This window comes from Gastrolobium bilobum, unplaced genomic scaffold (genome assembly GCF_033153095.1).
Source record: "Gastrolobium bilobum isolate Gb01-03AN ecotype WA unplaced genomic scaffold, APGP_CSIRO_Gbil_v1 utg19336, whole genome shotgun sequence".
Lineage (NCBI taxonomy): Eukaryota > Viridiplantae > Streptophyta > Magnoliopsida > Fabales > Fabaceae > Gastrolobium > Gastrolobium bilobum.
In genome coordinates, this window is record NW_026896246.1 from 20,778 (window position 1) to 92,866 (window position 72,089).

The 72,089-nt window shown below is 34.6% G+C and overlaps 2 protein-coding genes and 1 long non-coding RNA gene across 6 annotated transcripts in view; all 3 read right to left on the reverse strand.

The window, feature by feature from the left end:
* Positions 1–8,079, reverse strand: part of LOC133298444 (delta-1-pyrroline-5-carboxylate synthase-like) — a 10,879-nt gene extending 2,800 nt beyond the window's left edge. The window contains exons 1-12 of one of the 3 annotated variants that reach the window (XM_061497734.1): positions 7,859–8,079; positions 4,167–4,238; positions 3,724–3,827; positions 3,252–3,354; positions 2,957–3,118; positions 2,411–2,688; positions 1,641–1,791; positions 1,314–1,478; positions 1,081–1,158; positions 606–695; positions 259–345; positions 29–115 (exon numbers count right to left, since the gene is read on the reverse strand). In XM_061497734.1, coding sequence (XP_061353718.1) covers positions 29–115; positions 259–345; positions 606–695; positions 1,081–1,158; positions 1,314–1,478; positions 1,641–1,791; positions 2,411–2,688; positions 2,957–3,118; positions 3,252–3,354; positions 3,724–3,827; positions 4,167–4,238; positions 7,859–8,026 — 1,545 coding nt within the window. In that variant the 5' untranslated portion in view covers positions 8,027–8,079. Of the gene's footprint in view, positions 1–28; positions 116–258; positions 346–605; positions 696–1,080; positions 1,159–1,313; positions 1,479–1,640; positions 1,792–2,410; positions 2,689–2,956; positions 3,119–3,251; positions 3,355–3,723; positions 3,833–4,166; positions 4,239–4,755; positions 4,822–7,858 lie in introns of those variants that run through there. The other 2 variants (XM_061497736.1, XM_061497735.1) reach the window with 2 other exon arrangements.
* A 28,465-nt stretch (positions 8,080–36,544) lies between these two features.
* On the reverse strand, positions 36,545–48,510 carry LOC133298443 (uracil phosphoribosyltransferase). Its single transcript, XM_061497732.1, has 12 exons — positions 48,314–48,510; positions 48,079–48,171; positions 47,394–47,472; positions 41,975–42,033; positions 39,451–39,528; positions 39,062–39,143; positions 38,780–38,828; positions 38,514–38,575; positions 38,065–38,132; positions 37,053–37,108; positions 36,933–36,980; positions 36,545–36,826 (listed from the first exon to the last, which is right to left on the reverse strand). The coding sequence occupies exons 1-12, from the start codon at positions 48,458–48,460 to the stop codon at positions 36,775–36,777; spliced, it is 873 nt and encodes a 290-aa protein (XP_061353716.1). The 5' UTR covers positions 48,461–48,510; the 3' UTR covers positions 36,545–36,774.
* A 6,878-nt stretch (positions 48,511–55,388) lies between these two features.
* Positions 55,389–59,411, reverse strand: LOC133298442 (uncharacterized). Of its 2 annotated transcripts, XR_009749802.1 has the most exons (6): positions 58,574–59,411; positions 56,729–58,470; positions 56,606–56,648; positions 56,470–56,527; positions 55,843–55,946; positions 55,389–55,711 (listed from the first exon to the last, which is right to left on the reverse strand). It is a non-coding gene; the product is annotated as an uncharacterized LOC133298442 (long non-coding RNA). The 2 variants fall into 2 exon arrangements; XR_009749801.1 differs by having other exon boundaries at positions 56,729–59,411.
* Positions 59,412–72,089: the final 12,678 nt, after the last annotated feature.

Below are 72,089 nucleotides of genomic sequence, written 5' to 3' on the forward strand. Positions count from 1 at the left end.
GAAGAGGATTTTAACTTGTAATATCCACCTTGAGTAGATCTGGAATTTCTTCTCTTGAAGTCACAAGCCCAATTAGTTTGTCACCGACAGTTTTTGGCATGACTGAAGTAATGACCTAAAATAAAGAAGAAAAATGAAAGATGGAAACATATTTGTAAAATTATAACTAAAGATGACAAAGAAACGAGAGTCCATTCTGAATTCTGATATAGATTAATCATATAAAACAGAAGCCTCAACTAAAATAAATAGACAAACCTTGTGTAAGACAGCATTTGATCGTCGCGCTTCCTTTCCACCTTTAAGCAGTAAACCATTCCCACTTCGAATTGCCAATGCAGCTATCTATTAATCCATTTAAACAAACAACTTAAAGATCAATATCCAAAACAACTAAACAAATCCAAACAAAGTACTTCATCTGTAAAAGTAGAGTCAGAAGATTGCATAAACTAAAAGGATAGATTCAAATTTGATGATATGGTGAAACACAATCGACTTAAACTAGAATACTAGATGGATAACTTGTAATCATGCTCATATCTTTGTATTTCTCAGCAGTTTATTGAAGATGGATAAGAAGGAATAGGAAATGTTAAATTAACCTGAACAAGGGCATCGGGTCGAGACTCAAATATAACCAGGACAACACCCAGAGGACAAGATATTTTCTCCAGGATGAGTTTATCTACTAGCTGAACACAGAGAGCAGCAATCAGAACTGTCAAAATGTGGTGAACAGTACAATGTATAGTTTAATAACATTATTCATATTTGGATCAAAGCAATGAGTGGCTATAACTTTCTTTTAGATCAAAATTAATGAATACAAGTCACAAAATCCACTCCAGAATTTGTTATATTACCAAATTCTGGAAACATATTACATACTTTAAACATGTTAAAACAGGAAAATGTTGAATATTACAATATCACATCACCAATTTCAAGTTACTCATGAGTTTTTTTCTTTTTTCATGAAATAAGAAATTCATTAAGACAAGAAAAAAGAAGAAAATGAATACAAATAGTTAGGAGGATAAGATATCCTCCTTCAAATAAAATAAAAGGGGTTTTGACCTCAGTTCTCTTTAAAATCTGACCAACTGGTTCTTCCATATCTGCCAGCATGCGTACAGACTTTGCAAGACTAGAGATCTGTAAAGTACAAAAATCAAGGTCATACAAAAACATGCTCACAGAACCATGCTTTAGAGCGTGAGAAATCAGAGTTACACAATGACAACAACAGAAAGTTGGGTATGCTATCCTTCAATATTTAACTCCAGTATGAAACCAATTAAAGTTCTTGCCTTCTCAGGTTTTAGGGTTAAACGTGATATCAGAGATTTTTCATATCCAGCTTCCTCAGCATCAGCAACATCAGCCTGATTCTCAAGCCTTATCATATTCTCATTTTTCTCCAGTGCATCAGCCATTGCTAACAATATTTTCCTCCTTTCTTCAGATTTTAAGACCTGAAACCGAAAACAACAATATAATTCCAATGACTACTACCCTACTTCAGTTCATTGTCTTGGGAATAACAAAAAAATATTACAAAGTAAATCACCACTTAATTTTATATCGATGTAAGTAAAGCAGGCCTATAGCACTCATAATTATGTAACTGAACTTACCTGAAGTCTTCTAGAACCATCACGTGCTGCAACTGCCATTTCATGCGCACTCACTTCCTTTATGTTGGTCCACAAATGAGCATCTTTATGAAACACAGTACCTATTTTTTCCCCTTGAAGCACTCGTATGATGTTGTTTGTAGCATAGCCACTTCAAAGGAGGTTGAAATACATTTCAAAGTCAATAAAATGCAAAATTCAAATGCATACTTGAAATTATGCAATACATGCAAATTATTGCTCACAACAGAAATCAGAATCTTTTTTCATCAGTTGAACTATTTTCAACATAATTGACACTTAAGTAAATACCATTGCCAGCTCAACTGACATCTATGAACTGCTTTAGATGTAGTATTAAAAAAGGGGGCATTTATTTTCCTTTGCCATTGATGATTTTTTTTATTTTTTTTTTGAGATTTTTTACCATTTCATCGACTAATCAACTAATCTGATCTAGATGAGCAATACCACAAGGGTGGCAAAGCTATCCCTACCAAGTTTTTAACACAGCTTCAAAAAGGAAAAGGAATAATCCTTTGCAAACCAGTTCATAAGAGAATCTCATTTATTCCTCTCTTTTTTTTCCTGATCCTCTGTCCACAATTTTACAATTCAGAATGAGTAGGTGACTCCATCAGTGGTCAAACCAAAAACGAATTAATTACAAACCATTTCTCTATGGTATCAAAGTGAAACACGAAAAATAGTTATCTTCAGTGCAAGAATTTTGCTATATAAATAAAAACACAGCACAAAATGTTAGGTACCTAGTTATAATCACAGGGATGCCAGCATAAGCAGCACAAACAGCAGCATTAACTTTAGCAGTCATACCCCCTCTTCCCAATCTTGACTTGTCTCCAAAAGTGATTTCTGCTTGATGTTTCTCTTTTACATATGTATGAATTAACTTTGAGTTAGGGTCACTTGGAGGACCACTATAAAGGCCCTCAACATCACTCAATAAAACAAGGAGGTCAGCTTTCAGTTCAAGAGCTAATAGACCAGCCAAACTGTCATTGTCCCAGAAAATACCAGAAGAATCCTGCAGGCAGTGCTTACAATTAAAGGTTATTAATTATTAGAAAGAACCATATGTAGCCTATGTTTTGTTTTTGTTAGTGTACATATCACAAAGCCAATAAAATCAAACATATTGTTGATGTAACATAAACAGTTTTGACTTAGGCAGTTTGACTATACTCTGACAATAAACTAAGGAAAGACAGTTATCAAAAGCAAAATTAAACATTTTAAAACTAAAAAAATAGAGATAATTTTAAATGAAATAGTGGCAAGAAAAATTAGCATACCTCATATGGTGCCTTCCTGGTACTAACAGCATCATTTTCATTGAAAATGGGGATAACCCTTAAATCTAGTAATGAGTTCACTGTGTCCGACAGTTGTTTTCTGAAACCTACATCCCTAAAGAATCCATCATTCACAAGAAGTTGGGAAGAAGTCACATCAAGCTGCACCAGGAAAATTTCTTATCAGTATCAATATGGAGAAAACATAAAAGCACCTGCTAATGCATTAAGGGGTAAAAAAACAAGTATATTGGATTGGGAGCATAATTGATAACAAACTTAGTTTGGTGTCAACCTGGCTAAACATAGTATCATAGAGAGCCATGAGACTACTCTGCCCAACAGCAGCACACGCTTTTCCATCAAGCTCACCTTGTGGCTTTTGAAGATCAGAAAAACTGCATGACAACAATTCATTTAAAGCTCATTATTATCGCCCTTTATCTCTTTAAACTCCACCTCAAATTAATAGAAAATTGAAGAAGTTTGCATGAACCCCTATATTGGTGTAATCTGAAAGGGAAGCATGCTAGGAGAAGGGGATAAAAAATTTAAGTACTTTCAGTTATGTTTAAGACAGATTTTTGTTTCATTTCTTTTATATTGCATGAAAAACTCTTATTTTTTTTGAGCATCACCTACAACTGAAGCTTTTATGAATTTTTTCCAAATCAAAGTAATGAAAGTATGAAACCCATTATTAATTGGAGAATCATGGAATTGGAAAAGATACAGAGTCACCATAGCAAAAGAGAATTTATATGAACCTGCTATTGGCCAATCTGCGATATCTAAGTCTTTGCCGGCCAACACCAACAGCACCTGAAGTCACCAATATAACTTCATACCCTTGAGTGTTTAGTTCTTTAAGCTGCAACAGTTTCGTTTGAAAGACAATTTTCAGTGACAAGAAAACACACACACAAATACATGAACAGTAAGGAATATCAAAGATATATCAATTTTCAGTGACAATTTTCAACATGGATTTGCAACTTCATATATATATATAGGGTTTATATTTCTGCAGCTGCTGGTGCAGCAGTCGAACATTTGCCATATATATACGTGAAAGCATTAAATGCGGGAAATCATAACCATACAAAAGATAAAAGCATTAACTATGGGGAATCATAACCATACACATGTCATTGTTGTAAGTAAAGCGGCTATAGAAATGATTTTATCTATATATATATATATATTGTACCTGTTCACAGAGAGCTCCAAGTCTTCCAAGTGCTAATCTTCCATCACTTCGAGTAACAACAGCTGTACCAACCTTCAATAAAGATGATTCAAGAAATAAATGTGTTAATTGCAGAACTAGGGGGAAAAAAGTACACATTACTCAATATGAGGAATATAATAATATAACCAATGAGAAACTAAAACAAAACAAGTAAATAACGCACACAAAAAAAAATCAATGGTAAATCAAAAGTTAAAGCAAAACGAATTAAAAATCAAGTGCAATTAATTAGAGCTTAATACAGCATTAAAATCTCCTCTAGATAGAGATCTCACTACCCTTTTCCATTTTTACATTACATCAAAAAATACAATTCCAGCAACAAAGAAAAAGAATCCTATACATGGCAATTGACACAACATTAAAACATCATGAAAATATAAAGAATAAAAACCGAACACATATCTTTCAACTAGTGAAATACATTACAACATCTTTGTTTCTTCGTTTTCAGATTTAACAATGTACATTGTTAATAACAATAATAATAATAATAATAAATAAATAATTAAAAATAAAAATAATAATATTATTAATAAAGCGAGACCTTGACGATTACACGCTTTACAGACTTCACGAAAGCTCGAGTTGGATCCATTGAGTCAATGCAATGCAAACGAAGAGGACCGAGTCGAGATAAACCAGTTAGATGACTCGGTGAGTGAGTGAGAGCGAGTGAGCTAGCGGCTATAACGAAGAATGTGTTTAGTTTAAATGCGAAGAGGATACATAAGTAGCAGACTTCAGAGACGCGGCGTACCTACCACGTGTAAAACTAGGCTTTGGCCTTTCGGGGTCCTATGAATCACGGATGCTATTGTGTCGTCACTTTTCTACTCGACCAATTTCCCATTACTTTGGAATTTTTTTCAATTTTTTTTAATACCGTTTAATTTTTTTAATTGATAATTAAAACCAATACATCCAGGAGAATTTTTTTTTTTAGCCGAAATCTCAATTTTCAAAAATATGATTTTTACATTCAGTTTATGATAATATCCGTAAATTTAAAATTTAGAAAAATTCAGTTTCCCCGATTCTTGAAGAATCCCGCGTACCAAACACCCCGTAATTCTTTTGTTTTACCATTGTGTTAAACTTAATGAAGTTTGAGTTAAATAAGTATCTAATTTATTGGGATAAAATAAAAGAAAAATGGTTTGTCATTTTAAATGACACAACTTATATCTTTTTACTCTCACAAAAAGATGAAACCCACATCTTTATTTTTCTCTGTCCACTCTCTCCTCCTTTGTTCATCTCTTTCTCTCACTTAAAATGACACAATTTTACCTCTTTTAAAATGATACACAATTTTTTCTAAAGTATAATACCTATCTTTTTTTTTTATGCATAGTCTATTTACTCTTTTCCAATAATGTTAGATCAGAATTTTTGACTTTTATCATTTCACTCTTCTTTTGAGATTCTAATTTAATAGTATAAAGAGTATAAACATAAAAAAAGAATGCATAATATCATATCCCTTAATATATATATTCTTGGAAGTTTTAGCATCAAAGAACCTAAGGTGGCGTTTCGTAAAGGAATTTTTTTTTTATGCTTGAAAATTATGATTATCAGGAATAGGTTGAAAAAATGAATTTTTCGTGAATGTGATCAAAAAGTTGGTAGGCCAAAATATTATCAAGAATGTTGGCTCAAGTTTCTTGATTTTGTGTTTGGTTGATTGTCAAATATTACTGGGAATGTAGGATGATTTTAAAAATTGCACTGCTAGTGCTAATGGTGACGTCATCGAGCTATTGGCGGAGGAAGAAAATATTGCTCGAAGACTTGGCGCTAGTGGCACCATCACCGCGCTAATGGCATGAGAAGAAAATATTATTTGCCGCTAAGGACATTATAACCGTGCTAGTAGCGCGGAGGCTAAAATATTTTTCCACCTCTGGAGAATCCCAAATACCATCCCCTTGTGGTATTCTTGGATGGAATCTTGCCTTAAAAAGTGTTCACCGATCAGAATTCTAGGAAAACCATATTCACAAAGAATTTTTTTTTTACAATCTTTATATCAAATGTGAATAAATAAGATTTCCAATGTCACATTCACGAGAATCTAAAAAAAATCTTTGTACCAAACACTCCTGAGTGACTTCAATACTCCTAACCGAACTAAAAATAATACTTTTATTTGAGATTATTTATTGTGTTAATTATTTTTTCATAAAAAATTATTATGAAATTATAATTAATAAAGAAAAATTAACAATTTTAAATTTATAAAAATTCATATTGTATTAATTATTATTTAAATAAATAATTATTTGTGACGCTAATTAATATTTATGTTGAGGGAATGAACAAAAATATTATTTATACTTAAATTTGAAAAAGATGATCAGGATCATGGCACGATCCTATGAGATGTGGACGAGTGTTGTTCGAAACTGGATTTAGATCCACTCAGATAGAAAAGTGATTATGTTATTTGATTACAATCATTCATTAATAATGATATAAGAGAAAAAAAAAAGTGTATGACTTTTAAACGAGTAATTGTAATCAAATAATATGATCAAATGACCATTTTTCTAGATCAAAATATTTCGAAACTAGTTGTATATGGGGTGTGTGCAACTCACCTGGTTGCATCATGTGGCAGTTGCACATCACATATGCACAAATAATTACACATTTCTCTCATGCATACCTGATTGCATTATTTCAAAAGATAATTTGATATCTACATTAGATGATTTATTTTCAAATATGCATTAATTGTGTTGTTTTGCCTCAAAACAACTATTGAAAATATCATATCAAAACTTCATACTTAAAATAGATAATTCCGAAACCATTAAAATTGATCTAGTGATGAAGATTTTGGATAATTTGCATGAAGTTATAAATTTAAACAGCATTGCCACTATTATACAAAAAATAAATAAAAAATAGATAACTCCAAAAGATAGAAGGAATTTGACTTGATCATTTAACAAGATGTCAAATTCCAACGTTAAAATCTCATCAAATAATAATAACCAAAAGGGTTTAATACGTTGATCGGTCTCAAATCACATCCTCTAAATTTCACATTTGCATAAACCCCAAATATTATGTTAAAAAAAATTAAATATCCATTTTAATAATTTTATATATAAAAAATTCTTTTTTATTTTAAGATCCAAACAATTTGTTTATATAAAAGTAATTTTTTTATCATACATTTAAACACAAATTAATTTTACCTTTTAAAAAATATTTTTTTTTTTTTGAAAAAAAGTAATACATAAAAAACCCTTTTTCTCAAAAGCTTTAGTGCGGCTAAAATTTTTGCAGATTTTTATCCATATGCAAAATATGAGACAACAACACGAAATTAAAAATATATATATATATTATAGAAAAATAAAATAAAACAAAATTACAATATGCATCTGCTATATGAAACCGCAAAGCTACAAAGACGATGGCATGTTGGTTGTTGAAGAAACTGGCAATTCTTATATAAATATTTTAAAAAAAAACAAAAAAAAGCTTCTTTTTTCTTCTTTACTAAAAGGGAAGAAAAAGTTTCGCCTTTTTTTTTTTTTGAAGACAACAGGGAATAAAAAAAAACTACAGAACACGCTAGAAAGCCTTGGGCAAAAGTTTCGCCTTTAGTAAAAGGGGAGAAAAAGCAGTACCTTTACAATCAGACGCTTGACCTTGTTAACAAAAGCTCGAGAAGGATCCATGTCGCTGAAATCCTTAGTTTCAGATACCGAGTTAAGGTGAATTGACCCGTTCGAGTGAGGCAACTCAGAAGGTTTGTTGCTGACGAATAGGTTTAGGCCATTTTGCAAAGGTTCCATTTGTTTCTGTTGTTCTTGGGGGAAGATTAATGAATGAAAAACTATTGTGAAATTCACTTCAAAGCACAAGGGCTTTTATAGGGCACTGACTGGATTATGAAAATTTCTTTTCAAAAAAATAAACAAATAATAATTATTAATTTTTCCTGAACCAACCAGAACTTGTGAGTAATACGGCATCTATGATTGCTTAGTTGCCGAAGCTGATTTTTTTATTATTATTAAGTAAATGATGGGTTCGGATTTTATTGGAAGAAAGCGTCTTAGGATTTTACTCTTTAAAGTAAGGGTAAACTTTAAAAAATATAGAGAGACTTATAATGGTTAATTAAAAGATTAACGGTTGAAATTATAATAAATACTCATATATAGTAATTGAGTTCTTTCTCCTACTATAAATACAAAATATGAGAGTCCCACCAAAAAAAAAAAAAAAGTTTGTTGCGCACAATTTGATATTTTATTAGTAGAAAAAAAATTCTCCGAGAAACTCATTTTTTTTCTTTGGGGTGTTTGGTATGGATATTTGGTATGAAATGATGGAAAAATGATGTGAAAAATATTTAATGACCATATTTGGTATGGGTATTTTGAAAAAAATCTCACAAATAATTATTCCACTGATTCTTTGGTATTTATTTTTTGAGTAAATACCCTTTTTAGTCTCTCGGTTTAAAAAAGTCACATTTCAGTGTCTGATTTTTGAAAAAAAGGGACACGTTTATCCTTCTGTTAAATCCAATGTGACGTCCCACTTGACGGACGCCAGCTGGAACGTTAAGTGGCTGAGTCACTAACGTCCTGGCCACGTGGAGAGAAAACGACGTCGTTTAGATATGTCCCTTGTGTCTAGTTGGATGTTTGGACATGTGACTGTTGCACGAAAGGGTGAGTGACCCAATATAGTCCCTGTCAAATTAGAAACCCTAAATCAACCTAAGAATAAAAAAACCCCCAAAACATAATTTGTTGAAGATTGAAAATAATGTCAAGTAGAAGGTGTTTACTGGCTATTTTCTGGTGCGTAGAAGAAGATGGGTATGTCATCTGGCTTGGGGGGATGAAGTGGGACTACGTCTTTTGGGTGTAGAACAACCTGACGGAATGGAGGTCGAAGGTGCAAAATGTTGGTGAGCAAGAACTGAGTATGAATGTGCAGGAAAGAATGCTGTGATGATTGCAAGTGTTGTAACAATGAAATGTTATGTACGAAATGTAGTTTTTCTTCAATGAAATTGAATGACTTGCTGACAACTGTGATGAATAAAGTTGAGAAGATGCAATGTAGTTCTGTTATTTGGGGTATAAAATGTGTTTATATGTATAATGCTAACTTCATGATTCAATACAGTAAATGTCAAATTTGTTGCTGCAAATAGGAATTTGAGAACTGGATATTGGAACCTAATGATTTAAACTAGACCCCTACTTAGTCCCTGGAATTATGTATCAAGGGCCAAATAGGTCCTTGAAAAATGCTACCGGGGCACGTTTTGGTCCCTGACAGTTAAAATTTGTACATGACCTGTTTAGACTAAATTGGACACAAGCTGCAACTAAAAAGCTGCATTTTAAAACCTGCATTTTAATCCATGACACATTGGATTGCAGCATAAGCCAGATTGCAGCAAATGACAGTATAGAATTGAATTCAGCAAAGGAACTTGTAGTAAAAAATGCAGCAAAAGAAACTTGTAGTCAATAAAGATATCAGACAGTACAGAGCATAATGCAGCAAAAATTGGACATGAACATATTGCATTGAATTGTGTCCAAACAGCAACGACCAAAACCCAAACATGGACCACCTGCATTGTAGCCAGAATCAAAAAGACTCATACACAAATTCAAAAATCACCATACAGATACAGATCGCAGCAAAGAGAAAAAACTGATATAAAAAAGGAACTTGTAGTCATTCATAATGGAACTTGTAGTCAGTTACAATTCAAAACTCTTCCATCATAATTAAAGGCCTGCCAGAAGTTACGGTTCACATAAACCATTCTAAACCATCCTTCAAACTATTCCCCTGTTTTTTTTTTTTTTGCTTCAAAATACTCCCAGATAGAGACATATTGTGATTAAAAAAAAAGCATATACTTCAGTTAAATGTCTTAAATACAAAAAAATGGGGGTACCAAAAATTACAGTCATGAACATTGTTGCCTATACAACAAAAAAGTGAACCCTATACAAAAAAACTGTATCCAACAATCATTCAAGCTGGTCTTGGTGGCCTAAACCCAGGTGTGGCCATGAATGCCATAAGCCTGCTCCTTGTGCCACTGCTTGTTGCATTGACAATTTCAGTTGACAATTGTTCTGCTGGTGGTGTGGCTGTAGGTGGTGGGCTGTTGCCCCTAATGGCTTCCTCAGGTGCCTGGGACTGCCTTGAAGGTCCTCCTTGACTCAGAGGGATCTCCTTTTCATGTGGAGCTGCTATGTTGACATTAACTGCATGTGAAGGTGCTGCTGCTATCCTCCCTCTCTTGCTTGTAGCTGGTCCCTTACATTTGTGGTAACCATACCCCTTGAGCAGAGCTTCAAGGTCACGAAGGTTTACATAGTCTCCATCCATTTCTGGTAAATCATCCACTCTCTCATTCACATAATTCAGCTTCCCTTCATCATTCCTAACCAACACACCCCCATGATGATATCTCATGACTATATACTCATCCATCTGCATATAAAATAGAACATAATCATTTTTTACACTACCATCATATTAATTTACAATATCATACAACTAATCAATTTTTATCAATATTAGACACTGTCATAAAAGTAACATACTCGATTATTTTAAATGGCTGCATTGCTAACAAATTGGGGCTTTTTTTGTAATCACTACACATATCAACTTAAAATAACAACAGGGGACCACATGCAATTAATGGTTCCAAAAATATTCTACCAAAGGGGACCACATAAAAAAAACCCTAACCGTGTCTTGCCCTTAACCGCACATGGGGGACCCACTTGACGGACAAATGACATTTTTAAACACCATTTTAAATAGGAAAGAGGGACCACAGATAATAAAGAAAGGAAAGAATCTCACGTACCTTGCACGAATGTAACCAGAGACACAACCGATTTAAGGATCTTCACCCTAAACCACACTACTTCCAAAAGCTTGCAACTTCAGAAGCCACGTAAATCAACAAAGCACCCTGGGTCACCAACCTTCACCGCAAATGAAACTCACGATCTGAGGAAATGGGGGAGGAAATGGCGGGTATGGACGACTTACTTGTGTGATTGTGTCAACTGAGTCAACAACAAAGGTTCAACTCACATGGCATTCCTCAAACGACGTCGTTCCCTTTCTACACACCTGATACAGCCTTCCAATGTAATACGACGTCGTTCCTTTCTCTCAACGTGGCCAGGACGTTAGTGACTCAGCCACTTAACGTTCCAGCCGGCGTCCGTCAAGTGGGCCGTCACATTGGATTTAACAGAAGGATAAACGTGTCCCCTTTTTTTCAAAAATCAGACACTGGAATGTGACTTTTTTAAACCGAGGGACTAAATTGTGCTTCGCAAAAATTTCCAGGGACTAAAAAGGGTATTTACTCTTATTTTTTTTGCCCAGGGTCTTAGATTCTAAATATAATATGTTGAGTCAAATAATTATTCCATTATATTTTATCCTCAACCAAACATAGCATCATTAAAATAAATTCAACGTTTCCGACAAAATTTTGACCAACCAAACATTTTTTCGTAACTTACCCAGGATAAAAAATTTCTTACCAAATCCTCAATTATCTTTTTTTCCAGGTTAAAAAAAATATCTCTCATACCAAACGCTCACTTAACTTATTTTATTTTTTCCATCATTAGATTGTCAAAAGAAACAAAATTAACTGGTGGATTAATTTTTTTTTATCTCTAAAGAAGTATCTCACATCCATGTGGTCTTTTAAGAATACAAAATTCAAAGAAAATTATTTTGGATAATTTTTTATGATTTTCTATTCTATGCCTAAGGGATAATCAATTAGATTACTTATACTATTTCCAATAACCTGGTTCTTATCCGAACTTATGGTAACTTCTTTTTTTTTTTTTTTATAACATAACTTCTTTTAAAACAAAGGATTAAGGTCCGTTTGTATTCACTTTTTAAAAAAGTCTTTTTTATCACTTTTTTATTTTAAAAGTACTTTTTATAAAAGCTACAGCTATTTAGATTTTTAAAAAAATATTTGATTTTTGAAAAAAAAATATTTGACTTTTGACTTCTGCTTTTTTGAGAAGTTAAAATTTTTAGCTTTCGAAAAAAGTAAATTTTTGATTTTTTTTATGACTTCTGCTTTTTTTAAAAGCAGACATACAAACAGACTTTTTTCGAGAAGTATTTTTTTTTTCTTAAAAAAAAAATTTTTGAAGAGAAAAAAGCTCATCCAAACAAACTTTTTTCGAGAAGTGATTTTTTTTCTTAAATGTCTTATGTATATACTCTAAACTTCATACATTTTTAATTACCAATGTGCATACATCCACACCTTTTCCCACGAGCATATCGACATAAGATACAAACACTAACCATTAATTAGACATTTTCGGTCCACTCGAATAGATTATTGAGGCCGTTTGTGGGGAATCGAACCTACGACCATAGTTAAATAAAAAATCAACATAGTGAATTTAATAACTTTTATAATTTACTATGAGAAAAATAATTCTCGTATTATAGAAGAATTCTTTCACTAATGAGATATCAAATTGTAATATAGCGGTATATGTAATATTTATATGTAATGTTTAATATTTTATTTTATTTCATATAAAAAAGTTTTAATTTAATTTCTATATGTACATTCTTTTTACACTTCGTCCTTATTATTTGTCAGCATTATAACATAGTGGTATTAATATATAATTAATGTAAATTAACAATAATTATAACGTGTAGAAATAAAAAGTAATATTGGGAGAGGTTATATTTACTACTTTTTTTTTTTTTTTTTTTTGATAATCATATTTACTACTTTTTTCTTACTAGCTTTTACTATCAAATCTTAATCGTTAATTTCGATCAATCTAACGGTTATAATTTATTGGGTTACACTTATTAATTAATTATTATATTTTAATAAATTATAACTGTTAGAATGACGAAAATCAATGGTTAAAATTTGGTAGTAAGAGATAGCAAGTATAACATTTCCTATATTTTTAACCTAAAAAGTCAAATAGATAGTCATAATCAAAATTTAATAACTATTTAAATTGATTTTGTTTTACTTATTTATGAAAATATTTGTATGTATTCTGATCTAGATTTTTATGAATAAATAATTTTGACAATTGTTCTCCTAATTTATTTTTTATATAGGTATTAAATTAATAAGTTTATCGACTTATGTTGTTTTAAGAGTTATGGAAATTAATGAAGGGTATTTTAATAAAATTAATATAACAAACAAAATTATTAATGAATTTCCCTAATTTAAGATAATTTTAGGAAATATTACGATCGGTTCATTGTTTCACAACTAATCCGATTCGGGGCGAGTCCAGAATTAAAACTTTAAACCCATTCCAAAGGTGATACTGAGAGATTCGAACGCATGCTCCCACCCCTACCTGCTTAGCTCATATGCGTCAAATTTGATAATTTTAAGATAATTTTAAAGTTATAGGAGATAATTTTATAAAATTACTTTTTCCTAAATTAATATTACTTAATGAATTTCCCTCACATAAATAAAGCATTGACAAATTTTTTATCGGAACTCTGAGACGCATTACTATTTGTATCACTTTTCAACACGAGATACAAAATTTAACTTCGTGCTTCTCCAAAAATATGATAGTGAGTTTTGCCATCTTCACTGTCACTATCACGCCAACACCATTATAATCATCACGGCGACTGGTATCAACAACCAACTCTACCACCGTATCACCGCTACCACCAATCATTATCGCCATGTGCGTGCTTGAAAAAATTTGTATTAACTCTCACCGAATAACAAATTCTAACTTTATCTAAATATTATTGCAGATATGAAAAGGTATGGAAAGGTATAAGATATTTTGTCTATTTTTTTTTTTTTCCATTCCTCTTTAACTATCACAATCTCAATAAATAATAAGAGAAGAGAAAAAAATAAAGGTTAATTGAGATGATAATATAAAGTTATTGGAGAAAAGTGAACAAAGTAAATATGAAAAAAGATAAACATAATATCTTATCCATTTATTTACAATTATGACTTTTAACATTTAAAAAAAAAAACAAAAAACAGAAATTAATTCATAAATGAGTTGAAAGAAAAAAAAATTAATTTTTAAAAAATTATATAAAATCATGTTATAACATATATTTTTATCTATTTATATCATATTCCGACATTATTTACTTTCCTTCAAATACAAGATAGAATAACATAATCATATATAATAATTTATTTATATAATAATGTATTTAATGCATATCAAATACGGGGATAATATATGAATTTATCAAAAACTTATCATTTCATATTTGATACAGCCTATTATCGTATACGTCCTTATGATTTTGACCAAATTAAACCAGACAAATTTAGACACAAATCTGTATGAAATTTAATGGTTCTACTTCTACACTCGTTTGATGGAAGTGTGTTTGCGCTCCCCGCTATTTAAAAAGATCTCCCCTTAGCAATACCTACTAAATTTAAGAGCTCTTCATTTAAGACTAACCATTACATCGATTTTACATTTCACTGTACAATCTTTTCATTTTCTGATTAAATTGAATTTTCAAACAAACTCAAAATACTAAGGAAGCGTTTTGATATTTTTCTACTTAATACACGACACTTAAGAAATACAAATATTTTAATTATCCACATGTAAGATGTCACGTGCTAACTCTTTCCGTTATTAATAAATTATTTTGCCGAGGATCCAACGGATGGAGATTGAATATCACCTATATTAACTAGGGAGTCAAAATACGTAAATATGACATAACACGACACAAATTTTTATTCGTGTCAAAATCTTTAACACAAACATGACACAAATTTTGTGCGAATTGACGCCACACGACACGAATAACACGTGAAATGAAGGGTTAAAACGGTAATTGACAAAAAATTAAAAAATGGATAGAAATATAAAAAAAATTTAAAAAATAATAATAAAATATATTTTAAAAAAATGAGTCTACATGAATTTGACGCGACAAGACACGAATTTTTTTATGGATCAACCTGAACACAATTTTTCGTATTGTGCCGCGAGTCGACCAGCGTGTCATAACCCGTTTTGACACCCTTAAATAAGACCAAGGAGTATTTAAAAAAGGAGGTATAAGTAAAACAAAAAGAATGTGTTTGTATAAAAAAAGTTTAGGGGCATTCATTCAATATTTAATATAAATTATATAGAAGAGTTTTGTTTTTCAAAAAAAAGAAAGATATATATATGAAAAAAAATTTCTACAGCTACTTTAGATAAAGTTATCTATAGCTACCCAAAAATTACGTCGTTTTGATTAATGAAGGGTGTTTCTGTAATTTTAGGTGAATTAATGAAGGATCTTTCAGTAAAATAAATATAATAAAAAATAAACAAAATTATGAAAACATCCTTCATTAATTAACCTAAAATTACATAAACACCCTTCATTAATCAAAACGACATAGTTTTTGGATAGCTGTAGATAATCTTATCTAAAGTTGTAAAAATGTTTACCCATATATATATATATATATATATATATATGATAGGATCCTTTGATATCGATATCAAATTTAGAAGTTTGACACCAAATTCTAACCAATTATTTCTGACAATCGACGATTATAATTTATTGAGAATTATTAATTAATTAATTAATAAGTTTAATATAATAAATTATAACTGTTTATTGACATAAATTAACTGTTATGATTTGGTATTAAAGAATCATGTCCCATATATTCAAATTTAGAAGTTTCACACCAAATTATAACCAATTATTTCTCCCAATCGACGGTTATAATTTATTGAGAATTATTAATTAATTAATAAATTTAATATAATAAGTTATAACTGTTAGATTGACAGAAAATAACTCTTAGGATTTGGTATCAAAGAATCATGCCCCGTATATATATATATATATATATATATATATATATATATATATATATATATATATATATATATATATATATATATACCCAACTCATAGGTCCATACCCTAACAGCCCACAAAGGATAATTAACTACGAGAGAAATAATGAAAGAATCTCGCACCAAAAGATATCAATCTTCCCAAATCTTCAGTGGATCAAATATTATGCCCCTGATACTCCTAAGAGGTCCAAAATTTCATACTTACCAGATAACCATCTATAAGTAAGAGGTTAAGTTTACCAGGTACACACTTTATGCTCTCTCTCTTAGTTGTCCTTGTGCACACACCTCCACGCTCTTACTACGCTGCTCCTCATAAGTTCATAATGATCCTAAATAGACTCATCAATCTCTGATTGGACATCTTTGATCCACTAGGGTCGAACATTGGCATCATCTGTGGGAAACGATAAACGTCAACCCGCACTCCACAATGGTGAACACAAGGAACACTGCCAATGGCCACCAATCGTTGCCTCTGTCGTCACTCGGAGCAGCCGCCCAACTGCCTCGGCTCAGATCGAGAGCACGATCGCGTAGTCGAGGCAACCAACACCCACATCAATAACGTCGTGTCAGACTTTGCCTCCACCCCGGACCAGACCAGCCCACAGCTAGTAGTCCAACCCTTCCCAACCGATCTCGAACCCGCTGACATCCACATAACTCATATCGCCCTTTATGTAATTCTACGGCAGATGGAGGAGATGGAAAATAGGTTCCTAACTCGAAGCCAGATGGATGCTCAGAGGATAGATGAGTTGGAGAACTGACTCCTCCAACACAACGAAGGAGAATGCGACCACAGAAAGGAACAAGAACAACCTTGATGTGGAGAAGGTTAGGGCAGAGCTGAAGAAAAGATCAAGAGGAATAAGGAGGCCTAGTCGATGACAGAGGTCGGGCTAACGACAAAGGCCCAGTTGAGGACAAAAGCACTTTTCGACGATATTTCCGTCGAGGCATGTACAATATCAGTCCATTCACGAACCCAATTATCAATGCACCCTACCCACCGGGATGGTACCAAAATATGATAAGAGCTAGGACCCCATCCGGTAAGAAGAGGACCATCCCCTTCACAAATACCTCGATCGATTCAAAACAGCCTCATTCTGGGTCCCAGGGTTACTTGAAAGCATTCATCTGCACCTGAATATAATGAGCCTGGATGGAAAATCCCCTCTGCCAAAGTCAATATACAAGACCCCGGTGCATAACCTAGAAGAATTCAGAGCTAGATCCACCAAGTACCTGGAGCTGGAGTAGATCGAGAAAGCAAATTCCATCATCTGGAGTACACAGAGGGGGCGTAGCCTCAACGATGAAGCCCCACAAACCAGGATAGGGACCGATAGAAAAGCAAGAAACCCTTTGATTTCTGGGGAAGTAGAACAGGTAGTCGTGTCTTCAAAGAGAAGTATGAAAAGTACACCCCCTCAATGTGGTTAGATCTTAGATTTGGAGGAAGGTAGCTCGGATCGCGCTGAGAAAGGTGGATAGGCCTAAGCCCATCCGAAATAAAGGAAGACTTGTCCGCTCCAAGTACTAAGCATTTCATGACAGACTCAGCCATACCGTGAACGAATGCTGGGATCTTCAGGATGCCATTGAGAAACACATCAAGGAAGGCAAGTTGTGCTTGAGCCTGATACACACTCAAGGGACATCAATCTTGTTTATAAAGAAGAAGGATAAATGTATGAGGTTGTGTGTAGATTACAGATAGTTGAATAAGATAACCATTAAAAATAAATATATATTGCCACGATTGATGATCTTTTAGATTAATTGAGAAGTGCTAAGGTGTTTTCAAAAATTGACTTGAGATTAGGGTGTCATCAGATCAGGATCAAGCCTCAAGATGTACTCAAGACTGCATCTAAGATCACGTATGGCCATTATGAGTACCAAGTAATATCTTTTGAACTCAATAATGCCCTAGCCATGTTGATGGATCATAAGAATTGGATCTTCAAGCCTCATTTGGACCAATTTGTAGTAATCTTTATTGATGACATCCTGATATACTCCAAAGATGAGAAAAAGCACATTATGCACTTAAGGATTGTAATACAAATTTCGAAAAGGAAGCAATTGTAGGCAAAACTAGAAAAATGTGACTTCTGATTATTAGAAGAGAAGTTTTTGGAGTATATGATCATGACCAAGGGTTTAGTCGTAGACCACGACAAGATAGAGGCTGTTATGAGCTGGGTGAGACCTAAGAATGTCATAGAATTTTGAGATCTCCCCTATCTCACAAGCTATTATAGGAGGTTCATTCAAGATTTCTCTTATAAGGTGTTTCCCTTGACCTGGAAGAATTCTCCTTTGACATGGATTCATGAATGTGAATAATGTTTTCTTGAATTGAAAAAGAAGATAACTTCTACCTCAATGCTACCTATTCCTGATCTGTTGTGGAAGTTTAAGGTGATTCTCATGATAAATTGGTTTATGCATGCTAATTATGTTTCTTTGGTATGAGATGCTACATATGCAAGACGATAAACCATAATTTGGTGAAAAATACACCGTGACATTTTTGATAATTTAAGGGATAATTTCAATGGTTCATTGGGTTTATTGGGATAAAATATCACCCCTTTTTTGGGCTATTATGCAAGGGCGAATGAAAGGAGGTCATTTCCTAATCTAGAAAACTAATTATGATCAAGTTGGGTGATAAAGTAGGGACTAATTTAAGGTTTTTGATTGTGTATATTTTGGTGATGTCTTAGGTTGTTTTAGTATAGAAATTGTACATAATTCGACGATTTAAACAAGTTTAAAATTGTAATTTTTTTTAGTTGAATATCTGCATGAAAAGCTAAAGAAGATGGAAGACCCTAGTTTTGAATCACATGTGTGTATAGATGTGAATTATTTTGAAGACACACGTAGAATGTGAAAACTGCCATAAGTATTTTGGGAAGTGTATAGGGTTGGGGATGTGGTTCATTTTTAGTTTGTACTGTTGAACAATGAATAAGTAGGGGTGTTCAAAATGTCCAAAAGAAACAAATTGATCCATAACCAAACTGCTCCATATTTTAAAAATTGGTTATTTTTAAAAACTAGTTTCATACGAAACTGTATTTTATTTTATAAACTGGTTATTTACCAAACCATAAAAATAATTGGTTATCCATAACCAAACTACTTTACAAACCAGCTTCCCCGGACGGGTGCGAACTTCAAGCAGACGATTGATTATGTCATCCACAACTGATTGCTCCATTTCTTCTTCTTCTTCTTTTTCTTCTCCCCAAAGTCAACTTCTCTCTCTCTCTATCTCTATCTCTCTCAGATGAAGATGCAAAGGCTCAAACTGTAGGAGGAGGAGGAGTGAGCCAATTTCATGCCTCGCTGAAACTCACCATAAGAAGAAGATGAAATGTTCCCAGTAACTGTCGTTTCAGTCGCAGAGGGGTGTCGTTTCAGGATCAGGTTTAATTTTACGCATTCCTTTCGAGAATGGTTTGTTCGTTTCTTTTATTATGGACAGAGGAAAAGTTATATAATTGATTGTGATAAGATGACACTTCCTTTCTTCACAAAACTGACAGCCAGACATATATCGTTTCTTTCTTTTTTATTATATTTTAAAAAAAGATGAACCTTTTGAAATAACCAATTATTTTTATGATTTGGTAAATAACTAGTTTATAAAAATAAAATATAGTTTCATATGAAATCGATTTTTAAAAATAATCGGTTTTTAAAATGTGGAACAACTTGGTTATGAATTGGTTTAATTCTTTTGGACATTTTTAACACCCTTACCCATACCTTCCTCCATTAGTTCAAATGAAACTCTTAGTAACATAAATCTTGAGAGAACGAAGAGCAATTTTTTTTATAATTTTAAAATAATTCAACTATTCTTCTACCAATCACTCTAAAAAAAAACCGTGAAACAATTTGTATAAGAATCATTTCGTCCTAAGAGTTCCAAAACAATGAAGATTCTTGCAAGAAATAATTGGTCAACTACCTATAACCGGGAGAAACAAACGACTACTTATAAAAATAGCACAATCCATCAAAAATCGATTTTGAATTTGTTAAAAATCCGGTTTTGAACTTGATAATCGGTTTATGGTTCATAACCGATTTTGAATTAAAACCGGTTTAAAACTGATTTTAAATCAAAACCGGTTATAAACCATAAACCGATTATAAATCATAAACCGGTTTTGGAACCAGTTTAGAAAATTACAAGTCAATTTTAAAAGAAGAAAACTGGTTTGGTTTGAAAACCAAACCGTTTAAAACTGGTTCGGTTCGATTTTTGTTAAAATCGGTTATGAACCGCTCCATGCAAGCTAAGAGGAAAATATTAGTAAGATACCAAATGATTTAATGGAAGGAGACATTTATGTGTTGCTATATTCACCTTTGTAAGCTTTGAATGTAGTCTTATGGTTACAAATGATCAGGTGCTTGAATTAGGACAATTTATATATATATATATATATATATATATATATATATATAGGGATTGTAGTTTGTCCTTTAACGTGACACCATCAAATTTCCTACACACACAACATTTTGTGGGACCCACACTTTTTAAAACAAAAAAAAATTAAAAAAGTTAAGGCACGCAAAACGAATCTCTATAACATTACACAATCACTTTTCCTACAACATAACTCTTATAAAACCCATATATATATTAGAAACATCGCACTTACTCGAGTATGTTATTGCAATTACTCGAATAAATCTTTTACTTGAGTAAATTATGACTCTTACTCAAGTATCAGGTTTACTTTAGTAAATCCTCGTTATTATTCGAGTAACCCTCCACCAAAACTAAAAAAACTTCAAAAATATTTTTGACCTTATGGAATTAAATGCTTTCATTGTGTAAATTGAGAAAATTAACTTAAGAAGCTGGTAATGTATGTATTTATGATCTGTTATTGCACTTCTATGCAAATGTGTACTTGCCTACGTAACATATTACAATTTAATGGGAAGTCGTCGATGTTTTGGACATAACAATGTAATTCACCGGGTGCACATGTTACATACTTTACATCTCAATTATTGAATTTAAGACTTTTAACTTTTACAAATGTTTCGCTCCTTTTGCAAAAAAAAAAATTAAAATATATACATAATTTTACCTCATTTATTAAGTATTCTGGATCCTCCACTATCTTGTAATTAAGGGATTTTACACCATTAAAGAATGAGAAATATCTTGTTCAAATTCCTTTGCTTTTTTATTATGGCAATTATATTTCTGTTGTTGCTGCAAAAATAGTTCTTGTTATGGAATATTTCCATATCCTAACCACCTATCCAAGGATCCCTCAAATGATAATTCTCCAATTATCCTAACAATATAAAACAGTAAGGCAGCTAAGGATAGAGTCCATATCCCAACAGAAAGGAAGTTAAATCCTACTACAACTGGGAGATCTACACAAGCCCAAGAGGTAACCCTTATAAATAAGAGGTTAAAGACCCCAGGTATACACTTTTAACCTATTTACTAATACTGCCAACACTGTGCACACACCCACGTCTTGGCTATAAGCCTATTGCTTGTGCGCAGTAATTGGGACATCGGCTATAAGCCAAGTATACATCAGTTTATACAACATCTTTGAGCGCATACCATACGGTATAGCAATACGGTCTTTCTAGGACCGAACATTGGCGTCGTATGTGGGAAACGGCAAATTTCGACTCCCATCCATGGTGAACACGCGCGGCATAGCACGAAGCCATAGATTGCAGGCGACCTCGCGCGCCCTGAAATTGCTGAAACCACATACATATGAGGAGACAAATCCTACCACAAAAAAGGCTTTTGATCCTCCGAGAGACTCTAGAATGGAGCTCAAGATCCAAGCAGATGACGATTTGACAAAGATTCTCGTTGTCGCAATTCTTGATGGAGCAAGTGAAGACCCGGAGGTCATTAAATCATAAGGAAAAGCTCCAACTCAGCCCAATGAAGGGCTTCAAATTTATTAGCTCGGCCTCGGCCGTAAGCTCAGCCCAACGAAGGGCTTCAAGTTTAATAGCTCGGCCACGGCCTTGAGCTCAGCCCAAAAAAAGGGCTTCAAGTTTAAAAGCTCGGCTTTGAGCTCCAACTCAGCCCAATGAAGGGCTTCAAATTTAATAGCTTGGCCTCGGCCTTGAGCTCAGCCCAACGAAGGGCTTCAAGTTTAATAGCTCGGCATCAGCCTTGAGCTCGAGCTCAGCCCAGTGAAGGGCTTCAACTTTAATAGCTCGGCCTCGGCCTTGAGCTCCAACTCAGCCCAATGAAGGGCTTCAAATTTAATAGCTCGGCCTCGGCCTTGAGCTCAGCCCAGTGAAGGGTTTCAACTTTAATAGCTCGGCCTCAGCCTCGAGCTCCAACTCAGCCCAATGAAGGCTTCAAATTTAATAGCTCGGCATCAGCCTCGAGCTCAGCCCAGTGAAGGGCTTCAACTTTAATAGCTCGGCCTCAGCCTTGAGCTCCAACTCAGCCCAATGAAGGGCTTCAAATTTAATAGCTCGACCTCAGCCTTGAGCTCCAACTCAGCCCAATGAAGGCTTCAAATTTAATAGCTTGGCCTCGGCCTTGAGCTCAGCCCAACAAAGGGCTTCAAGTTTAAAAGCTCGGCATCAGCCTCGAGCTCAGCCCAGTGGAGGGTTTCAACTTTAATAGCTCGGCCTCGGCCTTGAGCTCCAACTCAGCCCAATGAAGGGCTTCAAATTTATTAACTTGGCCTCGACCGTAAGCTCATCCCAACAAAGGACTTCAAGTTTAAAAGCTCGGCATCAGCCTCGAGCTCAGCCTAGTGAAGGGCTTCAACTTTAATAGCTCGGCCTCAGCCTTGAGTTCCAACTCAGCCCAATGAAGGCTTCAAATTTAATAGCTCGGCCTCGGCCTTGAGCTCAGCCCAACAAAGGGCTTCAAGTTTAAAAGCTCGGCATCAGCCTCGAGCTCAGCCCAGTGAAGGGTTTCAACTTTAATAGCTCGGCCTCGGCCTTAAGCTCCAACTCAGCCCAATGAAGGGCTTCAAATTTATTAGCTCGGCCTCGGCCTTAAGCTCAGCCCAACGAAAGGCTTCAAGTTTAATAGCTCGGCCACGACCTTGAGCTCAGTCCAAAAAAAAGGCTTCAAGATTAAAGCTCAGCTTCAGCCTTGAGTTCCAACTCAGCCCAGTGAAGGGCTTCATGTTCATAAGCTCGGCCTCAGCCTAGAGCTCCAACTCAGCCCAGTGAAGGGCTTCAAGATTAAAGCTTGACCTCGGCCTTAAGCTTCAACTCAGCCCTAGCCTTATCTTCAGGCTCCGAGATCAAAATGAAGACAGAAAATGAGAGATGTGATCCTAATAAAAGGATCGCACCCCAATCTGAGATAAAAATGAAGACAGAATTGGAGAGATGTGATTCTAGTAAAAAGATCACACCCCAATCCAAGAAGACGAATTTGGAGAGATCGTGATTCTGGAAAAAGATCACATCCCAATTTGAGATAAAAGAAAAATTGAGGCGGCGGCCCAACAGGCCAGCCTCAAATTAAAGATCCACCGTAAATGAAGCGGGGTTCAAAATAAGAAAACCACGGCGTAAGAAGCCGGGTTCAGATAAAAAGTCCACCGCTAATGAAGCGTGGCTCAAAGTAGAAAGCCACGGTATGCGAAGCCGGGCTCAAACAAAACTGGCAAAAAGTCTAGTCCAACAGTAAAGCCACGGTACTTTAAGCTGGGCTAAAATCAGAAGGCAACGATACTGCCTTCAGAAGTGTAGACAAGGCAAAAGCCGAGTCAATTTAAAGAAAGCCATCGCAAATGAAGCGGGGCTCAAAATAAAAGCCTCGGTATACGTATTCGGGCTTAAAATGGAGGAGGCGAACTCCTCCTTCAAGAATTCAAGACTATGGCAAAAGAAGCCAAGTCCATCAAAAACAAGAGAAGTCATGATATTCGAAGCCGGATTAATGGTTCAAGAAGGCACGAAAGACCTTCCCAAAATTAACATTGGCAGCAAGTCAAATCCAAAAGGGAGAAGTCGTAGTAAGAAAATTCATGCTCCCTAAAGTACAATACACCTTTCCAAAAGGTGAAGTCCATGCTAATAGAGACCTCGGTATGCGAAACCGAGCCAAATCTGGAACCACGACACTTAACGCCAGGAAGTGCAAAGTCGGGTTAATTATTAAGGAGGCATGAAAAGCCATCCTAAACTTAGGCGAACGCCTATATAAAAGACTGACTATAAGCCTAGTCAAAACTAAAAAACCTCGGCAAGAGAAGCCGAGCTCAAAGTCAACAAACTCACCACTCAGAGACTTCAAGAGAAAAGAAGCCAATATAAAAAGCTAAAACCAGAAGAGGTAGTCACACCAGACCCAAGGCAGGATCATAGTACCTTGGTAGGGTCGACTTATCAATCAAACTTAGGCACCCCAGCAGTCCGAGCTTCCGAACTGCCGGGCTGGGGGGCAACTGTTATGGAATATTTCCATATCCTAACCACCTACCCAAGGATCCCTTAAAGGATAATTCTCCAATTATCCTAACAATATAAAACAGTAAGGCAGCTAAGGATAGAGTCTATATCCCAACAGAAAGGAAGTTAAATCCTACTACAACTGGGAGATCTACATAAGCCCTAGAGGTAACCCTTATAAATAAGAGGTTAAAGATCCCAGGTATACACTTTTAACCTATTTACTAATACTGCCAACACTAACACCCACGTCTTGGCTATAAGCCTATTGCTTGTGCGCAGTGATTGGGACATCGGCTATAAGCCAAGTATACATCAGTTTATACAGTATCTCTGAGCGCATATCATACGGTATAGCAATACGATCTTTCGAGGACCGAACAGTTCTTTTGTAGCATACACATATTTACTAGGATATGACATCATATTTGATATTTAAAAAAAAAAACCAGCGAGTCTCATTTTTTTGTGTCTGCTACACACTTTTGTTACAAAAAAAGCAAACCCTTTTATTATATGTGAAAACAAGCTCTTCATATTAAACAAAAAAGATAATTCATATTCACGACTGACGAATTGTAGTGCTATTTTATTTAGATGATTTTAGTATTCATTTTCACAAGTAATATTTTCGTATACACGAGGCTTGAAAGACATTATTACTAATTTAATAATGCTGTTGATTAATACTAAAAGAAGTATAAACATGTTTTTTTTTTTTTTATTTTGGAAACATATAAACATGTTCTTGTAAACACATGTTCCTTCTTCCAATTATTAAGGAACATGTGTATAGAAGAACATGTTTATACATGTTCTGTAGACACATGCTAGCTTCTTCCAATTATTGATCTATAGAGAAAGCAATAAAGAGAAATAATGTGAGTTGGTTATAAATTTAAGAGCCAGTGAATAATAAAGCGACACACGTCTATACAAAAAGTTTAAAAAAAAATCAAATAGAATGTTAATAAAAATAAAATTTTAAATTTAATGAAAAAAAGAAGATGAAAATTTAATTTAATAAGAAAAAATAAAAAATTATGTGATATAATGTTATTAATTACAAATATTTTTATAAATTTAAAATTTGACTGTAATAATACGGGCTAATAAATTCCAGAAATAAAATAAAATTAAATAAGAAAAAAAAACCTTAAGATAGAAATGAAGTAAAATCGGAATTTTTAGAAATTGAGATAAATGTGACTCATCTCATTTTGAATTGGTATGTTATTCTTAATCTTAATAACTTCCAAAATGAATTGTTATATCACTACAAGATTTGTGTTTTTTTTTTTTTTTTTTTGGTATCCTATAAGATTTGTGCTTTAACTTATATTTCTTCTGTCACAGTTTTCATAAAGTTACATGTCCTTTTTATTTGTTGATGAAATTTTTATGCGTTTAATTAAGGGTTCGCTTTTTTCGCAATAAGTCCAATACGACGTTATTTTGGGGCAAAATTATGGTATTTTTGTAATTCTAATTTATTTCAGAGTTATTATAGTCTTTATAATTATAATTTTTTAATCTCTAAATCTCAAAACGACGTCATTTTGAAAGTAAAAGATATATAAAATCATTAATGTAGCCTCACCCAACAGCTTAAGCTTTTGAGTTGAATTGATTCTTTACATAGTATCAGAGCCTTGGTGTACCGGATTCGATTCTCACCGCTCCCACTTTCTTTCTATTGGAATTTCTTTCTTCGCACAGATAGATAGATGGACATGTGCATTGTCCACCCTTCAAGTCCGGCTCTCGTGTGAGGGAGCATGTTGAGATATATAAAACCATTAATATAACCTCACTCAACAATTTAAGCTTTTGGATTGAATTGATTCTTTAGAGTCTATATTAAAAAAAAATATCAATTTAACATATCAACTTAGAAGAAACATTTTTCTTTAGTTTACTATGTATAATACATTTTATCCGAGACATTGAGGCTGTACCACATTATGCACTTTGACTGACGTGGGGAATAATTTATTATTAAAAAAATCAGCGATTTAAATTTCCATAGAAATAGTGACGTACTCAGAAATTTTTTTTTTATGTCTACACACTAAGAGTGGGGTTCAGGGGCACTGCCCCCAGTTTTTTTTTTAAGATTTGCTTTCACTTCAAAAGTAAAGCTTTGGTGAATCAACCAAAGTTTTAAAGAAATAGTCTATAATGATATTAATAAATAAATAAACATCACAAAAAGATATTTGTAAAATATAGTATAATTGTAAGGGTTAATCGATCAAAAACTAACCTTTTGTCGATGTCTATTTAATTCAAAGTTGACCGATTTTGTTTCATAAAAAAACATGAAGAATTCTCCTCTACTCTTTATCTTTTTTCTTTCAATTTTCTTTTTTTTTTATTTTTTTACTTAACTTGAATCACACGTCTTATGTGAAAAAAAAAAATTCTTAAATTTTATGTCAGCAAATACGGATAATGGAATCAACCTAGGTCCGCCCTTGTATAGAAGACAAGGAACTTGATAATAATGAATTTTATTCATGCACCTAACGTGTTAGATGTCATCTAAATTCGTGGAAGTTATCATCGTCACTATTTAAAATTTAAGGTGACGATTTGCCACGTCCCCTCGTTTGTTAGTAAAACGACAATTTTCCTCCATCACCTGCCTCCAATATATATAGTTTGGTGTTTGTCATTTTAAACGACATAAGTTATATCATTTTAGGAGAGAGATAGACACAGAAAATCGGAAATCATGGAAGAGAGAAAGTGAGTTATTTAAAATTCAAATTTTATGTGTCTATATTTCTTTTAAAATGACATAACTTTCTGTCATTTAAAATGACAAACACTTTTCCCATATATATAAATATATATATATATATGATAAAATTATTTTTGTAGTCGCGTTACGTACACCTATGACAAGTGTATGGTTATAATTTACTATAAATATATATATATATATATATTTTTTTTTTTTGATATAAATGATTTACTATATTTAATGCTTTCATCTTTTGTATGGTTATGATTTCTCGCATTTAATACTTTCAAGTATATATATGGTAATTATTTGACTGCTGCACGTACAGTAGCTACAGAAATATAAATCCCATATATGGAGTTATAATAGTCTTTATTATTCTAATTTTTTTAAATTTTTAACTCCAAAACTATGTTATTCCGATGAATATGAAATAAAATTATCTAAAATAATATCAAATATTTTTTTTATAAATTTATCTCCTATACTGTAACAACCATTAAACTAATAAAAGATAAACATCTTCACAGTTATGAAACGTTTTTTATGCACATAACATGTTAGTGGTCGGCTAAATTCATAAAGTTATCGTCACTCTTTAAAAAAATGATGTGCGAATTCGCCACGTCTCCTCGTTTCTGAGTAAAACGACAATCATTTGGAGAGCATCATTTATTGGAATAAGTATGTTCGCTTTCTTTCAATCATCAAACACGAAACACAGCGTTAGATTCGTGCCACGTCATCACCACAACACATAGGGTACACCAATCCAACGGTGTAAAAGATAGTTTATCAAACCCTAGTTCTTCAGCCACCACGTGCACCGCATAAAAAGCAAAACCACGACCCGTGATACGTACGTTCTCTTTGGTATTGTGTGTTTCAAGTCAATTTCAGATGCCACGTGCTCGATAAGTGTCGTTATCGTTGTCGTTGTCGTATGTCGTTTCTTTAGTGAAGAGCACGTCGTTTTCCCCAGAAACCAGAGCATCTTTGTGCAACACGAAGTGAACTCCGATTTGAGAATGTTATATTTATGATTAGTGTTTGCGTTACAACTTGACCATTCCAGTAGCAAAGGACTTCACGACTCTTGCTCTCATATTAGAGAAATACATGTGTGTAGTGTTGAAGTTGCAAGTTCATGATTGATGAATTGAAAGAAGAGAAAAGGTAAAAATATTCAACACCATTTTTTATGTTATTTCTTTTTCAATAAGAAAAACAAAAGTTGATATCCTACATAGAATTGAATAAGAGTAGTAATATTTCAACATCAATTTTTATTTTATATTGGAGTCACTGGTTAATAATTATTTACGTAGAATATGATTATAGGTGACAACAGATCACTCCAGATAAGGATGAGCTTGAAACCAATTAAGGTGTGGTAATGTGTACGCAGTACATATGAGAAAGTGAGACTTCAAGACAAAATGTATTTGGGGTGCACCTAATGTATTTACAAAGGAAGGTTGCCTAAGATTTTCTTTTGAAGTGGATAGCACGCAAGAAATCACAAAATTATATGAAATTAGAATAACAAAAACTTTAGGCTTATTTGTTGAAGATATAATTTTTATATTTTAGAGGTTGTCGTGTTTGATTGATATTTCTGCACAAATTGAAGAATTATGATTTTTCTCTGCAATTTACATCACTCCTTGTTTATAATTGTCATGGAGCAAATTGTCCCAGTATACGGTAAACGCATAAAGACCTAGTCAAACTTATTAACTTTAATCCACTTCTCATCATATATCTATGAGTTAGATTTATGCTATTACTCATATTAATCCGTGTTACAAACATCCACACCCAAACATAAGTATAACTTAATCAAACATATCTATATAATGCACCCAAAATGGATTATGACTTAACCATGTTTATAAAAACAATAAAAATTACAATTGATTGAAGCTATAATAATTATAAAAAAAAACATCCTTCTCAAATTAAGGGGTTCTAATAAGATAACGTCAGAATTTGAAATCCTTCTAAAAGTCTGATTGATTTAGCTTGGTCAGGTTTGAGCTGGGCAGGGACCAGGTGTACAATAACATCATTTTTACATGACTTCTTTTTTGAAAAATAAAACCACAAAAAATAAAATAAAATTCAACACACTACTTTGTTCTCAATTAATAAGCAAGTTTTAAAATAGTATACATATACCTATAAAAGGTGAATCAAGGTAGCAAGCAATCCCTTAAGCTTGAACATGAGGGAGACCTTATGATCTTTCTGCATCACGAAGTGAACTTCCATTTGAGAATGCTATGTTTATGATTAATATTAGTGTTGCGCTATAACTTGACCATTCCAGAAGAAAAGGACTTCACGACTCTTACTCTCATATTCGACAAATCCATATGTGTAATGTGGAAGTTGCAAGTTCAAGAATGATGAGTTGAAAGAAGAGAAAAAGGTAAAAATATATAAACAGCACGAGACAAAGCATCATTCTTGTGTAATTTCTTTTTTTAATAATGAAACAAAAGTTGATACTCCAAATTAAGAAGTGAAAAAAGAGTAATAATATTTCAACAATATCTTACACCATTTTTATATTAATTCTTTTTCAAAGGAAAAAGTTCAAAAATCCTATAAGATTTCTTTTAGAATCACTGATATTTTTTATGGTTTTTTTTTTATCACTTACCCCTATAGTTATTTCATTTCCATCTAGCCCACCTTCTAACCCTATTAAAATTTAAATTAAGTTGTCAATTTTGCTCCTGTAAACACAATCACTATAAACCTATATATTATTGTGTTCTCACTCACCTTTCTCAACTTCTTAGATAAAATTTTCATAGTGCAATGCTCTTTCTTTTATCCAACTCTACAGTAGTAAACTGTAAATATTTAATTAGTTATAGTACTAAGACAAGTAATCAAACATATATTGTGCGTTCAAACTCTTAACTCCATCCGAATATGTAGAATTTAACGTAAATTGAACTCTTAATTTTAACTCATGAATCGGTTCCTCATTCATTTAAGTTTTTCTAGTTTTTTCTTCTGGTCAATCATGGTGAGGACTATACACCATTAGACCTCTCTACTACTTAAATATTAGTATCTTTTTCAATATTATTTATTTTCTTTGTTTACCCATCTCTGCTCACATTTTCTTCATTTTAATTTTTGAACAAAAATATATTTACTTAGAAATTGATTACTTAAATATAATTACTTTTATTTATTAAATTCAAGATATTAATATATTTATCAAACTCAAGTCAAGTCAATTTTATTAAGGATATATAAATTTGTATTTACCAAAAAATATATATAAATTTGTAAAAAGAAAAATAATAGTTTTAAGGCAATCAATCATTCTTGCTCAAACAATATTACATAAGCACTCATAGAAATAAGTAGATCTCATTTTTTTCCTTTCTCTCTCTTCTTCTCATAGGACCCTACCAAGTCTTGTGTGGGCAGAAAAAACATTAATTCCCTAAGTAATAGTATTGCCCTTTTTTGTACAACACACCCAAAAAAAGTCTAGTTTCTTCGAAGAATAGTTTGAGTTTCCTGAGTATAGTCGTACGACTATTTTAGCAACAATGTTGTGACTATTATCTTATTAGAAGCTCAAAATTATTTGTTAACCTACATCTTTCATTGTAATTTTTCTCTCCATATCGTTGGGTTGAAAAGCCTTTTGGTAGTGTAGTTTGTATAAATTTTAGAAAACAACCAGAGTTTGGATGAAAGAAACAATATTACAGTATAAAATTTTTATCTCGAGAAGTAGAGATAGGTAAATGAAAAATAATAATTCTTTTTACAGGAGTAAAATGAATAGTCTAAATTAATTTTTAACAGTGTTAGAAGGTGGACTGGATGGAAAAAAATTACGATGAGTAAATGATAATAATAAAAAAAAGATAGCAAGTGATTCTAAAAAAAAAAAAAAATCACAGTAGTTTTTGAACTTTCTCTTTTTTCAATAACAAAACCAAAAATAAAAAAATCAACACACTATTTTCTCTCTCAAATAAGTGAGTTTATAAAGTAATATAAATATACATATAAAAGTTAAATCAAGGTAGCAAGCAATCTCTTAAGCTTGAATACGAGGAAGACCTTATGAAAATGCCTCGTAGCCTAAAAAAAGTAATATACATATTTTAGCATCCAAATATCATTTTCCAACAAAAAGGAAAATCATCATCCTTTCATTATTACTAAAATATGGATAAAGTAAAGCAACTAATAGGATTGATTTAGTGATGAGGTGTTTGGGTAATTTATATAAGGTCATAAATTCAAATATCAGTGTCATGTATAAAAAAAAAATGAAGAAAGAAAGTAATGTTCACATAATCACCTATGTCAATTCTTTTTTCAGTTTGAGGGTTAATGCTTCATCTGGGATTTCTCCTAAAAATAAAAATACTGCGTTATTTTTTTTCAAATTATAAATTAATTTATTTATAAATTAACTAATAAAAACTTTAATTCTATAAGTGTGTAATTTTTATTATTTAATTTATAAAATTTGACATAAAATTTATAATTTAAATAAGATTGTATAATATTCTTTTCATCAAGGGAGTAATTTAAATAAAGGGATTAATGTTTCTTATCTTGTAAGAGATAATTTTATCTCCTACTTATACATAAAAGTGTGTGGGCCCAATATAGGTCCATGTGAAGAGAAGAAAGATAAAAAAAAATGGACCAGATACACTATTATATGTGTGTAGGAGATAAAATTTTCTTACAATATGAGAAACACTATCCCTTAAATAAATATATTATCATCTACTTATTAATTCTGTGTTGATTTAATTTTTTAATTATTAAAATAAAATAATATATCTTTAATTTGAAATTTTCTATTCCAAAAGTATAACTATCCGCTGGTTTCTTATTTCATTACTAAATCATTTAAAAAAAAAAAAAAGATGATTCTTAAAATGTAGTGGAATACAAGAATGTGAATCAAAGCAAATTAATGACACAAATAGTTTATGTATAAGAATATAAACAAATCCTTAGTTAAATTTGAGATAGGAGTTCGAAGTCATAGCTAAAATAGGTCTTCCACCATTGCTTGAAATGATATATTTGTTTCTTCCCCAGTTCCCCCTAATGTGAAACATATATAATGTTCGTTAATGTCAGAAATCATAAAAAAAATAAATGAAATGGAATACAAATTATAACATATATCATTAGTATAAATTGAGGGAGGAGTCTTACTTAGAACAGGTCTTCCATTATTGGTTTAAATAAGATTAATTTGTTTCTACACCTTTACACTGTAAAGACCGAAACAATTTTGGGATAAACAAAAAAGGGAAATGAAATTCTTACGTTCCACGACGAGGATTTTACTTCCGGCAGAAATAACTAGGTGGGGTCCCACATGAAAGAAAAATAAAAAAACATAAAAACTATTTTCGAAGGAAGAGCTAGAGAAAAAAATTTGATTCCTTCAACACAAGATTTGATTTTCCCAAAAAAAAATTACATAACATTTGAAACATCACCATCAACAAAATATAGTTGGATTACATTTTTTTTCTCAGTACCTATTATAATTATGGATATATATAATTAACTATATTGAGCTCTAACGAACTCAATGGTGGAGCCACGTTGAAACCAGCAAGTGTCTTGGCACTAATTGATTTTAAAAAATGAAGAGCTTTCTGGATGGAAGCTTGTTGTGGGTGATAATGGCAGAGTAACATTGGCACTGGCTGAGAGTGGCGAGAGAGTACGAAGATGAGAGAGTGGGGCAAATGAGTAAATGGGGTATGTGAAAAGCACAAGACTTTGGTCTGGGAGAAAAGATGGTCGGTGGGCAGTGGGCAGAGGTCAGTCGATCACATTTTACTGGAATTTTGTCATTTTCTGCTATTTTTTATTTTTTATTTTTTTAAAGCAATAAAAAATAAAAAAATAATAAAGAAATTATTTAACAAATCCTTAGTTAAATAAAGTAAAATTTTTCCCTACCAAACTATTTTTTTTAACATTTTTCTATCTATCTCACTTTCTTACCATTTTTCTATCAATTCTATTTTTTTAGTATTCAAAAAATTTCTCCTCGACCAAACGCAGAAATTATGTCCCTCCACATTTTTAGTACAATGTATGGCAAGTGGAAGTTGCAACTCTAGCAGTCCGTTAAAACAGGTACAAAAGATAGCAGTTTTGGTAGCTGCAAGTAATAATAATAATAATAATTAGTGGCAATAGTATGGCAGGTGTAGGAAACATCACTACAAAAAATACTAGGCAAATAGAATATTAGAAAAGTGTAACTGAATATTGGCAATAGTATGGTAGTGTTTGGTAGAAGATTTATTTTGAGATTGATGTGTAATTAGATATTGGAAAATACCACGTTTAGTTCAGGTTTTTGAAAAAAATACTAGGCAAATAGGATAGATGGGGAAATGACTTTTGTGTTGATTTTTGGATGAAATTCACTGTTACAGAATACCACTTGAGATGTGGTATTTTGAGATAACTGGAGAAGTGAAAAAAAAGGTACGAAGTTTCTCCCAAACATAGATTTTGCAAATTTAAATAAATTTCTCTGGTAATATTTCGATCAATCAAACAACTTTTTTTACATTTTCTTACCAAACTCACTTTCTAACCATTTTTCTAGTAATTACATTTTCCTAGTATTCAAAAAAATTCTCCTCAACCAAACGCCTCACTATAAAAGTGTGCTATGTCAGTTTTGTATTGCATAGAGATAGAAAAATACAAATAACTTTTATATTTTATATTATGTCTTATTTATAAGACATAGTGCGACGCACTGAAATTTCAGTGCATGTGATGTATTGAAAACTGCTCTCCACTTATGGGTAGTAAAAATAGTAACAGTGGCAGCAATCGTGACAAAACAGTTAAAATATCATACATAAGTGCTATAAATCTTATTCTTAACTAATTAATTATAAACTACAATTAATTTTTTAAGAAATTCTTTTAATAGTTAAAATTTTCTTTAAATAAATTAATTTAAACACACTATTGCAGATTACCTGATCCATTTTACTAATTCTTGCTTCCAGGAATCAAAATTTTAGAGTATCATTTGAAGTTAAAAATTATGAGATTCATTGACTATTTATCAATTCCTTAATAAATTTGTCTTTTAAGAGTAGGGATTCTACCAAAAACAAACTAAATTTTTTAAATATTTTAGGGATTAATGTTTTTCATGTTATAAGAGATAAATTTTATCACTTACACACACATAAAAATATGCTGGACCCACATTTTTTTTCTCTCTTCTCCTCCTCATATGGCCTCATATGAGCCTCACATACTTCTATATGTATAGAAAATAAAATTATCTTTTATAAATAAAAAAATATTAATCCCTTTTATATTTAAATCATCAAACATTATCTAAAACTGTAGATTTGAGAATATAATGATTATCACATATTGATTAAAACATTTTTGAAAATGACTCTAGTGGCCAACAAATGGAGGCTAAATCCTAACAATCAAGGACAACGACATGTAGTGACCAGATCCTTGAGACCATCGATAATGTAGGCCAAGCAACATGGAACAGCGACAGAGGTCAGCAGTTCAAAATGAAGGCATTTTAAACATCTCACATGGCAAAATATTTCCATGCCGTATGAATGAAAGGCTTGGAATTTGAAATATTTATTAAAAAAAAAAAATCTTGTACAAACATGGGAATTTAACATTTCCATATAAAAAATTCATGGTTAAGAGAATATTTCATGACATTATCGTGCACAAAAGAATGTGCACCATAACATTTTCAAAAATATTTTTTTTTTAATATGAGCAGAAATAATTAAAAACTAAATTTGATAACATCGATTTATTTGTATGTTTCTGAAAATGAATCGGTAACTCAAACAAATTGAATAATTTAGAAACAACCTTTTTTTAGCTTCATATTTTAGTAAAGAATAAAAAATAAAAAACCATTTCTCTTTGGAACTGGACTAGAGAATAAAATGGTTATTGAGCACCCAGTAAATTGTTGTGGGAATAAAAAAAAAATGAACATATAAATGTTTAAGGTGAGGCTCATCTTAAATAACTTATATATAAAGCAAACAAATAAAAATATCTTTAAATTAAATCAAGATAAAATACACATCTACTTACTATGTCAAGATACAAATTGACATTGATTAAACTTTTTCCAAAAGTCTATTATCAACATTAGAAATTGATTCTCAAGTGTTGTTTTTGTGGATAGTGGTTTAAGTGATGTTCCCAATTTGGGCCAGCATGAACGAAACTAACATTCATCCTAGCAACATACTCTCAACTCTCAAGTCTTAATTCCCACAATGCAAATGCATGGTCTTCAGCCTTTTAAGAACAGCCCACAGAAAGCAGCTCACAAATAAGCCCAATCAACTACACTATTGTAGGCCCATGGGTCTTCATCCTTTCAAAGCCATGGATCAATAGCCAGATTTTAGGCCCATGGGTTTCAAGTATTGGAATCCATGGGCTAGAAAATAAGTCCAAGTCTAAGCAACCAGTTAGGTTCGGGCTTTGCATTCTATCATGCCTTGTATGCATCAATTTTGTTGACCAAATCATTTGAATACTATGGAAATGTTTAGGGTACCAACAAAACAAGATAAAACAGTGTTATTAAAACCGGTCCAACCCGGCCAGTTACACCAGTTGAGCCAAGAACCAAACCCCTAACTCGTCCTGTTCAATTAATGAGCTGGTTATGCATACAACCCCATCAAGAAATGACAAATCAGTCAAAAATTGAATTCGACCAATACTAACCCAGTACTGATCTTTTGGTCAAACCGATTTTTGAAAATTATAACAATATTTCACGTGCTCTTGGTATTTGAACTTAGGAGGTGACATGCTAATTAATAAGCCAAATTATTTTAATTGTCATATTACTTCTATTTATATATTTATTATATATTTGTATACAAATTAAATTTAAACAATTTATCCAACTCACTGATTGAACCAATGACTCAATGACCCAATATTCCAACCAAGTGATAACATTTAATAACATTGGATAAAACGTTCTGTTACAATATTTTCTTTTCTAATCCATTCTTTTTATTGAAATCAAGGTATACCACATTTTAATCCCATGTTGTATTATGCTATATTTTTAAATAAACCAAACATAAAATAAAACTCGTATGCTATGTATTTTATACAAAATTTATATACTTACCGGTTTTCACATTATGAGTTTCAACACCTATGTATTTTATAATAATAATGATATAAATAAATAAACAAATAAATAAAATAAAGAGGGCCAATGATCAAATGATATTGGAAGTTGAGCATCCATAAGTGAAATAATGATATAACTTTAGGGCCCCAAAAAGATAGGGAAGCCAAGAATGTATCATGTACCATAGCTGCGGTCCCCGGCATCTCCAAGGCCAGGAATTATAAACCTAGACAAGAGAAATAAAATACATTAAAAAAATGCTCCAATTATATAGACTAGCTAACTCCCAATAAATAAATAAATAAATAATTATAATGTTGTGAGGCACCAACCCTTTTTCATTAACTGTTGGATCAATTATTCCAGTATATACATGAAGCCTGCAAAATGTTATAATTAGAAACTATTGCTCGAAAAATAAAAAGTGAAGAAATTTGAAGTTATGTGAATACCCAGGAAACTGCTCGCTCAGCTTTTGAAGAGCTGGAGGGGCAGAGACAGCAGATATCTGCAATTGGTAAAAGAATACAACTCAAATTATATGTACGACTATTTGAGATTTGATAACACCCAAATTGAAGCATCAACTACTAGTTGTTACATTAACAATATATTATTGGAAATTTTACCAAACATCTTATCATGCATAATGTAGATTATAAGGCATCAAGAACAAACTGCAGGTAAAAAGTCATTGCTGGGCAAAGGGTGTTTGGTGTGTCTTTTTTAAGCTAAGTTACTTTTAAACTAAAGTTGAAAATAAGAGCTTAAAAAATAAAGTTAAAAGTTGTTTGGTGATTATATAAAGGGGAAGAATATTGTGACAACCAAGTTGTGTTACTACCAAGTGACTACCAATCAATCTTACCGTTAGATCGATTATATTGATCCAACGGTTATATTTATTTCCATCTTTGTATGGTCATGATTTCCCAAATTTAATACTTTATATTTATTTTCACCTTTGTATGGTCATGATTTCTCATATTTAATGTTTTCACTTTAAATATGGGGAATCATGACCATACAAAGATGGAAATAAATATAACCGTTGGATCAACATAATCGATCTAACGGTGAGATTGATTGGTAGTCACTTGGTAGTAACACAACTTGGTTGTCACAATATCCTTCCCCTTATATAAAAAATTTAGTTTATAAGTTATTTTAAAGCTCAAGCTAAAAATAAATTGTTTAATAAAGTAATTTATAACTTTTTCTAAAAAAACTGGTGTACATCTTAAAAAAAATTCGTCTTAGGGGCTTCTAACTTTTCTTATTTATTCATTATTAAAAAAAAAAGGCTCTTTGTATGTTTAGCTAAGCTTCTCCTTTTTAAGGAAAAAAGTAAAGAGAAGCTAAAAATAACCCTCCAAACGAGTAATAAACCAATTAAGCACAATAACAGAAATATGTTGGCTTAAAATTTGAAGAATCTAGCTTCTGAATGAGATTATTACTTACCACTTTAATCTGCTTGTTGCCAACTCCATGTTCCTTTAAGAGATTTAGTGCTGCCACTATAGTACCACCTGCAATTCATATTAAAAACAAAATAATAATGAGACCACTAACTCAACTCATTTCCAGCCATTACCAATTCAAACAAGCAATCCAATCAATATAAACTCTAGTTTATAAAGGATGGCATATGAAAAACGAAACCCTAACATTGAGCACACAAACATCTGCAATTATGACAGTGCTGCCTATGAAATGTTGCTTTAAGTTTACATACATACACAAACACATGTAATAAAGAACTTGCATTATCAGCCGCGAGCGATTGCACAACTTACTGATCAACATGAATACTAAAGAAACTCATTCTACTATAAAGACATAAAATGGCTCAGTCTTGATGGATGATGCACCTGAAACTAAAAGCTCATATACAGGCAGAATATGCATACCTGTTGCCAACATCGGATCAACCACAAATACTTTAGATCCTTCTGCAAATTTCTCGGGCAACCTGGAAATTATATATAGGGATATGCAACAAAAGGTGCTCTCGCATTCAGTAGAACAAGCCAAAAGCAAGAGAAGCGAAGCAACGGAATACTCTATGGATCTCACCCCCATCTTCGACCGGCCATACTAGAAGTGAAAGGAGAAAAGGAAAAGACAAGCAATGGAGGCAAAAAACATATTTCTATTTCAAATATACGTTTCTTACTTGTTCAAATATATAGTTGGTTGAAGTGTTTCCTCATCTCTGCTTATTCCTTTCCCAAAGAAGCAAAAAGATATAATCATTATACAATTTAAGAAGTGCATCCCCATTACAATCTTCAAACAATGTATGAACAATGAAACAAAAATTTAAAAAAAATTAAAACCAGGTTAAATCATGTTTGTTGGATGTGACTCAGAATTCTAGGCATCAAACAACAAAATAAGTAACAATAAAGCATCTGCATCCTCTAGTTTCATTAACTACTAGTACAAGTATCATTACCTAGATGATATGTTTTTGTCGCAGGCAAGATTGATGATGCATGTTCGGCAAGAGCAAGACCAGCTCTCAAGATTGGAATTACCTGAAAAACTAGTAAAAGATTCAGTGATAGCCTGCAGAAAAGGCACTACCAAATAACACCAACAAGACTGTAAAAGGACTCAAGTTTGAGCAACAATGACTGATATCAATAGCATCTAAGGAATACCAAAAGCATGATCATGGTTTTAGCTAAAGAAATTATATCCCAGAAATACTTAATAATTTAGTATAAGTAAAAAATATATCAATCATTATATGTAGAATGGGAGTATGTAACTGTCAAGCCATAAGAACCCCTGAAAATGTTTAATTCTAAACAAACATATTGAAAGCAATATGCTACTTACAGCCACAGGCTCCCGTGGATCAATGAACTCCACTGAGGCAACACCCATTGGTGATTGAATCTCTCCAGAAACAGTGGGCTAAAAACAATGAAAGTAAAGCAACAAATATGTAAATCCATGAGCAAGAGTGTGATGATCGGCAGAGAAAATTATTAGATGGGAAGAAGAAATAACATCAAATGATCAAATCTTTCAGCTATTAATTCAAGCCACATGACAACTTCTAATCAGTGACAAGTTCCAGATTCTTGTATCATAACAAGGAGAGAAAATGGTCTAGCATGCATTAGCTTTTAGAAAGCCTTAAGTTTAAGATTCAAATCGCCTAAGATTTTGGGATAACTTATGAATATAGGGCTGAAAACAATATTTAATTTTTTTTCCCTATTAAGTGCTAGGAGCTCTCTATCAAGTATTTAGATCTGATCTTTGTTGCTTGAATAAATTTTGGACACAATTTTTTTTACCAAGTTGGCATTCTCTACACGTGGACAAGGCGCCATTCCATGAAATGCCTTCATGCCTTGTAATAAAATAGTAATCTTAATTCAAAATTTTGAATAGTTTGTGGGATGTCTATTTAAATGTTGTAATACTTTCTTAAGGAAGAGTGCACAGCTACAAAACTATTGCAGCAAGATTAATCTCTCTAGATTGTTTGGAGCAATCAAACCCTGGCACAAGAACCAGTATCGAATTCGAATCGGTATCATTCTTACGGACAATCCTCCAATTGACTGACCAATTCAAATAAAAAATATAATTTTTGATAACATTCTTTTTCTTTATTCTTATTACTTACTTTTGTTTATAGTAATATTATTGCTAATAATTAATATGAATTAATAGTAAGTAACGGGACTTTTCTTTTATATGATAGATCTATCATATAAAAGAAAAAAACTACAAAAATTGAAAAAATAGGAATCGTAGAAAGATAATTAGTCTATCCATAAGAGGAGATCCTATGAAAAATATATGTATCATGCCTAACCTAAATTAAATTCCGCTGTCTTCTCAACCTCTACTGTTTTTTTTTTATTTTTTATTTAACCTGTTCGGAACTGTTTTCTATGGAGAACGGCATTGAGAATTCTATCTTTCTTAAAATTCTAATCAGTTCTCACTTCAATCTACCCTTAGAAGTTAGACCTATCAACCACAAATTCCATAGGCATTGTTCATAGCAACCCAGCCAGCAATCTATTTGACCCCTAAAACAAAAGGCTTCCCAGTAGGGGTGAAAGTGAGCTGGGCTGAGCCAAGCTTTACCCCGAAAAAGCCCAAGCCTACGCCAAAAAATTTCAATTTGGCCTGGCTCAAGCCTATTACGAGTCTAACTGTTAACCTGACTTGGCCCGTTTATAAAAAAAACAAATAGCCTGGCCTAGCCCGTTAGCGTGTTAATTTTTTTTTTTTTTTTGATAACATAGCGTGTTAATTTTTAACTTTCAAACAAAACCATGAATCAACTTTACAAAATACTCAAATTCTGTTGCTAAAGCAAAAATCATAATTTCAACGTCCAAACAAAATCACGAATCACAACAAAACTCATACAATCTGCATTTAAATCACTTTCAAAAGCAAAATGCTCAAACTAAATAACAAATATTTCATCAGATTCAACAAACAAATTCATACTATGTAAATTAAAATAATTACATGAATCCAACAACACATCATGATGTTTGTAGTAAGTATAACATCTCCCAAAAACCTTTTAATATATTCATATACACAATTTAACATGTTGAGATGTTAGTTCCTCCTATATAAGAAATAAAGTTGGATTTCTATAAAAATATAGTCGAATATAATTAAGTTATAAATAATTACAATCGATTAAATTTATATCTTTTATTTTTTCTTCAAGGCATACTTATTCTATTTTATTTTATTTAAAATAAATAGTACAATATAGGCCGACCTGTAGGCTTATAGGCCAGGCCTTGTGAAAGTGGGCCTACGGCCTTTTTAGTAAACAAGCTTTTTCAAGGCCCAAGTTCGACCTATTTTACGAAATATACTAGGTCAGGTCTGACCTGACGTAGGCCGAACCGTAGGCCCCTGTGGGCCAGCCCGGCCCAGTTTCACCCCTACTTCCCAGCCATCCTTGCACTCACATATGCCTCCTATGAATCTTCAATTCCCCCATACATGTACATTTTACCATTACACACGCATCGTAACTCTAACCTATAAATATAACCATTTGTTTTCCTACCTTAGAGAGAGAGAGCAATACAACTAGAAGTCTAGAACAAAGTTGACACTTCCATATACCTCAAGCAACGTTCTGACAAACATGGATTGAAAAAACAAAATTTGGACAATTATACTAGGCGTTTGGAACACAACATAAAGTTTATAATCTCATAGAAATGAAAACCATGGCCTAAATTTGTATGCTTTTAGAATTTAGAAAAAATTGCAACAATCTCAAATAATATTGTATGACCTGGATTCAAGTGAAAAACAGAAGAATTATAGCAGAGACAAGAACTAAGACAAAGCAACTAACCAGCCAATCTCTGGAAGCTTCATACATTAGTAGCCTTCCCAACTCAGCCATTGCATTTCCTACAACATTATAAACCCAAAGTGTCAATTCAACCTTCATATAATTAATCCAGAAATTGCAAGCCATCTCTAACCAAAGTTTAGCTAATACAAGGTCTAAAAAGGAGAGAGAGAAAGGTAGAATGAGGGGAAATTGGGAGACTAAGAAGTTGAACTTTTCAATAAATGCAAAATTGATGCTACAGTCTTCACAGGTCTACCCTGCTCAAAAGTCAATTTCCTTGGGGAAAAAAACGAAGATATTCTAATTAAGTTCCAGTTCGAGGTTCCCACCACCATACTTAATGGCATCATTTTCTTGTATGCTGATTAACAGTCATAACAGATTAGATGATAAGATTGTTCACCATAAGGCCGAATAATGAAATTGGAAAAACTAATCAATCACATTCTGCAATAAGGCATCAGATAAGATTAGCTGTTGGTGGTAATAAGGTATGCATTCTTTTAGCAACTTACAGTAACAACTTGAAAAAGGGTTATGAAATATTATTGATTTGTATTTGAATCTGTACATAGGGGTCTCTATTTATAGAGACTTCTTGACCTAATTTTGACCTAATGGGCTTGGCCCAATATACAAGTAACGGACTAAATAAATACAAATAAATGACTACATAATTACTAATAAATGACTACATAATTACTATTTACAACACTCCCCCTCAAGCTGAGGAATAGATATTTATCATTCCCAGCTTGCTAGCAAGTTCTTGAAATCTATCTGAAGGAAGCCCCTTTGTCAATAGATCAGCTAATTGACGCCCAATGGGAATGTATGGAGTGGTAATCAACCCGCTATCAAGTTTCTCTTTGATGAAATGGCGGTCGACCTCAATATGTTTAGTCCGATCATGTTGAACTGGATTATGAGCTATACAAATACTTATTATCACATAGCAGCTTCATAAGTCCCTCACATTTTATTTTTAGATCATCAAGTATAATTTTCAGCCACAGTAACTCACAAATGCCTTGAGCCATAGCTCGAAATTCAGCTTCTGCACTTGATCTGGCGACCACATCTTGTTTCTTACTTCTCCATGTCACCAAGTTACCACAAAGAAACATGCAATAACCAGTGGTAGAACGACGGTCAGTCACGGATCCAGCATAATCAGCATCTGTGTAGACTTCTAAAGATAGATTGCCATCACGTCGGAATAACAACCCTTTACCAGGAGTACCTTTCAGATACTGAAGAATTCTCTCTACTGCCTGCATATGTTTCTCCTTTGGATCGTGCATAAACTGACTGACAACACTAACAGCATAAGCTAAGTCTGGTCTAGTATGGGCCAAATATATCAATTTCTCAACTAGCCGTTGATATTGTCCTTTATCAACTGGAGGACTCTCCTCTTCATAGCACATCTTGTGATTCTGCTCAATAGGAGTATTAGAGGGTTTACACCCGAGCTTTCCTGCTTCTTTGAGAAGATCAAGAACATATTTCCTCTGGCTGATAAAGATTCCTTTGCTCGAATGAGCTACTTCTATCCCTAGAAAATATCTCAGTTTCCCAAGGTCTTTGACTTCAAACTCAGAGGCAAACCGTGTTTGCAGAATCTGTCTTTCCACAAAATCATCACCTGTGATAATAATATCATCAACATATACAAGGAGCACAGTAAGCTTCCCATTTTGGGAGTGCTTGAAAAAAAGAGTGTGATCTCCTTGTCTTTGTTTATATCCTAAGGTTATCATAACCTTAGTAAACTTTCCAAACCAGGCACGAGGTGACTTCTTCAATCCATACAAGGCCTTTTTTTAATTTACAAACTTTATTTTCTCCCTTCACAGAATCAAAACCAGGCGGAATTTTCATGTAGACTTCTTCTTCTAACTCACCATTGAGGAAAGCATTCTTCACATCAAATTGGTTTATATCCCAATTGTAATGGGCAGCAAGGGATAACAAAACTCTCACCGTATTCATCTTTGCAACTGGAGCAAATGTTTCTTCATAATCAATGCCATAGGTTTGAGAGTAACATTTGGCAACTAATCGAGCTTTGTATCTCTCAAGAGTTCCATCATAATTATATTTCAGGGCATAAACCCATCTGCACCCTATTGCTTACTTTCCAGTAGGTCTATCAATAACCTCCCATGTTTTATTTTTCTCCAATGCATTCATCTCCTCTTGCATGGCTTGAGCCCAATTCCCATCTTTCAAGGCTTCATGTACTGATTTTGGGATTGCAATAGAGTCTAGTGCTGAAACAAAGCTTTTGTGCTGCACAGACAGATTAGCAGAGGAAACAAAATGGGAGATAGGGTATTGAGTACAAGAGGAACAAGAGGAACAAGATTTCTTGGGACATGATCTTTTTCCTTTTCTAAGAGCAATGGGTAAATCATCAGTAGTAATGGGTAAGTCATCAGAAGTATCATGATCAGAAATATGAGATTCAGGACTTACCAGTGGTTCAGACGATTGAGGTTGCTGCTGAGGCAATGTGGGTTGTGTATCAGTCATAGGAGGATCAGTCACAGAAGGATCAGACATAGACATATTGGGAACAGGAACAAGAGGAAGAGACACTGACTCAGGTGAAGGAGTAGACACTGAAGATTCAAATTCAAAGAAGGAAGGTGATGAGTCTTCTAGTGAATTATTCTCCCCCTGAAGATGAGGACCTTGGAAAAAGGACTCAGATTCCTGAAATGCAACATCCATAGAAACAAAAAATTTCCGACTACCAGGGTGATAACACTTGTAGCCCTTCTTATCAGGAGCATATCCAAGGAAGACAAATTTAAGAGCCCTAGGATCCAACTTACTGCGATGCTGTTTATGAATATGAACAAAGACAACACACCCAAACACTCGAGGAGAAAGACTTTGCAAAGTTGGAACAGAAGGAAAAAAAGAAGTCATGGAGTGAATAAGACTTACATGATCGAGAACCCGAGTGGGTAGACGGTTGATCAAGAACGCTGCAGTAAGAATGGCATCTCCCCAATAGCATTTGGGTACATGTGTTTGAAACAGTAAGGCACGAGCAACTTCAAGAAGGTGACGATTTTTTCTTTCAGCAACCTCATTTTGTTGAGGGATGTCTACACAAGTAAGTTCATGAATCATACCTTGATTTCGTATAAATTGGGAAAAACTATGATTAACATATTCAGTATCATTATCTGTTCTTAGTCTCTTGATTTTTCTACCAAATTGGGTCTCAACCATTTTATAAAATTGAAAGAACAGATGTGGTACCTCAGACTTTTCATGCATTAAGTAAACCCAAGTTACACGAGTGCAATCATCAATAAAAGAAACAAACAATCTATTTCCAGAAGCATGAGGGACTTTAGAAGGACCCCAAACATCAGAATGAATAAGATCAAAAAGTTCAACACTCGTACTACTAGAAGGAAAAGACACACGATGATGCTTAGCAAACTCACAAACATCACAATGAAAAGACTCAACAGGCTTAGATAAAAACAATGACGGAAATAAAGACTTGAGTAAACCAAATGGAGGATGTCCCAAGCGCTTATGATGAAGCCAAATCAAAGAATCAGCAGTTGATTGACCATGAGACATCAAGATGTGATCTGTTACTTTATTTGCGGGAGATTGTGACACCAGATAGTACAGCCCACCTTGCTCTTTAGCACTACCAATCGTCTTCCCAGTGGCGAGATCCTGAAAAACACAATGGGTAGGGAAGAAGGTTACAGTCAATTTAGATCTTTTGTAATTTTATGAATAGAAAGAATATTCGTGGAGAGTTTAGGAACATGAAGAGCATCTTTAAGATGTAAGGACTGCTGTAAGTTTATGTCACCAGAACCCGCAACTGATGTATGTGAGCCATCAGCTATGGCTATAGTATGAGTTCCAATGGTAGGATGATAAGATGCAAAGGAGTCAGCAGAACAAGCCATATGATCAGTAGCACCAGAATCAACAACCCAAGAATGTTTAAAATCATTACATGAAGAAAGGAAAGAATGAGTTTTGGGGCTCATACCAGTCAAAGCCAAAGCACTAGTATCAGATGGCTTACTCAGATAATCAAGGATGGTTCGGAGCCGTTCTAACTCATCTAGACGAAATGCAGGTTGGGTCTCATTAGGTGCAGGAGTTATTCCAAAGGAAGTAAAATGCGCTTGACCACGCATCCTTGCCATCTTTTCTAAGACAGTTTGCTTTCCATGGAGGCGAAAGCATAAATCCTTGATATGACCTGTTCTTTTACAATAAGAACACCATCGATCATCTCTCTTAGGTTTAGAAGATGCATCATCATAAAACTTTGTAAAGGAACTCCTTTGAGAAGAGGCCATAGTGCACAAAAAACAGTCAACGAAAAAGGCTCTAAGAAGCCAAAAAATTCGGAAAAAATACCAATCGATGTCCGATCTGAGAAAACAACACAGATCCAGAAAGAGAACAAGGAGACGAGAAGAATGGTGGTGGTCCGGTCCAGAAACACCGTCGGACGTGCCTCCACGCGCCGGAGAAAGCAGCTGCGCGTGGGCTTCACTCTCGGACAAAGAGGCGGCGCGTGAGAGCGCGTGGCAAGGCTTCTCCGGCTGAAATTTTTCCGGTGTGGTCGTCCGGTGAGCGCGCACCTGTCTGTGGGTGGTTGCGGTTGAAAAGTCACCGGAAAGGGTTCTAAACGGTGAAGACAGAACTGGTTGAAGGCGGTCGGAGGTGTTTGGGTCGTTTGTGGCAGAGGAACGTTGCGTAGAATGATAGAACGAAAAAAAAAAGGTCAACAGTGGTCCCCTTGGTCCAAAAGGTCTCCGAAAAAAATTTCCGGTGGCGGCTGATGGCGGCAAGAGGCAAAGAAATTAGGGTTTTGTAAAAAAAAAGACAATAGGCGCGGAAGCAGAGCCCTCAGGATCGAGAGCTCTGGTACCAACTTGAAAAAGGGTTATAAAATATTATTGATTTGTATTTGAATCTGTACATAGGGCTCTCTATTTATAGAGACTTCTTGACCTAATTTTGACCTAATGGGCTTGGCCCAATATACAAGTAACGGACTAAATAAATACAAATAAATGACTACATAATTACTAATAAATGACTACATAATTACTATTTACAACAAGTAACAATTCATGGAGTGAGTTTTTCCAACTGAATCAACAGTTTGCCCAAAATTACAACCTTATCAAATTCAAAGAACAAATGACAGTATAATAACAACACTAGCAGTAGTGTGTCTGTCAAGAAGCTGCAATCCGGTTAAACATTAAACAGGAAAGTAGTTCTTAAGTTAACTAAAGTGATGAAACTGCTCTTAACTCCTAAGTTGATTGCTGTGAGCAAAATCAGGTCAATGTTCAACTCAAATTATAGAACATTGCTCAAAAATAGGAACTTTGCCACTCACTGAAGATGGGACAAGGAGTTTGCTCATTCCTCAGAACCGAAACCCAGTGCTTGATCAACGGATGCGGAGGCACATACACCTTCAAAAACCAAACACAGTAATCAACCAAACAAGCCACCACAGATAAATCAGCAAAATACAAACTTTAAGCTCCTTTACTTCATTTTTTTAGCCAAACATAGCAAAATAAACATAACACAAGAAGTCAAAACCACAAAAGGAATAAGAAGAAAAAACCGAATAAATCGTCAAAAAAGAAATTTTGGCTCCTTTATCTCCATTTTTTTTCTTAGGAACCAAACAGATCAAAAATCCATTATAGCCAGAAGCCAAAGCCATAAGAGGAATGTAACACGCTCTTAAAAAAACCCATAAGAGAAATTAAAAAAAAAAAAATCATAATAGATTAAGCAACCAATTGAGCAACCACAGTAAATCACCACACACACACACACACAAAAACACTTTTGACTCCTTTTCCTCCATTTTCTTTTCTAAGAAGCCAAACAGATCAAAAACCCAGAAACCAAAACCAAAAGAGGAATAAAAAAAACACCCAATAAACCCAGAACCCAAAGATAAATAACCAAAAAATAACATTTTTGGATCATTCCCGCCATTTTGTTAACGCAGGAAGCAAAAGGAGCAAAAACCCAAAAACCACAAGAAGAGAAGAAAAACTAACGAGCATTCGATTCTCAGAGAGAGGCTTCTCCTCCATGGTCATGTGAGAGTTCACAGCACCACATGTACGGCGCGAAGCACTGGAAAAAGAGATCTGGGAGGGAAAAAGACACAGAGAATAAAAGGGTATATATTGGAATCGAGAATCTAATGAAAGGGAACAAAACAAACCTAAAAAAATTTTAAAAAAAAAATTAAAAAAATAAATAAATTAAAGAATGGAAATATTTTATTGCCTTTCTTGTTTTGAAGAGAGAAGGAGTAGGAGTAGTTGTAGGAAGTGAGAGTGAGAGGTGAGAGGAACTGTGACATGTGGACGGAAACGACGCCGCATCGGATGGAAAAGGGAGATTAAGGTTGAAGTGAATGCGGCACCAAGCCATGTTGTCTGTGTAATCCTTAGAGCCTGGTTGAGTCGTGAGTGTGTTAAAAGAGTGTCTAACGTTTTGGAGAAGAGGATAGGACATGCTATGAAACGTTATAAATATTCATATTCATATTTTATTTTTATTTTTTATATTTTTTAATACAACACTCAGATATGATAAAAAAAAAAATTAATGCGTGTGTCAGTGTGTGAAAGATTACATCAAATTTCAATTTTAGTAAGGCTCAAACAACGTGTTTTTAAGAAAAGCCGGGAAAAAATTGAATTTTTTTTTTTTTTATAAACAATTGAAATATTATTATTTAAATACGAAAACCTATTTATGAATTTATAACAATCAGCTGCGCCCAAAATGGAACAGTGACGAGACTGCCACATTTTTGGCAATTTTTTATCAATTTGTCTAGCAAACAATATTTTTTATCAGACTGTTACGTGTTGAAGTCTGTTACGACGGGTAACGAACTTGGTAGCCAATAATTTCATGACATGTGGCACACTTTCGCAGGAAAAACTATCTACCTCGTGTCAAGAAATCATTGGCTACCAAATTCGCTACTAGTCGTAGCGAACTTCAACGCGTGGCAATCTGATAAATTTAATTGTTCGCATTACAATTTGGTATATAATGCAAAAAACGTGGCATATTTGGTCACTGTTCCGCCCAAAATTGGGCAAAACCAGTCGCGCCTACTTTTGGATGCGACTCATCCAATGAGGACACGTGACATAAAATAATCAATAGTTTGATCGTAAAACTTCAGAAGACTATAATTTTTGACTCGGATATCCGAATCAGGTGATTTTTTTTCAACAAAACTTTTTGAGATTATGTGCTGACAAATTTTCATAAAGGATTTGGCAAAAACAATGTCCCAAGAAATACTTCCTTATGCTCTGTTTGACATATTTTTATCGTGATAGGCTGCTATGTTGAACTGATACGGGACACGACACGATATTCTGATATATTAATTTTAAAAAATATTATATTTTGACATGTTTTGATATTAAATAATATTTTTAATTTATATAGTGTATATTATATTTAATATTCAATAATTTAATACAAAAATAAAACTAAACTTATAATACCATTAATTCTACAAGGAAATATAAGATATCACAAATATTTATATTAAACTCAATAAAATATTAATCGTAATCCAACAAATTTAATAATTAGAGCTATAAAAGCAACGCAATACAATCTTTGTATTTTTTTTTGAATTTCTACAACAAATATTAGAATATCAGAAATTATCTAAATATTGAAAGATATTGAATATAATACGTCAATTTTTTTGAAATATCGATATTGAAACATTCTAGTCCAGCGGCCCATGCTCCCTTACCTCCTGAACTTTACTGGATGTCCGTGCTTCCTCCCACGCCCATGCCAAAAGCTATCACCCATGTATGACTGCGCATGCTGTTATTGTTTATATTTTCCTTCTGTGTTCCCACATGCATGGAACAGTTAGTTTTTTTATTTTTTTTGGTTGAAAGTTAGTTTTTTACTTTTTATTTTACAAAAAATAGACACGAAAGAAGTTTTGTATCTGTTGTATGAAACCATGTGATATTATTTTGTCACTCATTTAATTGGTAATTAAGAAAAAAAATGATGAGGCATGACACATTTTTTCAATAAAACATAAATCTCGATATCAAATCTAAAATTACTTTCTGTTAAACCCAAGTCTAAGTTCTTTTTCACGTAATACTTTTCTGTAAATAGTTTTCTTATGCGTTTCACATATTCTTTTTCACAAAATGTGCAAAACGGGACATAAGAAAGTATTTTTTGAGAATTTCTTTTTGCCAAATCTCCTCTGGTATTTGTTAGCACGTAGATTTAAAAAAATTACGTGGAATAAAAAAAAATCACTTAATTTAAATATCCGAGTTAAAAATTACAGCCTTTCAAAATTTTACAGTAAAATTATTGAAAATTTTGTACCACGTGTCATCACTAGGTGAGTTGCACCCAAAATGATGTGAAACCCAACCCTTATCACGTCCTCTTTCAGGGGACCAGTTGCGCTTCATTTTGTACGTAACTGGTTACTATAAATCCGTAATTTGATTCTAAACTGTTACGTTTTCGTAATTTCTTATTTAAATAATAATATTTCAAAATTTCCCCTAAAAAACCGTTGTAAAATGTCATTTTATTAAAACTGCTTCAGTATTTATGTCCATAAACATTACATTTTGTTGAGATATATAGTCCCACATTGGTTGTATGTGCAACTAATGTAGTCTTTATAAGGCCTTGGGCACTCCCACCCTTTGAGCTAGCTTTTGGGTGGTGTATCACAAGGTTCTTTACATGGTATCAGAGCCTCGCCGCTCCCCACTTTCTCTTGTGGAATTTCTTAGCACAGGTAGGCTGGGCCTGTTGCATCATCCACTCTTCAAGCCCAATGGGCTCTCGTGTGAGGGGGCGTGTTGAGATATATAGTCCCACATTGGTTGTATGTGCAACTAATGTAGTCTTTATAAGGCCTTGGGCACTCCCACCCTTTGAGCTAGCTTTAGAAGGTTGAATGGGATACCTCCTGGCAATGTACTAAAAAAAAAAAATTGATATATTAAAGTATTATCAAATCACAATTAAATAAAAAAAATATTGTTTTAGAATTATTTTAAATATTATTATATTAAATGTTGTATTAAAAAAATCTTGCGTTATACATATGAGGCACTAAATGTCATTTTGAATTGATTGACATTACAAAATCAAGTCTTATGTAAAATTAAGAACATATGACCGGTATACATATTACCTATCATCGGTTCTTAATCCTAAAATCCACCTCGACTCTAAAGGCCTATTTGGAGCACCAGATAAGCAGGATAGGATATCTTATATTCTTATCTGTTGTTTGTTGAGCCCAATAGATAGCATAAACTTGTCAAGTTGGCTTATGTTATCCTAATAAAAGCTTGATAAGTAATTTTGAGGAAAAACTTGGGTTAGCATTTGACTAGATAGGATATGAAAAAAAAAAAAAAAAATCTTTTATTCCAACGCAGCCCCCGATGCTCATATCTCCATTGTCACAAGTTAGCCTCCTCACCGTGCAACCTCTGCCACCATTGGGTTGATACAGAAGTTAAAAGAAGAAGGAAAACCAACGCCAACATTAGTTTGATATTTAAGTTTGATATAAGTAGCACAATTTGAGTTTGTATGCCTAGCCAGGTGCCAACCTTGGGTGAGGTCCATAATTTATTTTTGGTGATAATTAATGAAGGAATTGTTGGCTTCTTGAACGGGCTAGTAAAATTCCAGAATTAGAACCTTAGACAAAGATGTATTTATTTTGTGGATGGCAGGAGTTGTTTAATATTAGGTTGCCCTATGTCAGCCTTGAAGCATTCTATACATTATGTTGTACTTTTGTTAATTAATATCCATCAGAATTGCATCCTTGATGTTGGTTTCTGTTGCTGGCAGTGTATTGCATGGCGTCATGCCTCAAATAAAAATAAATAATATAAATGTTGATGTCTTTGTGTCGTGGGTGATTTATATTTGTTCTTGTCTTTTATTGTTGGTATTGATATTTCATTCAGAATTGCTTTCAAAACACGCATGATTTGGATGTATACATCTAAAGCAAACTAAGTCATTAATCAACTTCTTTGTTAACTTCTTGTGTTGTTCCTCTCTTTATTTTCATCTTGATATCACATACCATTAAGTACTGGACTAAGTACTTCAAAGTAAGTTTTCTCTTCATCACTTCCCTTTTGCACGTGTCATAGTTTTCCTATACTTTGCAATGGATCCTAGGAACGAATTCCTTGCTATATCTTCATTGCACATTGGAGGGGTTCTAAAACATTATAAATCCTTATTGAAAATTTTCCTTTTCTTTTAGCTTCGGCATTTAGCTCTTGTTATGCCACTCCTGTATGTTTTTTATAACTACAGACCTAGCAAACCTAAATATAACTTACTGTTGAATGATTTCATGATGATTTGTCCAAACTTCTTTTAATTGTTGTATTTCTTAATTATGGTTTCATATGTGTGAGAACTTATTATATTGTGATTACTTGTGGTTATAGAACTCAACACTTTTGGTGCATTGTTATTCACGAAGAATCAACTAACAGGGGACAACTCACGAGGAAGACTCAAAAAGCAAAGATAGTTTAGAAAATAAAGCAAAAGATGTATTAGCGTGTTTGCCAGAATGTGTAGTTGTCACTTGTCACGGCTCATCTTAACTTTTAAGGCTGAGTTTTGAATAGTTACTTAAACCTATTAAGATTATTTTATTTATTTGTGAGTTGGATCATGATTTGATTTTGGATATATCTCCATTTCTCTTACAATTCAATTCTGTAGGACCAAAATGTCTCTATGTTCTCTTAAAATGTCTCCATGACATTTATAATTCAATTAGCGTGTTCTCTTAAAATAATGTGGTGTTGAAAACTTATTTGGGATCTCTTCTATATCAAAATCAAAACTTGGCCAAGTTTATAGGTCTTGTTTATATGAACAAATTTTGATTTTAATTTATCTCATGAGGTTGATTTTCATATATTATAATCTACTTTTTTAAAAAAAGAGTTTTAAAATTTTTGAATAATTAAAATATAAGTTAATGTATAAATAAGTTAAAATAAAATAATTTAAAAGTATATAAAATTATGCTATGAATGATATTTTCATCTATTTATATCATATCCTAGCACTATTTGGTTGACTTCAAACACATGATAGGATAATATAATTCTATCAAACTGTCTATCCAGAATATATCAAACACAAGATAGAATATAAGTTTATCATGTCCATATCATATCTAATTTTCTTATCCTATCCATCCTTATCATATCTTGTCGACCAAACGAGCCATAAAATCATGTATTATAATCATAAAAGAAAAAAAATCCAATCAAGATAAGGTGAAGGCCATGATTTTCCTTCTTCATCATCTCTACGAAGGGTTGAAAGTTGAATATTTAACGATGAAATATCCACTTGAACTATGAGATAATTTAAAAGAAAGTTTTGATGGTTATCATACCTAAAGCTCGCTGTGAATGGATACAATTCAGGTTGCAAGATTTTAAAAATATAAGTGAGTATAACTCTGCAATTTTTAAAATTAGTTCTCAATTGAAATTATATGAAAAAAAAATATTACCAATGATGACTTGCAACAAAAAAATATTTTCCACTTTTCATGCTTCAAATGTGTTGTTACAACAACAATATAGTGAAATGGACTTTAAAAAATATTTTGAATTGATCGTATGTCTCCTTGTGTTTGAGAAATATAATGAACTTTTAATAAAAAAAAATCATGAAGCCTGTCTCACTAGATCTAGTGATCTATTCCTTAAAGCGAATGCATTAACTCAAGATAAGTTAAAAATAAATAAATTATAACCGTGGTAGTGGCCATGAACGAGACGCTGATTGAATTTATCTTCTTCAATTAGCTTATTTCCTTTCAAATGTAATTTTTCTTTCTTTTTAATTGTATGTGTATCTCTTGATATATTTTATTTTATTTTAATGAAGAACATGGATATCTTCAAATAATTAATTGAATCCAAGATCAATGAAGATTGAAGATGATATATGTCTCGTAGATAATGGTACTACTAATACTATACTAAGAGGTAAACATATTGCTTTTATTTGATAATGGAGGAAGCCAATATTAATACAATAACTGGTAGTAAAAAAGTGTTTGAAGGCTCTGGAAGAGTAAACCTATTATTATTCAGGGGACCAAATTGGCTATAAATATTGGAGTAAACTAGGGGTTCCTTTGTAAGGCCCATATTTTTTGTTCCTAGTCCAATAGTAGGATACATCCGCCTAAAGCCTACATCTTATCATCGATATATGACAGATCAGTCAACCGACAATTAAAGGGGATTATACCACCCTGAAGATGTTGGGTATGACTCATACTTTGCATGCTGATGAGGGCCTTTGTTGTCGGGGTCAGCAGAAAGGCAACTGGGGTCCCGCTCCTAAGTGAGCGGCGGGGCTGCCCCTGGCCTGTAGAAGCTAGGTACTGTTGCGAGCCTCTAATTTATTGTAATTTTTCTTTTTTCAGTAGTTTGGGCTTAGGACCATGAATAGCTGTTATTATGGTTTTCTAATCCTATTTATATTCTCATTGTAAATCGAGTGACTTGTAACGAGTGACGGTGAGATGAATATAGTACAGACAAGCTGAACGCAGCCTAAATTAGATGAACCAAGATAACTCATTGTGTCTATTCTCTCTCTTTCTTTTTTTCATTTGTGATTTGTGTGTGATTGTTGATTTCCAACATAAGACACTACAAAAATTCAGGCATTTAGTGGATGTCATATTTTCATATTGTGGAGGTCTTTGACCCCCACAAAAGACATTTGTGGCATTCACTCCGACCCCAGTTCTTCCATCGCCACAACATAGTTTGTGGGGGTTTTTTGTGCAAGGCCACAATTTGTTGAAGTATTTTCTGGAAGTTTGAGACCCCCACAAATATTGCACTTTCTGGAGGTTTAAGACCCTCACAAATATTGTATCATTTCTGGAGATTTATAACCTCCACAATGTTTGGCTTTTTTCTTGCATATACCCTCATCATTTTCTGGAAGGCATAGACTGCTACAATTTATTTATTATTTTTGCAGGTTTAACCCCCCCACTAAATACTAGTTATCCAAATTTGAAAGGTTTATATATCAAAATTTTGTAATTGGGTCTCATCACTTTATTTGTTAGCCAATTTATTATATATATTTTTGATCTCTTAACATTTAGAGAATGACATAAATTTCTCACGTGCATGTTGCATAAAATCCACTCAAAAATGAATTACCTTATCATTTAAATCATTTAAAAATAAATGATGTATAGATAAATTTATCCATTTATCTATACACTAAAGAATCTGTACACTACAAGAATACAACATTACTAAGTCATTCAAAAAGAAAAAAAACTTGATAAATAGGCAGTTTAAGACGTCCATATAGGGACAATCTAGCTTTGTACATATCTTTTTACTGTAATGATGCAAAAAAGATCTGGGGCTTTGATGAGTTTTCTTTAGCTGCTGACATGAAAAGGTACTTAGTGACAACATTACAGTAAAGTAGTGATTGACACATTATGTTTCCGCCAAAGAGAATATAACTGATGACCAAATTCATGAGTTAACTGATCTTCCTGCTCCACAAGGTCCAGCTCAGGACGAACAGCCAGCCCTGTAATGTAATGCAATGCAACCATCATAAAGCATTTCAATTTCAAACTATTCATTAAACAAAAGCGTTGACATGTTGTGTTATCGCATTAATGAGCTATATTATTGTCCCAAAAAAATAATAATAAGTACTTGAAACTTCGCTTTTCCAATTGCAAATAAGCCTTCAATCAGAAACTGAACTCGTTTGTCAATTTCTCCTTTATTAAGAATTTCACGAAACCGCTCAAAGATACCTGTAAAATTATAAATCTAACTTAATAAAAAACATCCAAGATATACGCCATTTTCGATCCTCTTTGCCTAACAATTCATTAAGATAACTTAATATTCTAACTTAGACAGAAGAAATGAGAAAGCTACATGAGCTTTTCTCAAAAGATATTTTAGAAATAATATGATGACTTGGCATATGCAACATTTACAAATAATAAAATAAACAACCGCAATACAACCTTGCTTGCATAAGAAAGAGTAAGGATGCAATCAAGAAACTATTTTAGAGGTAAAACAATCTTTCCTGAATGAAGTAGATACACACAAGGCTCCTCACAGATAATAGACGAGGTTTTGTTTCCCTGACATCATTTAAGTAGCTAAGAAAAAACAGAGCAACAGTCGATCTTCACATCAATCCTCACAACCTTAGATAAAGATGATAAAAGTAGCTACATCTTAAAAGTGTCCATTAATCAACATCACAATGTATTAGCAACAAACACAGCAATGCAGTCAAAAGACCAAGCATACTCAACTTACACTCTTAGCTAGAAGCCACACTCCATGTTCTCTGACTTCCACCACAGGCATTTCCATCCTGCAGGTGTTTATAATTATAAGATGATCAAAACAACAATAAATTAACCACTTGAAAGCACAAAAAATTGAGCCTTACTCAGGTGGAGCCGTGAGCCACCTTAACAGTGCAGTTACAGTACCTATGAAGAAAACATTAACATAAAAATACAATACTAAACTTTAAGATTTATCAATAGTATTAATCTCAAACCCATCATACCTGAGCTATTTTTTGACAGTGGTATAGCAAAGAGGGATTAATCCTTGCTTGGCACCCGGAGAGATAATAGAAAAATCAAATTAGAAAAATTGGTATTAATTTACAGTTTGAGATAATTTACACCTTTTTTTGTTTTAGGAAAAAAGAAAAGAAAAAGAGTACAAATCTGCAAACAGAGTTGAATTGGGAATATGCAATAACTTACTATGGGTCATCATTATGAGTACAAATCTGCAAACACAGTTGAATTGGTATAGCAAGAGGCATAATGAGAGATAATAGAAAAATCAAATTAGAAAAACCAAGAAAAATATGCAATACCCGTTTGAGATAATTTACACCTTTTTTTTGTTTTAGGAAAAAAGAAAAGAAAAAGAGTACAGTTTAAAAGATATCAAATATTGGGTTGTGTACATCCATTGGAAATATATTTAGGTTATGATGCAGATTGGGAATAACGAATCAAGGAATAATCTTAAAAACGCTTAAAATTCCATATTTGATATTAAATAATCAATGATGAGCTACCATCCATAAGATAATATGTCTTATATAGGAAACTCAAAGGACCCTAAATCTGATTAAGACAAGCAACACAAACTTAATACTCAAGTAATCGTAGTTAATAATAGAAAATATATCCATAATCTGGCTAGGGATAATATTTCCCAAGACCCAATCAACGAAACCTTAAATTCTGAAATTATTGATTATTAATCCCTAAACCCCCTATTACAATCCCTAAACCCCATTTTCTATTACACCATAAATCATAGAGTAATATAATTAGATCTCCTCATACTGCATTAGGCATCTAATGACGAAACTGCTATGCCTGCTAAAGCTTTTTCTATGCAGTCATATTAGTCAAACAGAAAACTTCATGTTGATGCCATTGTAGCCGGCATGGACAAGCACATTAACATACTGATGAAAGAGCTGAATGGTAATACTGCAAAAACAAATATAATACTTGCTTACAGTCTTATCTTGATTAAGTGCCCAGAAAAACAAATACAAGGAAACAGCTAGACGAACCAGAATAAAAGAGGAATACCCTACTTGCATGTCAATTACTGCCCGTTTGCAATGTAAGTTTCCTATTTTTCATTTATGATATTTTAATATCTTGCAACTTCCCAATCTGCAAACATTATGCCTCTTAATGGGTCATCATCAAAAGTACACACCACTCGAACAGAGTTGAATTTTTCCAGTTATATATGGATCACAAGACTGTCTATCTAGCTACAACAAATTCACTTTTCTTTCACCTTACTCTCTGTTGTTCATCATTTCACAGTTCACAAAGGCTCTCACACACAAACGGACTAGAATCACTTACTATATGAACATGTAATCAAAGAATGATAAAAAGCACAGGATATGCATAGTGATAAAGTAATCCGAAAAGTAGTGAACTAATGAATTACATCTAAAAGCACTATACTTAATTCTACAAGGATGGGCCATTGAAGTTGAACTGAAGTGATATTAGGGTTGAGAACTAATGAAAAGCATGAACATATATGTTCAATAATATTGAAAACACTGAATATGCATCTCTACTATAACATAATCCTTAGATTTCCAAGGCAAGCCAAGGAATAAGGAAAAGGAAAACCTAACCATAGAGCATTGCATCATCATAAAGAGTTTCCCTTATGACTGGTAAGGGAGGGCGTACTTCTTCTGCAACATTGTAGCCACTAGTTTCATTTGCAGTATCATTCCTTGGTTCACTAAATCAACCAGTGCAAGTTAAAAAGGAAACCATCCAACTAAAAATTGCTGAGTTAGAAAAATCAAAATCATAGTTTGATGCGGTGGGCTGGGATACATTACATTGAAGGCTGATCAGTCCAGGAATGAGGTGGAGTGTAGGATGAAGGTGGCACTGCTCCAGTTTCACTTCCTATCAAACTATTTACAAAATTATCACTTCCTATCACTTCCTCTGCAGTGTTCTTTGCATTTACGAAATTATCATTAATGAAATAAGTTTTGGACACTTGTTCTTCGTAATATCGAGGGAAAAAACAGGTTAAAAAGAATACAATTTAATGGTATGAGATTAAAAATTTAAAACTACAAAAGGATGAAACATAGTAACTCATTGATGAATTTAATACACGAGCCACTAAATTAGAAAAATAAAATTAGACTTAGACATTTTATCAAACAGCTTAAGCTCATCCCATAATATGTAAAAACATCAAATAATTTTCCATTTTCACATTTAATCAAACACGATGTCCATAATCAATACACAAAACACAATTAGAAATATATTTCTCCAGCTTAAGCAGTTTTATATGAAAATTCAAATGCAAAACCTAATACCAAACAAAATCATCTTCTACTTCTTTGCCGCTCTCAGCATATTTGCCGCTGGGTTCCCATTCCAAAAGACCCGCTTCGGTTTCATTGAAACCTTCTCCTTCTTCGTCTTCGACGGTGACGGTGTTGTCTTCTTCTTGCTGAGCTCGAACCGAAGTCTGCGCCACGAACGTGAGAACGAGAGAACGATGGGTTCTTAAGGTTAGAGAGAGAGAGAGAGAAAAGGTGAAGCTGAAGGAGTGAGGCACGAAAATTGGAGTTAAAAGGATTCAGAGGGAGCTGAGAAAAAGAGATGTTTGGTTTTGGTGTAGAAAAGTGAGTAGTCTGAACAAAGAAGGCACAATTCGATCAACGAAGTTGTAGCGGTCAAACCAAACGAGTTTTTTTAATACAGTTACAAAAATATTATGGCAGTCATTACCTCCCACAAATTACAAAATTTTACTAAAATAAAATTATGATGTGGCGTTCATTAAAAGTGCCACAATTTGTATTCTTTTTTGGTGGTTTTAATGACCTCCAATAAATAATCTCCACAAATAACACATTTTTTTGTAGTAAGATGCTTAGTTGACACGCCATGGCATATGGAGGGAGGTTGCCAAGGACCTTGGTCTAACAAAGGTGACATTGCCGATTGGCCTAGTTATCTGTATTCTCTCTTTCTTTTTCGATTTACGATTTGTGTGTGATTATCGATTTTTCAACAGAAGATGCTTAGTTTACACGCCATGGTATATGGAGGGAGGTTGCCAAGAACCTTGGTCTAACAAGGGTGACACTGGCCGATTGGCCTTGTTATCTGTATTCTTCTGATACCAACTCTTCTTCTTCTACAAATAGTTATTCATCAGATGAAGGTATGAGATGTTCTTATCATTACAGATGTTCTTCTAGGAGTAAGCTAAGAGCACAAATGAGGGATCAAGAGAAAGAGTGGGGTGAGTTGAGGGGTTCATGAAGGTCGAGCGGAGTGTGCAAACAACCTTGGGGAGTGGAGGTTGGTTCATGACTGGCCTAAGCTTACTGAGGCAAACAGTCTAAAGAAACTTGATGTCCAGTAAATTGACCCTTCTTCTCCTTCTCCCAGGTGGATTCTGCGGTGGTTTTACAATAACTTTTCTACTTAAGTTTAAGAGATTGTGTAATAAACCATGAAAAGTAATAGTAATAATAATAATAATAATGATAATAATAGTGGATATCCTTATGTATATCGTTATATGATGTTAGACATATTGACTTTGGCATAAAATGGTGTTATAGGAATAGGCATTGATATATTTATAAGTTAAGATTGGTTGTCATTAATTGTTATCAATGTGTCATTATCTTTGAATGAATAAACTGATGATCAGTACGCAGAACTTGAATATTCAATCAAAAGTGAATATCCAAGTTCTGCGTACTAATCATCAGCTTATTCATTCAAAGATAAGCTGGCTTAATTATCATAAGTAGGAATTTTTCACCTATGTTTATGCTAGTCCTCGGCGTCAAGAGCGTCATGCTCTCTGGGATGCTTTGGAGAATATTCAGCCTCCAAACAATAATGAATGGTGCATTATGGGAGATTTTAATACATACATTCACTCGGAGGAGAAGAGGGGGAGTTCAGTTCACAATTGGAGGAGCATGCAGGATTTCCAAGATTGTCTTATATCTTGTCGTCTTAGTGATTTGGGGCATCAAGGTCCGAGTTTTACTTGGAGAAGAGGTAATCTTTTGGAGAGACTTGATTGTGCTTGTGTAAATGAAAGCTGGAACATGTCATTTCCGAATAGAGTTATCTCTTATCTTCCCTATTATAACTCTGATCATCGTACAATCCTTCTTTGGGATGGACAACCAAATTTCAGTAATGGAGGGGTTCTTCCTTTCCGTTTTCTAGCGGCTTGGTTGACTCATAATTCTTTCTCTAATCTAGTGAAGAGGTGTTGGGCAGGTGAACACAATTGGAAAGCAGCTAATGAAGACTTTAGAGAGAAAGCCACATCCTGGCATAAGGATTGTTTCAAGGAGTAAGAGAAATTAAAAAATAATCTTCATTCTCGCCTCCGTGGAATTGATTATAGCTTGAGTCAACATCCTTGTCATTCTCTAGAGAGGCTGCAGAAGGAGATCTGGCATCAGTTGAATACAATTTATCTTAGAGAAGAGATTACATGGTACCAACGATCTAGAACTGACTGGATTAGGTTTGGTGACCGAAATACTAAATTCTTCCATTTTGCAATAGTTGCCAGGCGCAGGAGGAATAAGATTGATGTCCTTCAAAATGATGTGGGGGATTGGATTGGTGACTCATCACTTCTCATAAGTATGGCAGTGGAGTACTATAATAATTTGTATAAGGAAGATATTCCTCTCCGGCCTAATTTTCCCATTAGGAACAGATTCCCAGAAATAGAAAGGATAGTTTTGAAGGCTCTTGAGAGTTGCCCTAATAGTGAAGAGATTAAAGGAGTAGTGTTCTCAATGGGGCCTTTTAAAGCGCCTGGTGTTGATGATCTTCATAGCATCTTTTTTCAAAGCCAATGGGATGTAGTGGGGAGCTTTGTTTGTGATTTCATAAAGGGAGTCTTTAATGATCCTAGTCGTATAGAAGAAGTGAATCAGACTCTTCTTTGCTTGATTCCTAAAATTGAGAACCCTCACTCTTTCAAGGATTTTCGCCCGATTAGCTTGTGTAATGTTATTTATAAAACGACAACAAAAATTGTTGCTAACCATTTAAAATTGCAGATGGACAAGCTGGTAATGCCAAATCAGTGCAATTTTATCAGAGGGAGACAAGGCACGAATAATGTCATAATTGCTCAAGAGCTGATCCATTCAATGAGAAAAAAGAGGATCGAAAGGTTGGATGGCGATCAAGGTTGATCTTGAGAAAGCATACGATAGGATCAATTGGAATTTCCTTCAGGATACCCAATATAATGTAGGGATTCCTGAAATTTTGATAAGGCTAATTATGTGGTGTGTTTCATCTTGCACTATGAATGTTCTTTGGAATGGGGCTTGTACTAAAGAATTCCAGCCAACTCGAGGCTTGAGACAAGGAGATCCATTTTCTCCTTATCATTTCGTCCTCTGCATGGAAAGACTAGCCCATCTTATCTCTCAGGTAGTGGATCAAATGAGGTGGAAGCCAGTGAGGATTAAAAGGGGAGCTCCGCCAATTTCCCACTTATTTTTGCTGACGATCTCCTTTTGTTTGCAGAAGCTTCTCAAGAGCAAGTGTTAATAATTCAACAAGTCTTACATATTTTTTGTGATTCATCTGGTTAAAAAATCAATCACAGTAAGACTAGAGTTTTCTTTTCTCAGAATGTGGGTCATACTCAAGCAACCCAACTTAGTGGGCATCTTGGTTTTTCTCTAACTGCGAATCTTGGAAGATACTTGGGAATTCCTTTGCACCATAAGCGAGTGGGTCGTTCATCATTCTCTTATGTTTTAGATCGAATGCATTCCATAATTTCTGCTTGGAATCATGCCAGTCTATCTCTAGCAGGTCGTGTTACCTTATCTAAAGCAGTTTTGTCAGCAATCCCATCATACCCAATGGAGGTTTGCTCAGTACCTCAAGTCACCTGTGAAGAGATCGATAGGAAGATTCGAAATTTTGTTTGGGGTTCATCTCCACATTCTAGACGATCTCATCTTGTGGCCTGGAACTGCATGGATAAAAAAACATGGAGGCCTTGGTCTGCGAAGTATGAGGGAGATGAACTCATCATTTATTATGAAGGTTGGGTTCAATCTTTTAGCTCACCCAGATGCCTTGTGGTCAAAGATCTTACGTGCTAAGTATAATGTAGAGGCAGGCATGACGCCAATTATCCACGCTCCAAACAGTAGCTCCTAGCTTTGGAAGAGAATTACGCGTCATTGGGATACTATAATGGATCATATTCGGGTATTGTTAGGCAATGGTCAGTCCACTATGTTCTGGCTTGATAGCTGGCTTCCTGATAGTGGTCTTTTAATCTCATATGCAGGTTCTCAGTTTTCTGTTGGTGATACTCTCCAGAAGGTGGTGGACTATGTGGATGAATTGGGACAATGGAAATGGAATTCTCTTCAACAATTGCTTCCGGATTTTATCATTCATCAGTTTATGAATTTTCTTTCTCCCTCTAGTCAAGATGGCTAGGATCATTTAATTTGGAATGGAACGACAAATGGAGAGTTTACTGTAAAGTCAGCATATGCAATATTAGCCATTAATGATAGTACAATCCAGTCATTTTCTTGGGATCGCGTTTGGAGTTGGCAGGGGCCAGAAAGAATTTGCTTTTTTCTTTGGTTAATGGCAGGGGAGAAGCTGATGACTAATGTTCGTAGATTCCACCGTCATATGGCACTATCAGATCTGTGTCCTAGATGTAATCATTCTAGTGAAACTATCCTCCATACCATTCGAGATTGTCCACAATCAAAGGAAATATGGTGCTTGGTAATGCCTCTAGCAATCAGGGTGAATTTTTCAACCTCAACCTGCATAACTGGATCATTTCTAATTTAGATAGTTCAAAGGATTGGGGGATGGGGCCGGATTGGCCTCTCTTATTTGGAATTTTAGCCTGGAATATTTACAAGTGCAGGAATTCTTGGATTTTTTAAGGTAATTACTAGAATGCTTATTCGATTGTTTGTTCAGCCATTGGCTTCAGAGATAGTGTCGTTCTTGCAGCTAACACCATTTTTGGAGCAGGCAATCAGCCAAGGAATCGAACAGAGAGAATGGTTGCTTGGTCTTGTCCCCATGTGGATTGGGTTAAGCTTAATGTTGATGGTGCAAGTGATGCTAATGGTACTAGGACTGGGTGTGGAGGAGTTCTTCGAGATGCTTAAGGAACTTGGATTATCGGGTTCTGTAAAAATTTAGGCTCAGGTACCGTTTTGCATGTTGAATTATGGGCTTGGTTGGTTGGTTTGGAGCTAGCTTGGGAAAAAGGTTTTAGGCAAGTTTGGCTTGAAAGAGATTCTCTTTTAGCCCAACAACTTATTACAAATGGGTGCCGCCATGATTATCCTTCGGCTAATTTGGTGAATCGTATTCGAAATTTGAGGCAGCGAAAATGGCAGATTTATATGTCTCACATTCACCGTGAAGGAAATAGAGTAGCAGACTTCCTAGCCTCTTACTCTTACGGTTTCTCTTAGGCAGTTCAGGAATTTGATACTCCACCTTCAGGTTGTCTAGATAGATTGTATGGTGACACTATAGGTGTTCACTGGTCTAGACTTTGTGCCTAGTTTCTTTTGTTTTGTTTTGTTTTTAATTTCCTAATATTTCCAAAAAAAAAAATGTAATGTTAATCGGTGATAATTTTAGTTTGTAACGTTCAACATTTATTTTTGGGTATCATTTAATTTGTAATGTTTAACATTTATTTTTATTATTTATTTTTGTAACCGTAAGATAGAGGTGGCAATATGGGTTGAACCCGACGGATCAACCCGCCAAAACCGGGTGGGTTGGGTTATACCTTTCAACCCGCCTCAACCCGTACTGTTCAGTTGTGGGTCAAAATGGGTTGGTGGCGGGTTGGCCCGCGGGTCAATTTTTTTTTTTTTACTATTAGGTAGTATTTTATTTGTCACTAAGCTTTTGTGATATACATTTTTTTTTTTAATTTTAGTAGTCCCCTAGAAAAATAAAGAAGAAAAACTTTATTTATGACAAAGATTATCCATATATAGAGGCAAAAATAAGTTTCTAAAAAATATCTGACTGAATATTAGCTTATATTTAGGTTTGAGATTGAAAAAAAATTAAGGGAAGTGTGAAATAAAAATAAGTAATATTATAAAATTAATAAAATATAATTTATTTTTATTTTTAATTATTTTTTATTTTTTAGACGGGTTGACCCGCCAACCCACTTCAAAATGGGGTGGGTTGATGTTTCCAACCCACCATCAAACGGCGGGTCAACCCGCCTCGCCCCGCTTTTGGCGGGTTGAAGACAGGTCGGGTCGGGTTGACCCGTTTTGCCACCTCTACCGTAAGATATGAATTAATGATATTAAAGTAATTATAGTTACTATTAATAATTATTTAACCATTTTAATATTACCTACAATTAATGTCATTTTTTCGTTACAAAACATCATCTACAAGTAAGAGCTTAACCTAACAATCAAATTCTTTCCATATTTTCTCCAATTCCATTATACGTGGCTGATAATAGGGTTTCATATGGGTAGGCTGGCAACAGGGTTTTTCCAGGTCTACCGCGATTCTCTTCCCACTAAATAAAATTAATAATGGAAGTGACATATTCGGATTGGTGCTCGACTTGGTTATGATGAGTAATTGAGTTATGACTATCTTTACTGTGTTTTGGATTGAGATTACCAGCTTTTGTTTATTGTTTGTATGTTGCAATGATCCTTCGGGGACTAGACCCTGAGTGAAGCAGGTTTCAAATATTAGAGCTTAGCAGTGGGGCAGTGAGGATAACGTTTTAGACATTTCAAGCTAGGCCTAAACATTATAAATTTTATGCTTGAGATTTAATAACTATATAAGATATATTTTAAGTTAAACCTTAGACTCTGATTTTACATTTTGAAGTTTTAATATTTATATTGAATATATTTTTGGTATATATGAGAAGTTTAGCCTTGCACTTGTTCCTTTTACATGTGGTGGTGATAACATTTTTCCCAATTTGGCTTTAGAAGTTTAGTTTTTGCAATAGTTATTTGATCTTAATAAATAATTAAAAGTGATCTTTAGCAATTTTGTTAATATAAAAATATTTTTAATATTGTTAGAAATTTGAAGATGTTACATGTTAATTGGCTAGAATTCCTCATGGCTCGTGCTTGGGCAGATTAGAGGTCTCTGGACTTGCCTCTCGAATTACAAATGACGATGCTGTGCGCAATGTCTATATTGCAGCATGGAAAAGCCTTTCCGCATCACCAAAAATGGCTGCCAAGAAAATGATTAGGAGGTTTAATCGATCTCTGAAAAGAAGGGCATCTGCGATATTTAAAGCATGTTCGACCACGATCGCCCTTCTTTTCTTTCTTACAAATGCCTTTACCGACCTTAGAGTTGTTGGGAAAACTCAGTCCCCTAAAGCTCGGCTAAGCAGCCTTTGTGCGGAAGTCAATCAACAAGATCCTGATCTCGGATCTCGGCAATACCTCGGCCTGAACTTCACCAGGTCGAGCAGCGCAGCGGAAAAATCAAAACGTAAACACAGGAGAGAGAGAGAAGAAGAACACAACCAGATTTAACGTGGGAAAACCTTCTTGAATGAAGAAGTAAAAATCCACGGGACCTAGTCCAAATCAGAAATCCACTATGAAAATAATGGTTACAACGAATCAAATACACCAATGTGGTGGTTAACTCAACCTCTCCAACAATGGTGATAATCAAACTACCCTAGAGATGTTTCACTCAAACTCTCTCTAGAGATCTCTCAAATGCAAAGCATAAAGCCTTGCTCAAACAATCAAATAATTCTCTCAAATTTGTTCTCTCAAATCTGACCTAGCCTCCACCCACAACTAATGAGTATATATAGAGGAGGTGGAAATTAGGGTTAGGGTTTTTAGGAAACCCCTCAAATGGGCTTGGGCTTAGCATTGAAGGAGGAAGCCCAACAAATCTCCCCCTCCGACTTCAATGCGTCGGCTTCAGTATCAACCCGGCTCCTTCACAGCAGTCTTCAAATTTTCTTGCTGGAACCGGCTTTGTCATCATGTCGGACCAATTTTGGTCAGTGTGCACCTTGACGAGTTCGAGCTCTCCACCTTCCACCACATCCCGGATCCAGTGATACCTCACATCAATATGCTTAGTGCGGGAGTGATAGGTCGAATTTTTCGCAAGATGGATTGCGCTTTGATTGTCACAACCCAGCTCGTACTTGTCTTGATCATGGCCGAGTTCCATGAGGAACTTCTTCATCCACAGCATCTCTTTGCTTGCCTCAGTAGCGACAATGTACTCAGCCTCAGTTGTCGATAGTGCAACACATTTCTGAAGTCTTGATTGCCTTGATTGCAAAGAGACAGCTCCTCTGGCAAATCTCATCAAATATCCTGTAGTCGACTTCCTCGAGTCGGTGTCTCCCCCTAAATCAGAATCCGAGTAGCCTTGCAACTCGGCTGTGCCTTCTCCAAATCGGAGACATAAGTCGGTCGTACCTCGGAGGTACTTGAAGATCCACTTCACTGCTTCCCAGTGCTCTTTGCCGGGGTTTGACAAATACCGGCTTACCATTCCAACAGCATACGCCAAGTCGGGTCTAGTGCAAACCATTGCATACATCAAGCTTCCGACGGAGGATTGGTAAGGGACCTTCATCATCTCATCTTTGTCTTCATCAGATCTCGGACATTGCTTTTGGTTCAGCTTTATGTGTCCGGCAAGGGGGGTGCTCACTGTTTTGGCTTTGTCCATGCTGAATCTCTTCAGAATCTTCTCAATATATTTCTCTTGACTTAGCCACAGTAGCTTCTTCTGTCTATCTCGGATGATCTTGATTCCAAGAATCTGCTTTGCAGGGCCGAGGTCCTTCATTGCGAAGGACGAGCTCAACGCCTTTTTCAGGGCGACTATCCTCGATTTGTCTTTCCCTACAATAAGCATGTCGTCAACATATAACAACAATATCAGAAAATCTCCGGCCTCATACCTCTTCACAAATACACAGTGGTCGGCTTCAGTCTTCTCAAACTTATGATCAGTCATGAATGATTCAAACTTCTTGTACCACTGCCGAGGTGCTTACTTCAAGCCATAGAGGCTCTTCTTCAACCGACATACCAAGTCTTCTTGGTCTGGAACTTGGAATCCTTCAGGTTGCTCCATATATATTTCTTCTTCTAAATCACCGTGCAGAAATGCCGTCTTCACATCCATTTGTTCTACCTCGAGGTCCAATGAAGCCGCCATGGCTAACACAGTTCGGATCGAAGTCATTTTCACCACAGGAGAAAAAATCTCCTCAAAATCTACTCCTTTCTTCTGATTGCAGCCTTTCACCACAATCCGGGCTTTGTATCTCGGCTTTTGCCCGTTCTCTTCATTCTTAATCTTGTAGACCCATTTGTTTTTCAGAGCTCGTCTTCCTTTTGGCAACTCAGTCAGCTCATAAGTCTGATTCTCATGCAGAGACTTCATCTCGTCTTGCATTGCCTTTTTCCATTCTTCTTTCTTTGAGCTCATCATAACTCTGAGGCTCACCGTCTTCAGCAACAACGGTGTATTCATCAGATGGGTATCTTGTAGAGGGTCTTCTTTCTCGAGTTGGATATCTCGGCTGTTCTTCAGCTTGAGAACCTGGTTCATCATTTTCATCGCGGATCTCATCATCAACTCGAACCTCAATGTCTTGGTCATCTTCAGCTTGTTGCTGGTCATCAATTTGTTCATTCTCTTGATTTTCTCCCCCTGCTTCAGCTCGGACATGAGGAATGGGTTCTTCATGTCTGACAATAACCCGGACTTTGGGCTTCGAGATGTCATGAATGTTCTCATGCTCATGAAAGATCACATCTCGGCTTCTCACGATCTTCTTATTGATTGGATCCCAAAGTCGAAACCCGAACTCACATCTCGGCGAACCAAGATAGATGCATTCTTTTGTCTTTGCATCAAGTTTGGCCCTTTCATCTTTAGGGATATGCACGAAAGCTCGGCATCCAAACACTTTCAGTTGATTGTAGGCCGTTTTCCGACCTGTCCAGACTTCTTCTGGAATTTCTCCTTCAAGTGGCCGTGATGGTGAGAGGTTGATCAAGTCAACAACAGTTTTGACGGCTTCTCCCCAGAATGCTTTTGGTAACCCGGCATTGGATATGATGCTTCGTACCTTCTCTTCAATTGTTCTGTTCATCCTCTCAGCCAGTCCATTTAACTGAGGTGTCTTGGGGGCGTCTTCTCAAGTCGAATCCCGGCCGCTCTGCAGTATGCATCAAATGGGCCGCAATACTCACCACCATTATCAGATCGGACCACCTTCAATTTCTTGCCAGTCTCCCTTTCAACCATTGCATGGAATTCTTTAAAGGATTGAAGTACCTGGTCTTTAGACTTTAACAAATATACCCACACTTTGCGGGAATGGTCATCAATAAAAGAAACAAAGTATTGAGCTCCTCCAAGAGATTTCTCTGACATGGAGCAAACATCAGTATGGACGAGGTCAAGAATATACATGCGTCGTCTAGGTTGATCCGGTTTCACAAAAGAAACCCGGTGCTGCTTTCCAGCTAGGCAGTGTGTGCAACTCTCCAACGCTTGGCCTTTCAACCCGGTCAAGAATATATCGCTCATGTGGCCGAGGCGCTTGTGCCATAGCTCCAAGCTAGGTTCATCTCGAACAGAATTGGCTTCTCCGCCATTGATCTTTCCTTGCATCACGTACAAGGATCCTTCCTTCTTACCTCGGGCCACGACCAAGTTTCCCTTGGCTAGCTTCCATCTAACACTACCAAAGTAGTTCACTAACCCGGCATCATCAAGTTTTCCTACCGAGATTAGGTTCAAACGCATGTCAGGTACACGCCTCACATCCTTCAACACAAGTCGGCATCCGACATCTGTGGTCAGAGTTACATCGCCGACACCAACAATCTTGTTGGTCACCTGATTTCCCATCTTCACGACTCCAAAATCACCACCTCGATAAGAGGAGAAAAAACCTTTGTGTGGAGTAACGTGGAAGGAGGCACCAGAGTCAACAATCCAGGTGCAGTCATCATATGCAACATTCAAATAATTATCCTCACCAAGGAAGAATATCTCGGCATCTGGGTTGGCAGCCACCGCAGTGGTGCTCTTGTCTTCCCTCTTCTTGGGAATAATCTGATCCGGCTTCACAGAGTCGTTCTTCTCGTCATTCTGCAGGGTCCAACAGTCTGGCTTCTTATGGTCTGTCTTTCCACAGTAAAAGCACTTCAACTCATATTTCGGCTTTGACCGACCTTTGGACTTATCTCGTCTGTCACGACCTCTACCGCGGCTCTTATTTCTACCACGGGAGTCAGATTTCCCTTTGTTCTCAGAACGTTGGCCTCAGACGTACTCGAAGTACCTCGTTCTCTTCTCCTGGATTCTTCGCCTAGGAGGCTGTCTGTCACGACGTCCATCTTCAATTTTCCAACTGGAGTCGAGTTATTCAGAGTCACCACCAGAGTATCCCAGCTTTCTGGCAGCGAGCTCAACAGCAGCAATGCCTGCAATTCTTCATCAATTTTCATATCAGCCTTTGACAGTTGATTCACAATACCTTTGTAGGTGTTCAGGTGTTCAATCATGCTCATGTTGTCCTTGTATTCAAGATTAACAAGTCGGCGAACCAGGTGTGATTTGTTCCTGGGAGTCTTCTTCTGAATCATGGAGTCCAGCTTCGTCCAAAACTCATACGCGTTCGTGAACTCGGACACGTGCTCAAAGAGGCTTTTATCAATATATTTCCTGATTGTGGCTACCGCCTTCCGACTCAGGATCTCCCACTCCTTATCAGTTTTGCCTGCCGGCCTCTCATCAAGGATAATGGGCTCATGTAGATCTTTGCAGTAGAGATGATCTTCCATCATCGGTCTCCAATAAGTGAAGTTGTCTGCGGTCAACTTGAACATGTCTCCATCATGAGTTATGCCACTGGTCTCCATCTCATCTCCCTCAGAAACCGTCGAACCAGGCTCTGATACCACTGTTGGGAAAACTCGGTTCCCTCAAGCTCGGCTAAGCAGCCTTTGTGCGAAAGTCAATCAACAAGATCCTGATCTCGGATCTCGGCAATACCTCGGTCTGAACTTCACCAGGTCGAGCAGCGCAGCGGAAAAATCGAAACGTAAAGACAGGAGAGAGAGAGAAGAAGAAGAACACAACCAGATTTAACGTGGGAAAACCTTCTTGAATGAAGAAGTAAAAACCCACGGGACCTAGTCCAGATCAGAAATCCACTATGAAAATAATGGTTACAACGAATCAAATACACCAATGTGGTGGTTAACTCAACCTCTCCAACAATGGTGATAATCAAACTACCCTAGAGATGTTTCACTCAAACTCTCTCTAGAGATATCTCAAATGCAAAGCATAAAGCCTTGCTCAAACAATCAAATAATTCTCTCAATGTAAAGAACTTTGAGATACACCACCCCAAAAGCTAGCTCAAGGGGTGGGAGTGCCCAAGGCCTTATAAAGGCCATATTAATTTCCCATCCAATCAATGTGGGACTATATATCTCAACACGCCTCCTCACGCAAGAGCCCTTTAGGCTAGAAACGTGGAAATTGCACAGGCCCATTTTTGGTTTACCTTTTTGTGCTTTTTTATTTTAATTCCACTTTTTAAAGCGGGGGATGGTGAGGCTCTGATACCATTTAAAGAACATTGGGATACACCACCCCAAAAGCTAGCTCAAGGGGTGGGAGTGCCCAAGGCCTTATAAAGGCCATATTAATTTCCCATATATTAGAATAGATAAAGGTGTACAGCTGTACAGCTGTACACAAAGGTCATTATTGTAATTAGCAATCTTCTCAGTTTTAGAAAACTGATTATAGTTGTAACTGAATTGGATGACGTGGCAATAGTTGCTGTGTCTATATAGTCTATCGTGTAACACCCATTCATTCTGAGAAATACTTTTCATTCTCTCTCCCTCTTCATTTCTTCTCTCTCTCTGATTTCTTTGATGGTATCAGAGCCCTCTCTCTGAGGGCCTGATACAGATCGATCCACTGAGATGTCTTCCGCTTCGCAACCGCCATCTCCGTCGTCTTCAGCTACTGGAGCAACCACCGGAAGTGGAGCGACAGAGACTCGATCGTCTTCTCCGTCACTGTTTACTCATCAGATCTCCATCAAGTTGACTGAAAGTAACTTCCTCATCTGGAATCAGGTTGTAGAACCTGTAATAACTTCTCATCAACTTCATCACTATCTTGTTAACCCGAAGATACCACTCCAGTTCGAGTCTGAGCAAGCTCGTGTTGATGGATCTGTTAATCCATTGTACACTGACTGGT

Coding starts and splice junctions, on each gene's coding strand:
- LOC133298443 (XM_061497732.1), bottom strand. CDS start 48,460: ATGGCTTGGTGCCGCATTCACTTCAACCTTAATCTCCCTTTTCCATCC. Junction 39,529..41,974: donor AAGCTTCCAGAGATTGGCTG/GTTAGTTGCTTT, acceptor CATTGTTTTTAG/CCCACTGTTTCTGGAGAGAT. Junction 38,576..38,779: donor CCAACTATATATTTGAACAA/GTAAGAAACGTA, acceptor TATAATTTCCAG/GTTGCCCGAGAAATTTGCAG.